This window comes from Aethalodelphis obliquidens, unplaced genomic scaffold (genome assembly GCF_003676395.1).
Source record: "Aethalodelphis obliquidens isolate GAN/ISIS:26980383/991018 unplaced genomic scaffold, ASM367639v1 scaffold13, whole genome shotgun sequence".
NCBI lineage: Eukaryota > Metazoa > Chordata > Mammalia > Artiodactyla > Delphinidae > Aethalodelphis > Aethalodelphis obliquidens.
The window spans coordinates 27,607,448-27,679,536 of NW_020837957.1; the positions used below are offsets into that span (position 1 = coordinate 27,607,448).

General features: G+C 36.7%; 2 protein-coding genes across 2 annotated transcripts in view; both read left to right on the forward strand.

Annotated features, from left to right (window-relative positions):
• Window positions 1–214: 214 nt before the first annotated feature.
• On the forward strand, window positions 215–48,683 carry BRDT (bromodomain testis associated). Its single transcript, XM_027113940.1, has 17 exons — window positions 215–409; window positions 1,157–1,294; window positions 3,027–3,141; window positions 7,392–7,561; window positions 8,233–8,583; window positions 11,212–11,340; window positions 12,382–12,570; window positions 13,209–13,381; window positions 13,458–13,747; window positions 13,841–13,954; window positions 14,422–14,565; window positions 22,939–23,000; window positions 25,173–25,347; window positions 31,055–31,155; window positions 39,923–40,128; window positions 40,646–40,820; window positions 48,615–48,683. Exons 1-17 carry the CDS (start codon window positions 221–223, stop codon window positions 48,681–48,683), a joined length of 2,790 nt encoding a protein of 929 aa, XP_026969741.1. The 5' UTR covers window positions 215–220.
• Window positions 48,684–63,757: 15,074 nt separating this feature from the next.
• The window catches only part of EPHX4 (epoxide hydrolase 4), a 24,722-nt gene continuing 16,390 nt past the window's right edge, over window positions 63,758–72,089 (forward strand). Inside the window, exons 1-2 of the mRNA XM_027114537.1 lie at window positions 63,758–64,096; window positions 66,970–67,055. Of these exons, the coding sequence (XP_026970338.1) occupies window positions 63,866–64,096; window positions 66,970–67,055 (317 nt within the window). The 5' untranslated portion in view covers window positions 63,758–63,865. The remainder of the gene's footprint in view (window positions 64,097–66,969; window positions 67,056–72,089) is intronic.

The following is a 72,089-nucleotide window of genomic DNA, read 5'->3' on the forward strand; positions in this document are numbered from 1 at the left end:
CTTTTTTTTTTTTTTTGCTGCCCTAGTCATGATATGCTTTAAAATATGAAATCTGCTACTCTTGAAGAAAACTTTTCTGTTCCTATAAAAACCATTTTAAAGGTGCTTTGAAAATAACTCAGTTTTTTTGTTGTTTGTTTTCTGGTTTCTTTTTTTGTTTGTTTTTTAGGGCATATACCTATAGACAACATTAGAATATAAGGACTTGAAGCAGTTGAGAATGTCTCTGCCAAGTCGACAAACAGCTATTGTTAACCCTCCACCACCAGCATATATAAATACTAAGAAAAATGGGCGATTGACGAATCAACTGCAGTATCTACAAAAAGTTGTCCTGAAGGCTTTGTGGAAGCATAGTTTTTCCTGGCCTTTTCAGCAGCCTGTGGATGCTGTCAAACTAAAGTTGCCTGTGAGTGTATCTTATAATTATATTAGTTTAAAACAAGTAAAACCCTGTAAATATCCTCTGATAGAAATATTATGAAATATATTTAACTTAATAAATAAATTATTCAGCACCACTAAAGAATATCCCAATGACTATTTTTTCCTAAAACAAAAAACTCATTTTTCTGAGCATTGAAATTCTCATTTTAGCAAGTTGTGGTAAATTTTAAGTATCAACATATGCTTTCTTGTTTATAGCATATGTCCCTTGACCTTTTGGTGTAAGGTTGTCATAAGTGTTCCCTTCTCCAAGAAGTCACTCTTGACACGTCCTGACAGACTTAGGTGTTTCACATACAGAATTCAACTTTAGGTCTTATATTAAGAATTTTAGCCATCTGATAACAGAATGGTTAAGTAATTTGTAATATAACTTGTAAACTGTAGAGCTGGGATTGTACTCTGGATTTGTCAGACTCCATAAATTCTAGTTTCTTTTTCTTCATGCCCTTGTTATTTTCCAGGATGGTTCTACTCTTATATTCTTTCGTTATTCTTTCTTTATTGGCTTTTTTTTTCTTCTCTCTGAAGAAAAATGCCATGGTAATCAACTTTGTTTCTCATCGCAAAAGGTTTTGATTTCTATATTATCGCTTTTAATCAGTTGCTCTCTCTAGTTACAGGTGTATAGCTTCTTAAATTTGTGTACCAATTGTTGTAGTGAATTCATTCTTACTACTAACATTTAGAATTTCTTCTTACACCATAGGATTATTACACCATAATAAAAAACCCAATGGATTTAAATACAATCCGGAAACGCTTGGAACATAAATATTATGTGAAAGCTTTGGAATGTATAGAAGACTTCAATACAATGTTTTCAAATTGTTATTTATACAACAAGGTCTGTAGGCCTTATGCTATACTTGCTAATTCTTTTCTCTTACGTACAGAGCAAAGAGATATGTATAAACAAGTGTGCTGATTTCAAATTTCAAGTCTTGATTTGGGGTACATTCCATATTTTTAAAGACAATGTTTTTTACTTTATTTCCTAATTTTCATGTATCAATGTTTGTTCATTTTGCCATATTTTTTGCTATATTTTTGTCTGAATAGCTATAATGGCTTATTATGTTTTAAAAAATAAAATACTAATGATTGCTGGTTTCTGTGAATAAAGTGTTATCTCAAAATGTTCTGTACTACACTTCTGCCTTTTTAGTTAAAATATGAATGATAAATCTTATTATACACTAATCTTGGTTAAATTTTTATGGTATGGATCTCTAGTTATAATCTAAGAAGCCAAACAAATGACATACTTATTTTTTCTTTCAATAAATTTATTTATTTATTTATTTTTGGCTGAGTTGGGTCTTTGTTGCTGGGCGCGGGCTTTCTCTAGTTGCGGTGAGCGGGGCACGCGGGCTTCTCATTGCCGTGGCTTCTCTTGTTGGGGAGCACGGGCTCTAGAGCGCAGGCTCAGTAGTTGTGGCGCATGGGCTTAGGTTGCTCTGTGGCATGAGAGATCTTCGCAGACCAGGGTTCGAACCCGTGTCCCCTGCATTGGCAGGCGGATTCTTAACCACTGCACCATCAGGGAAGGCCAAATTACATACTTCTAAACTTCATACAAGTTAACTTAAAGATCAGACACACTGTGTTATATCTCAGTAGTAGTTTTGCATTTGTGTTAATGTGTTAGCCTGTATGATAATATATGTGGACATTTTGAACTTAATCTTCACTTTTGTCTTCATCCATAAAATTGGATTTGTGTATTCAATTTTCCTCCATATAGGATTCCTGTTTCCCTAAGTACTGCATCCTTTTCAAGCTGTTCTATGCTATCTAAAATTTTTAAAACTTATTTTCCATTTATTCAAAATCACTAGTGACACTGAAATGTAATAGAAATGTTGGTTTAGTTTCCAAGGTAATCATCAGTGCCACCTTATGTATAATAGATTTAAGACTATTAGCTACTATGATTTTTTTTAAAAATCAGAGCTAATGGTATTCTGTAAGTACCATTGGCAAATTCATTTTAATTTAATAATTGTAAAGAGTCCTCTTACATTTAATATTTTAAAACAAAATTCAGTAATTTTCCTGAACTACCTAACTTAGAAATAGGTGTCTGCTTTAGGCCTTGCTTTGTAATTTAGTTTTTTCTCAGTAGTCAAGTAAAGCAAGATGAAGACTTCTAAGCAGATAGTTAAGATTTAAAAACTTAGCTCTACAGTGTCACTTTATTGCTTAGTTAATTGAAAATTGAATCACATCAAGTCAAACCATGAGGTACTTTTCACAGCCATGAACAAGTTTTACTTTATCCTATTTGTAAGGTAGAAATTCTAATTTCTAATACCTTTTTGTATTAGTAGGATTGGTTGGATTTTAACCCTTAGTGCTCAGAATGGCATCCTCAGTCCTTTTTAGAAGTTATAGGGGTAGGATGTTAGAATTTTAAATGCGAGCTGCTATACTTAATTTAGAAGTGATAAATACTGTTTAGTAAATATTGTCTAAGAGTACTATGGCACTGCCTTCACTAAGGCAGCCTGAATTATAGAAATTTGATACAGTGACCATACTGTGTAAACTTATGTTACATTTTATATATTTTCTAGCCTGGAGATGACATCGTTCTTATGGCACAAGCTCTAGAAAAGCTGTTCAGACAGAAATTATCTCAGATGCCACAAGAAGAGCAAGTTGTGGGTGGTAAGGAAAGAATAAAGAAAGGTAAGCAAGAAAAGGTTTATGTTCTCTTTCTTTCTCTTTTCCATATATATTTGAATGTGTGTATAAGTATAATGACTATAATTAAATAATAAATCCCTGGGAATTCCCTGGCAGTCCAGTGGTTAAGACTTGGCACTCTCACTGCCAAGGGCCCGGGTTCGATCTCTGGTCGGGGAACTAATCCTGCAAGCCATGCGGCATGGCCAAAAAAATTAATAAATAAAAATAAATAAATAAATAATAAATACCTGAAAGGAGGTAGACATCTAGAAGTCCTTTTACATCTAAAACGTCCCTTTAAACAATCTGCTAAACCTTGAGCACAAGGATGCCTATCATACAAGATTGGGAGGACTGTATAGATTATGGCCTTGGAGCAAAGTTTCCTATAGAATAGTGCCATTCACTTAGTAGGCACCAAGTAATTCACAGTTACTATTACTATTTTAGTAGATCATGTATCTGTGCTATACTAATTAAGAGGGCCAAAATTGCCAGCATTTCTCTGTGTCAGAAGATCCCATAGCTAAGAATGAAGTGTTGCTGGTGGGTCTGAAGATTCTCTTTTCCTAGATCTTAACTCAGAACTTTAGGGGGAGATGTTTTACAGCTAATAATCCTAATATTTAAATATGAAGTTATAAAATTAATCTTAAGTATTCAGATGGGTTTATTGTAGAGGTTAATCAAGATTGTCATAGGTCAAATGTTGGTTTATCTTTGGGTCACTGAAGCTGTAAATCTTGGTTAAGTTACTTAATCATTCCATGTTAGTTTCCTCATCTATAATATCTGGAAAATATTTAGCTTTCATGGTTGTAAATTTTTGTAAAGTATATGTTAAGTGGCTGGGACATATGAGACTTGTACCAATTCAGGTGATGGTTGAGGTTGTTTTATTGATAGTATGATGTACTTTTTTGCTGGTTGTTAATAGATCTTTAGGATGGGTCATGACTTATAGCTTGCTTTCCATCCATCCTGTGAGATACTCACTGTTTAATAAAGTTTTTATTTTGTTATTTTTGGAGAAGATTGATCGTAAGTCTGACCATATAAGCATAGGTTTCCACAAGAGGTTTAAAATAAGCCCTTGTGAGGCAAAAAACATAGATCAGTATGTTACTTAAATTGTTAAAACAAGGTGATAATTATTGCTGACTTAAAATATTATCTCTAGCAAGGTGAAAATTACTTACCTTTAGAATGTTTTCCTTTAAAACAACACTTTAACAGTTTCTTGATGGTTAAGTTGTAGCTACTTATTTCAGGTGCTCAGGTTATTGCTAAAAGCATAGGTTTCCCTTAGACAAAAGTTCTTTGACTTTGTTTTTCTGTCAGTACCTACTTGGATGTTTGTCCCTGTAAGGCACGTACTTTGGGACTACAAAAAAGTATAACCACCCTAACTCTCAGTTTAAATTTAAGTTAGAAATAAAACTTTTTAAAATAATAAGGCAGTGCATTACAATAAGTGTCAGGTGAAATTACACGTGGTGTGTGCTATGGTTCAAGAGTGAGAAATTGACTTGCACTGGAAAAGCTGGGAAGGGCTTTAGAGGTGATAGAACTTGAGTTTGGCCTTGACAGATAGGTAGGATTGGGCTTTGGTGTGAAGGTCTAGGTTTCCAAGTAACTTTTAGTAGGAGCTTTCTACTGCCTAAGTCATGTCATTTTTCATGCACAGTGGTAGGGAAACTGCCATGTGACAGTAGCTAGTCTAAATAATGTGGTTACATGTTGATACTTTATGGCAAAGAAAAAAATTTTTTTAAGTAGTACATTGAATTGGTGTTGATTTACTGATTGAACAAATATTTGGGTACCTCTTATGTACCAGAACACTGTTTTGTATTCTTGGGATATATCAATGAACAAAACAAAAACTTTTGCCATCTCGGAGTTTACATTCTAGTAGTGAAAGAGAGACATACATGATAGGTTCAAAGTAGGCCTCATTGAGAAGTTAAGATTTGAACAAAGAACATTCCAGGCAGAGGGCTCAGCTAGGGCAAAGGCCTTTTCCCTTCCATCACTTTGGGCCATTGCCTTCATTTATGACCTGGATCTTGCTTCCCTCCTTACCTTCTTAAGGATTTTATTCCTTTGGTTATCCCCTTTGTTTCATGCGTCATTAATCTTTCATTCTCTATCAGGTTAGTTTTATTATACTATAAACATGCTCTAGTATCTCATCTTTAAAACTCATCTTTTCCCTACATCCTTCCAGCCACTGTCCTGTTTTTTGCTTTCCTCTTACGTACTCATGAACTCACTTCAGTATAGGTTCTAGCCTTACTACATCACTAGAAAGGTTCTTGTCAGTAGTCTTTATGTTGCTAAATTTAAGTAATATTTTTCTGTTCTCATTTTACTTGATCCCTATCAGTTGCTTTAGAAGGCTGCTGTCTCTTGAAATGCCTTTATTTCTTGGTGCACACTAGTTGTGAGGGTTTACTTCCCATTCTATAGTCTTCTTGGCCTTATCATCCTCTTCTACTCAATCTCTAAATATTGAGGTATTTTTCAGGACTTGATATTAGATATTTTCATAAAATCCATCTGTGTTCTATTAACTCCCAGATTTATAGAATTTGGAGAGTCAGGGATACTATATGTTGTATGTCAAATATGATAATGACATGGAAAAAATAAGAGAACTAAAGAGTAGTGGAATAGAGAGGGTTGCTTTATATAGGGTGGCTTGAGAAGGTGACATTTGAGTAAAGCCTGAAGGGAGTGTTGAAGTGAGCCATGAGGCTGTCTCCTGCCGGGCAGAGCAAATAGTCTGCTTATGGTTACCAAACTTGAGGACAGCAGGCCAGTAGTCTGGAGTGAAATAAGTGAGGGGAAGGGTGATAGAAAGTGAGGTTGGAAGGAGCGCAGAGGTAGGGGGAAAAAGTAGAGAGGTCACATGTTTCCTTACAAGCCATTGTGAGGACTTTGGCTTTTACTTGGAGAGAAGATTAGAAACCACTGGACATTGAGCAGGAGTGTCATGATCTTATTTGAATTTTAAAAGATCCCTTTGCTTGCTGTTTTGAGAACAGACTATAGGATGTAAAAAGCAGAAGCGGGGGGCTTCCCTGGTGGCGCAGTGATTGAGAGTCTGCCTGCCGATGCAGGGGACACGGGTTCGTGCCCCGGTCCAGGAAGATCCCACATGCCGTGGAGTGGCTGGGCCCGTGAACCATGGCCGCTGAGCCTGCGCATCCGGAGCCTGTGCTCCGCAACGGGAGAGACCACAACAGTGAGAGGCCTGTGTACTGCAAAAAAAAAAAAAAAAAAAAAAAAGCAGAAGGAAAGAAGGCCTTGTAGGATGCTACTGCAATAATTCAGGGTTATTACCACCTATAATAATAGTTGGATTCTGGATAAGAAGATAGAGCAAAAAAGTTTGCTAATGGATTGGAAATTGGGTTTGAGAGAGAGTGGAGTCACAGATGACTCCAAAGTTTTTGGCCTGGGCAATTAGAAGAATAGAGTTGCCTAGATGGAAGGATGGGCTTTTGAAATAGTCATCCCTCAGAATCCACAGGGACTGGCTCCAGGACCCATCCGTGGATACCAAAATCTTCGGATGCTCAAGTTCTTTATATAAAATGGCATAGTACAGTGGTCCCCCGTATCCGTGGGTTGCCTCTGAGTGTTGTATCCAAGGTTGGTTGAATCCGCAGATGTGGAACCTATGGATACTGAGTGCTGACTGTAATAGATTTCAAGGTGATGTGATCCAAATGTCTCCAGTCCTAGCACTGTCTGGGAACGTATAGGGCAAAAGAACATGCACAAATGTTCCTTTGATAAGAGAATTATGTTCACATCTGTTGTTCTGTGTTAGCCAGTGATGGACTATCTGAAACAAATGTCCTAGGATATTTATGCAGAGCATTCTGAAGACCTCACGTAGTACCACATAGTTATCACCAGGGCGTCTGAAATTTTTGCTCGGGTTTACAGCAACCTGAAGCTAAAATCACAGAGCTCTGTTAGTCTGAGTTTAAGCCAGGCACCTTTTTGAATAAAATTGATAAACCTACCATTAATATAACAGGTTTTGAAGTCTCCAGTATTATATCTAAATCAGTCTAACTGTCAGCAAGTATGTGTGGGAGGGTTTCAAAGGGGAATGGGAGTGTAAACTGTGTTTATATTTTTAAAAGCTGAACTAAATGTATTAAAATAGAATGCTAAAAGAAAAATAGTTTTATGTTTTACTCAGATACTGACTCTGGTTCACACTTTACTAGATACTCAACAGAATGCAGCAGTTTCTGTTAAAGAAAAACAATCCCTCAAAGCACTGGAAAAAATAATTAAGCAGCAAGCAATTCCCTCTGTATTTCCCGAAGCATCTATTTCTCCTTCAAACATGGCACAAAGTGCTCCACTGAACTCTGCCTCACAAACAGGCACCCAAGTAAGTTTACTGTAGCATTAAAATGTTTCAGTGTAAGTTTGATGTGATGTCTGTACCTTTTTTTTTAAACATCTTTATTGGAGTATAATTGCTTTACAATGGTGTGTTAGTTTATACCTTTTTATAAGTTGATAAGAAAATTGATCTTCAGCATACAGCAGTCAGTCTTTTTGTCTGTGTACATTTTGTGAACAGAGACCTGGGAGGCAAACCAAATTTTAGAGATTCCTTAGGTAGAATTTGAACTGATTTAGTATCTTTGTAGTATTAATATCAGTTGTCTAACTACTTTTTTTTTCTTTTTTGGGTGATATAACTTTTATTGGCTCACAACTTGGTGGGTTGATAATTTTCTTTTTTAAAATTGTATACCCTAGCTGGTTTCAGGTATTCAGAAACTTTTTGATATAACCATGACTTTTTCCCCCCATCTTTCATTGGTCTCAAAGGTTTGTACCAGACAGTTCTTTGGGATGTGGGAAGGAAATATCTGAACTATTTATTTTACCTATGAAAGAAAAATTAGCCTTTACTAATACACGGAAGAATTGGTGCTAAATATCATTTCCTTTTTTTAACTGATAAGGGTAATGATCAAAGTGTGAAAACTGTTGCTCTGAATGTCACCTTATATATAGTTTTCTTTTTGTTTTTAAATTGTTTTGTTTTAGGTTACAAAGGGTATGAAGAGGAAAGCAGATACAATTCCTACAGCTTCAGTAGTTAAAGCAAGTGGTGAATCTTCCCCAACACTTACAGAAAAAAAATCAGGGAAAATGCCACCTATAAAAGAAAATGTGTTGACGAATGTTTTGACGGATTCTCAGCAACAATATAAAGTTGTAAAGAATGTTCAAGTAACCGAACAATTAAGGCACTGTAATGAGATTCTTAAAGAAATGCTTGCAAAGAAACACTTGTCATATGCATGGCCCTTTTATAATCCTGTTGACATTAATGCTTTGGGACTGCATAACTACAATGATATTGTGAAAAATCCAATGGATCTTGGAACCATCAAGGTAAATGTTGTGTTAATAGGAGGAACTTCTTTTCTTGATTATAAAAGTAATCTTGTCATCATAAATTTAAAATTCAGAAAAGGATAAAAGAAAAAATCACTAGTAGTCATACCACCTGAAGTAAATCATGGGAACTTTTTTTTTTTTTTTTTGCGGTACGCGGGCCTCTCACTGCCGTGGCCTCTCCCGCTGCGGAGCACAGGCTCCGGACGCGCAGGCTCAGCGGCCATGGCTCACGGGCCCAGCCACTCCACGGCATGTGGGATCTTCCCGGACCGGGGCACGAACCCGCGTCCCCTGCATCGGCAGGCGGACTCCCAACCACTGCGCCACCAGGGAAGCCCCATGGGAACATTTTAAAGTGTTATGTTTTTATTTTCTTCAGTTCAAACACATTCATGGTTATTTACCACAATGTTTGAGTTACAGTATGTAATACAACTCTACCCTGAATTTTTACTTTGTAGATATTTTCTTGTTATATATTAAAAGTATTTTTAATTTGCATAATTATAACACAAAAAAGGTTTTTTTGGCAAGGCATTTATGTGGTTTCTAATCCTCTGTGCATTTTTTGGTCTTCTGCCAGATTGGTAAGTTTTCTTTATTGCTGATTTGGAAGCTTTAAATTATTGGAAAAATTTAATTATGTGTATTCATTTTAAGGGAAACTACTAAAAGAGTAGAACTGTAGCATTTTCAAAATGATGCATTATCTCAGTGTTCCTCCTGAATGACTACTCATTGTACTCCCTGTTCTTTATTATTGTCTAGAAGTTTGGTTCTTTTAAACACAGTTTTGTTTTATTATTTCATCATCAACATTGTTTATTAACATGTTACTAATTTTAGTGCTTATCCTCATTTCTTGCTTCTTACTCTTTCCCCTCTTAGTGTTTCTTTTTGCTGAAGTGCCAACTTCAGTGGTTCTTCCATGAGCATTTATAGGTAGTAAACTCTTAATAGCCTTATCTCTGAAAGTATCTGTATTTTGTCTTTATTCTTGAATGGTTCTTTAACTGACTATAGAATTCTAGAACGACCAGTTATTTTCCCTCAGCACTAGGACAATATCCTTTGGCATTTATTGTTGCTGCTAGGAAGTCTGCTGTCAGTCTACTTGTCATCCCTTTGTAGGCAGTCTGTCTTTCCTCTCGCTGGTTGTGCATTTAATTTTATTCATCTTGATTGGAAATTATCGCTTTCAATCTGAAGTTCATGTTTTAAGTTCTAAAAAAATTTTAAGCATTATCGCTTCAAAATATGCTTTTCTACTTTCCCCTAATACTTACATGAGAAGTCATGAAACAATACCTGAAATAGGTAAACCTGAGCTGAGTCTTAAAGGATAAGTAAGACTTAGTAAGTTATAGCATCGGTCCCCAACCTTTTTGGCACCAGGGACCGGTTTCGTGGAAGACAATTTTTCCATGGACGGGTCGGTGGGGGGATGGTTCAGGTGATAATGCAAGCGACGAGGAGGAGCAGATGAAGCTTCGCTTGCTCACCCGCCATTCACCTCCTGCTGTGTGGCCCTATTCCTAGCAGGACTGGGGGTTGGGGACCCCTGAGTTATAGGACATTCCGGGCAGGGGGAGCAACTTGGAAGGCCCTCAGATCATAAAAGCATCCAGAATACAATATTTAAGCCAACATGAGACACAATATGAAGCAGTGAGTAGGGGAAAATGAGACTGGATGGAAACGGGGGCTTGAACATGAAAGACCCTCATTGTAGAGGCCTAGAGCTGGCATTAAACATGAGGATTATGTCCTCATATTTGATTCCTACAGTAACTTCTATAGCAGCAATGTGGAGACTGGGTTATTCAGGAGGCTATCATAGAATTCCAGGGATAAGAAGATAGTGACTTTATTTAATTTAGTTCTCCGAAATCATTCCCAGTTGCCAGTGATCTGAGTGGTAGAAAATTATGTTTCTTGTTTTAGTTTTGTGTTTCTTTAATTACAAATGATGTCTGGCATGCTGTATTTGTTTATTGGCCTTTTGTATTTATTCATGGATTGTCTGTTAATATACACTTGTTTTGCCCAGCAGTCTATAGGATTTTCTTGACTGCTCATTTTTCTTTTTATAGTGGCTGCCTAACTGGCTACTCTGTATCCTCACTTCTATCCACTTTATATGCAGCTACCTAAAAATGTAACCCATCCTGATATTTCTCTTCTGTTCAATTTTTAATGTCTTTTCATTCCCAGGAGAATTTTAATACAGTATAAACCTTTCATTTAGATGTTCAAGGCTCATTTAAGGAGTTTATTTATTCATTGTTTTCCCACAATCAAACTGGTCTATCCAAGATTATCTGGAAACACTGTTTTTTTCCTGCTTTTGTGGTTTTGTTCCTGTTCTCTTCTTTACTTGAAACACCCTCCTTTGTCTCTACTTGTCAAAATTTACTGGATTTTTTCAAAGTCTAAAAATACAAAACAAGCGTAGCAGAATTTTAATGTTTGTCAAATCTGGATGGTGGGTATCTAGTTTTGGTATTATCTATTATTCCTCTGTATGTTTGAATTATTTCATAATATAAACACTTAACATAGGTGCTCAAACAATTATTGAACTATATTGTTGATGAATCCTGTAATTTTTCCTTAATTTAGGCAAAAATGGATAACCAAGAATATAAACATGCGTATGAATTTGCTGCAGATGTTAGATTAATGTTCATGAATTGCTACCAATACAGTCCTCCAGATCATGAAGTAGTTACAATGGCAAGAATGCTTCAGGTGAGTTTTTACTTGTGCTCTGAAAGTGAGTTTCCTCTGAACATAGTTTAAAAATTTTAGAACCATAACTCAAGAGATAAAGAATATACCCCCCACCCCCACCAAGTAGTAAAGCATAATTTAGACTCTTAAAATTGTGGGGGTTGTTTGTTTTCTGAGGCATAGCATCCATTCGTAGTAAATCTGTTAATGAAGCTGCCCTACATATAGAAGGTACTGGGGAAGTAGTAGTGAAGAGAGGACAGTAGGTATCTGAGAGAGGGTTGACTGCAGTCAGTGTCCCACTGAAGGGAAGGCTCAAGGACTTCTGAGGCTAAGCCATTGGCAGGTAGTAGAATGATGCACCAGCCACAGGGCAGATCTTAAAAGGACTTCCCCTATATAATCTGAGAGGTCTGTCTTACCTGGAAAAATGGAGAAAAGTTGCTAAGGTTGGTAGGCAGGGAAGCATGAGTCTTATTATATTTCTGGTAAATCTTTTTGTCCTCCAGTTTTATAGGGATATAATTGACATTGTATTAGTTTAAGGTATACATTATGATATATGTATATATTGTGAAATGAGTACCACAAGGAAAAATAGAATTCTCATCAAAATATGACACTGAAGGGCTTCCCTGGTGGCGCAGTGGTTGAGAGTCTGCCTGCCGATGCAGGGGACACGGGTTCGTGCCCCGGTCCAGGAAGATCCCACATGCCACAGAGCGGCTGGGCCCGTGAGCCATGGCCACTGAGCCTGTGCGTCTGGAGCCTGTGCTCCACAATGGGAGAGGCCACAACAGTGAGAGGTCCGCGTACCGCAAAAAAAAAAAAAAAAAAAAGACACTGAGGGAATTCCCTGGCAGTCCAGTGGTTAGGACTCTGTGCTTTCACTGCCGAGGGGCCGAGTTCAGTCCTGGTCGGGTAACTGGGATCTGGCAAGCTGTGAGGTACAGACAGAAAAAAAAAAATGACACTGTAATGTACCTTTTCTTAAAAGGTGTTATTGCTGCATTAAATCAGAAACGCAGAAGACCTTAACAGTCTGATTTTCCATTATAGGATGTTTTCGAAATGCATTTTGCAAAGATCCCAGATGAACCTGTTGAGAGTATGCCTGTATGTTACATCAAAACAGATACCACAGAAACCCTTGGTAGAGAAAGGAGTAGTGAAGCTTCCTCTGCAGGTGACTCTTCTAGTGATTCTGAAGATGAACAAGCTCAGAGTCTTGAAAAGCTTCAGGAGCAGGTAGTTGTTTATATTGATACAAAGTTTTTATATTCTTTCTATGAGCTGCTGCTGCTGCTGATCTATTATAAAATCCTATTTGTAGATTAAAAGCTGTTATATTTAGATCACGTATTAACTGTGACTTTATTTACTTCTTGGCACATTTTTAATGTTTAATAGTCTTTTCCCACTCAAAAATATATACATCTTAAAATTCTGTTATTTATATTCCTAATCACAATTCCTAATCACAATAAATGCCTAATCACAATTCTCATTGAAACAATTTATATGACATAACCTGGATAGTTTATGGATGAGATCTTTATTTAACATTTGTTATCTTTTGTGATAAAATGTTAACCTGCTTTGAGCTCAATCCTGAAAAATCAATGATTTAAGACTTAAGACTGCCTGGAAAAATTAATGATTCTTGTTCTGTTTTTATATGAATATTTAAGTTTATGGGTTGAGTACATGGTAGTCTTTGAAATTTAACATACGCCTTTCAAAATAATGAATTTGTGAAATGAAATATCAACCTGAAGGAAATGAATTTCACAAAGGATAATGTTGACTTTTGAGTGCCTTCATTTTTTTCTACTGTCTTTAATTATTTAGAGCCATGAATGTTTAAAGAATTTTTCCTTTATCAGCTTAAAGCTGTTCATCAACAGCTACCGGTTCTGTCCCAAGTACCTTTCAATAAGCGAAAGAGAAAGAATGAGAAGTCTAAAAGGGAAAAGAAAAAAGAAAAGATTGATAATAGAGGTGAAAATCCAAGGAAAAAGTTTAAGCAAATAAAATTAAAGGAAAAGTCCAAGTGCAAGTAAGTATCTTTAATGATGCCTTATTAAAATAACATTATCTAAAATACATTTGATTAAATTTAACTTTTGTTACAGTCAGCCAAAGAAGGGGAAACAACAGGTCTTCGCTGCGAAATCTGAAGATAAAGATAATGCTAAACCTATGAACTATGATGAGAAAAGACAGTTAAGCTTGGATATAAACAAACTCCCTGGAGATAAACTTGGGCATGTCGTTCATATAATACTGTGCAGAGAGCCTTCACTGAGAAATTCCAGCCCTAATGAGATAGATATAGACTTTGAAACACTGACAGCATCAACACTGAGAGAACTGGAAAAATATGTTGCTGCATGTCTGAGAAAAAGACCAGTAAAACCTCATGGTATGTATTTCTTTATATTAGTAGAAATCAGTCTGGTATTTGTGTTAGTTTTTGGTCGTACTCACTCTTTTTTTTTCCTCCTAAATCACACAGGTAAGAGAATAATGAAGTCCAAAGAAGAACTTCATTCACAGAAAAAACAAGAATTGGAAAAGCAGTTACAGGATGTCAGTAATCAGTTAAATTCTAGAAAACATCAAACAAAACGTAGGTACCAGTTTTTAAAATGTTCCTGTAACTATTTAATGTCTGGCATTTAAAAAAAATACATTTATTTATTTATTTATTTTTGGCTGCATTGGGTCTTTGTTGCTGCACACAGGCTTTCTCTAGTTGCGGCGAGTGGGGGCTACTTTTCGTTGTGGTGCATTCACTTCTCATTGCAGTGGCTTCTCTTGTTGTGGAGCATGGGCTCTAGGCATGTGGGCTTCAGAAGTTGTGGCACACGGGCTCAGTAGTTGTGGCTCACGGGCATCAGTAGTTGTGACTCGCCGGCTCTAGAGCACAGGCTCAGTAATTGTGCACATGGGCTTAGGTGCTTCACAGCATGTGGGATCTTCCCGGACCAGGGCTCAAACCCGTGTCCCCTGCGCTGGCAGGTGGATTCCTAACCACTGCACCAGCAGGGAAGAGCCTAATGTCTGCCATTTTTAATGTCTTTTTGTATTCTGCAGCTGAGAAAACTCAATCATCCAAGGCCATTGGAAGCGGTTCCCGACTGAGTGAAAGCAGCAGCAGTAGCAGCAGCAGTAGCTCATCAGAGTCTGAAAGTAGTAGCAGGGATTCAAGTTCTTCAGACAGCAGTGATTCCGAATCAGGTTAGCTGTCCCCTTAAGTATACCTCTGCTTGTGGGGAAATATTTTTCTTGTAATATTGAGACTTATCGTTTGAAGAAATGTTCATTACTTACCCAGAATCTATGGTTTGGATGCCACACTTATTATTTAACTGCATGTTGACAATCTGAACTATTTTCCTTAAAAGAGATACTGTGTAAAGTGAAACTTCATATTATACGTATGTGACTTACAGGCTTGTAATGTTGAAAATAATTTACTAAAGGTGGGATAGTCTGATATATAATATCAGGTCCTAATACCAAAAAACAGCACAGAATAAAATGCTGATTTTCACTTTTTAATAAAAGATTATTTGAGGACATCTTTCACTTTATTCTCTGATATATCAAATCACTCTAATGTTGCAAAGTTTGCTCTGTTGTGACAATATATTCTGAATTGAATAATCATTTTGAATTAAGAAACCAGTCATCCCAGAAAACGTGTAAAGCAGATTTTTTTCACTTCAGTGTTTTCTTCACTGTCGATTATTGTCCATTTATAGAAAAATGTACTTTAAATTCAGATTCTCAGTTATGCTAAAGTACCATGTTACCTTATATAGTTTATCATCAACTATATCAAGCTTAAGGCATTCGTGTTTCCTTTGTACTCTTTCACTGATGGTTGTGTAGTTGACAGCTAATCCCTGCCCCAGGTTTCAGACTTGGCAGAGGCATTCCATCATTGTTCACCAAAAGGCACATTCAAATACAGGGCACTTCCGGGCCTAAAATTTTGCTTTATTTTAAATGAGACATTTCTTGTTTGTCATGAAATTCAGCTCTCTTTAAAACATCCCACACAGAATATTGTCACATTAGGAATTCTTACCGTTTGTAAGAATATCCCTCCTATTTCAGTCCGGTAGTAAGGGTCTGCTCCGTTACAGTACATTGTTTCACTTTTGGTTCTCTTTAATTTGTGGTGCTGATGTCTGCATTTTGTTTTTACATTTCTGAAGTATATAGTGGTAAACATTTTTGTTAGAATAAACAGAATTTTTACTTTTGTTGAAATTTGTCACACTAGAAAATTTTTAAATTAATTTAGGACTCAGATTATACATTATTTTCTTATAGTTGACTTTTTAAGCATAAAAAAGTACTGAAAAAACTCTAACTTGCATTTAGTATTTTAAATTGTGACTAGCATTTGTAATTTCATCTAATAAAGAATTTATGGCCTAATAAGTTAGAGCACTTTGTCTTTTATTTGTAGAATAAAACTCTTATTAAATTATCTAATTATATATTGACTACTGATCAATAAATACCTTGAGTATTAGCAGAAAAGTACTTCAGAGTGCTTCAGTGAAGTACCTTAATTTTAATTTGAATTATCGGTTTCTGATAGAATCTTCCAATATGTTGCTTGAAGGAAAGAATGTTTTTCATCTATTGTGTTCTTAAAATAGTATAATATATATTATGTTTTCCTAACTTTCTAGCAGAATAACTCAGCCTCAGAATTCTGATTTTAAAACACTATTTAATTTTTATTTTATGACTATTTTATTTTATTCTTGTTTGATGTCATCTTTTCCAAGTAACTGAGGATGTTTTTAAAAACACTGTTAAAATCAAAGTAGCAAATTTTTATATTTCAATCTACTTTATGGATAATGTATAGGTTTGTGACACTAAGGTCAGTTTGTCTACTAATAGGATAGTATGAGTTATCATTTATCTTTGAAATTTTCATTGTTTTATGAACCAACTACATACTTCATTGGAAAAACACTGTATATGTAGGTTATAAGTTGCAAATGCAATGCTTACCTTAACGGGGAAAGAACAGTTATCTCTTTGCTTAATAAAATAAATTAGTAAATGAAGCAATGGGACCTTTTCTCCTGTTAACTTCAGTTGTACCCATTAAAATACTGTAAGGCTCTTGATTTCTAGTGTGTAAGCTAACAGCATTTTTTTAACTTTCCTGAGAACAACAAAAACTATAAGTAAAAGGACTGCAAATTGTGAAAAATAATTAATTCAGACTATATCAATAGCTATACCTATTGTAAGAATAAGCAAAGCATCTACCATTCTTAATAATGCACATGATGTTATCAAGAAGCAGATGACAAATCCCAAGTCTAAGTTTCAGGGTGAGGGGAAATGGGGCTGTGGAGAAAATATAATTTGTGAAAATTAGATATATTACCAAAAACTTTGTTACATAAGTAAAAATTAACTGAAAATGTAAATAAGATTTTGTAACTTTAAAATTTATTACGGGCTTCCCTGGTGGCGCAGTGGTTGAGAGTCCGCCTGCCGATGCAGGGGACGCGGGTTTGTGCCCCGGTCCGGGAAGATCCCACATGCCGCGGAGCGACTGTGCCCGTGAGCCATGGCCACTGAGCCTGCGCGTCCGGAGCCTGTTGCTCCGCAACGGGAGAGGCCACAACAGTGAAAGGCCCGCGTACCGCAAAAAAAAAGAAAAAAAAAAAAATTATTACAATTTGTCAAGAGCTGAAACTTAAAATAGGAATATCTTGATTATCAGAATTCTGATTAAATAAGAGTTTTGATTATTTAAAATAGGACATATGCATATAATTTCATTTCCCCAAAATTTTAATAGTGGAATCTTTTCTGAAAGCTTCTGTGAGAAATTCTTTTCTGATAGAAGGATATTGATCTTTAGTAATTTTTCTTAATCTATTTTTTAATACCTGTCTTCCTGGATTTTTTAGAAACTTGAGACAGTATGCAGTTTTCTTAACGAAGTCACAATCTTTTATTTATTTATTTATTTTTTTGTCACAATCTTTTATAATTTCTGTTATCAAGGACAGCTCTCTAAATTAACTTTTCGAAATTCTTTAATAGTATTGACTCTTAAGGTTCTTCTGTAGTTTTCTTGTATTATGAGTTTCTCTCTTTACTGCAATATTATTCTGTTTAGGTATGCTTTAAGTATGTTTAAGGGTGACATCTGTGAAAAACACTTAAATGTTATAAAGAGTGTTAGAGCTGTTTACACATTAATTATTATGTTCTATGTAATCTTAAACCTTATTTTATGCGTGTTTGAAAAATATGGAGTAATTCTGCTTCATTAAATGGGATTAATTAAATGGCAGGGGAGTAAGTGCCAAGGAAAGATTCATTTTAAAATTTCTTTAGTTATAATTTCAAACAAGATACTAAATCAGTTCCAAGATAGACTTGTAATGAAATCCCAAATCTTTGAAAACTATAAGCAAGAAATCTGTGGGCTAGAAGCAGTACTTAATTGCAAATTTCAATGTGATTCGATTTTGCCGTTTAAATTATCTTCTTGAGTTACATTGGCATATGCAAATTGTCATGTGCCAAGAAATCAAGAACTATGATTGGGAATTCCCTGGCAGTCCAGTGGTTAGGCCTCTGCGCTTTCACTGCCAAGGACCTGGGTTCGACTCCTGGTTGGGGAACTAAAATCCCACAAGACGTGAGGCGCAGCCAAATAAATAGATAAATAAATAAAATAAAATCCTATCTAAAAAAAAAGAACAATGATTAAACATTGGTATAAATATAAAACCTTTCTAAACTGTTTTTCATAACCCAAAATATCATTAAATGCCAGATCAAAGATATAAATGAGGCTTGACAATAAAATGAATTCCAGATACATATATCCTATGTTAGCTGGGCTGCGCTAGAATGTACACACAAGCAATTGAGAGTTTTCTAATGCTCAACAAGGTTGGCTATCTTGAGTGATATAATAGGGAGGAATATTATTAACAGATTTAATACTATTACTGAGAAACCATCAAATGGAGCAGCTCATAGGTAATAGTGCTTTTTTGATTCTATCCTTGTAGGAAATAACTTCAGGAACTGTCTAAATGTTAGCTCAGATACTTGATTAGTGTGGAATAGAATATTTTTCAGGAATGATTATCATTTCAATTCTTACAACAGTTATACACAAAGAAATTGAATGGTTATGGCATCAATTCTTTACCTGGTTAAGACAAAGTGAATTTGTCACTTCATATTTTGGACTTTTTGCTTTTATTGGCTTCAGTGTAATGTTCTGAAAGTGAAATTTATGAAATTCTTTAAGTACCAATTGTTCCTTTTTTTTTTTTTAACTTTCTTAATTATGGTGACTTAAAAGGAGTAAAATAACCGTTTCTCTTTAGTACTACAACCCACATCTTCTGTAGAAGTGACAATGATGCATTTTTTTTTCATGCAAGGGAAAAAGGACAAACTTTGTCCAAGTTTAGATTTTATTTTACCTTTTAAGGGGGAGAATGGTTTAGTAAATGTAGGAAGTATGAAATGACAGTTTGGAGTACTTTTCATCATTCAAGCTAGAAAGTTTAAGAGAAATGATTAGTACTCATCATTTAAATATTTTAAACTTTCATTAGTTTCTCATCAATTAGAGTGTTTTTAAAGCCCCAGAAGGATAAATTCAAGGACTCAGACTTGATTAAAAACTTGCATATATTGAGGTCTGTACTTGAGCCACGAGTCTTAGAAATAGGGATAAACTTTGTCATGTGAATTTAAAAATATTCGGTTCAAACTGGGTCTTACTGAATAAACAGGCTGTCTAGAATAGTGTTTCTCAACCTTGGCAGTACATTAGAATCACCTGTAAAACTTTAAAAAATAGTGTCCAAATCTGAATTGAATGGAGAGTGGGGCCAGGTAAATGTAGTGTTCAAAGTATCCCATGTGTGGACTTATCTGGCAGTCCAGGGGTTAAGACTCCACACTTCCAATGCAGGAGGCCCACATTCGATCCCTGGTCCGGGAACTATGATCTCATGTGGCGTCGCCAAAAAAACCCAACAAAAACAAAACAATGTATCCCATGTGACTAATGTGCTGCAGTGTTTGAGAATCATCAGTCTAGGTGTTTTTTTGTTTGTTTCCACTTTCTAAACTCTAGTTAAAATTACTTTGGTAAAAGGAAGAGGCAGCTTATAATCGGTTTGTTCTTCTATATTACATAAGCACCACACACTTAAATCAAAATACCAAAACATTCTTTAAAGGGAGCAGATTTGTTTCGTTCAAAGTACTTGATTTTTATCAATAGAACATTAGGGGATAAGCTTGGGCAAATCATTCAACATCTCTGGACATACTTTCTTTCCTATAAAATAAGGTAATAACTTCCAATCACTTTTCTGTACCCTGTCCTATAGAACAGAAGTGTGATTTGTTTTTCTAATTTAAAAATCTTCAGTAATTTTTTCTGCTGTAATGGCATTACATTCTGGTTTTACATTATGTATGGTATTATATTCATATTCAATTTATCAAATTTTTTAGTCAGTACTGGCTTGCTGATAATATTTGGTGTCTCTGGAGCATTGATCTCAGTGCTTTGATAGGTGATGGTTATTAGCAAACCTTTCAATCAAATATTTGATGCCAGATCTCTCTCTTTTTCTTGATTCTGTGATTAAAATTTTTGCTTAGTTTGAAATGAAAGCTTTCCAATGAAAGTTTTATATTGAGGTTTTTGGGGAGCTGTGAAAATAAAACACATTATATAATGTGCAAAATATTCATTTGTTTAGTAGTTAACATATTTTATCCAATTGGATCCTCACAAGGTAGGTATACATATTATCACAGATCCCTGGTGAAGTTAGTTGACAAGCGTGTATGCTGTCACTATAGTGCTCAGTTTTATTAATGTTTGTAAGACCTGGTAGGGCTTCTTCATTTATTGAAATGTGGTCTTAAGCTTGATAGTGAAAATGTGTATGTTTGCCTTTTAATTCCAAAGGCCAGGAACTCATAAATAAACAGAAATATGCAGTTTTATTTTACTATGTTCCTGGAAAGTCAGCTACATAAGAGTAGAATGAGAAGCAAAATACTGAGTTTTAGGCTATCATTATTCATCTATCTATAGTCTGTAAGACTTTTTTGAGGCACACTGTATTTGGTGTTTTTGATTTTTTTTTTAATTAAAAATCTTTGATGCCTTTTGCTAGTGCTTTTTAGATTTTGAGGTGCTAGTTTTTATAATAGTCCTGAGCTTTAGTTTTATGTCAGAGAACTAAGATAATGCCCTTGAATTTTTCGTCAGAACACTAATGTGGTATGTTGTATTTTTACTGTAGTTAAGAGTTTATATCATTGAATAATTTGTTTAGGTGCATATTTGGATAATTAAGACAGATGTATATCACTAATCATTAGAGAAATGCAAATCAAAACTACAATGAGATATCATCTCACACCGGTTAGAATGGCCATCATCAAAAAATCTAGAAACAATAAATGCTGGAGAGGGTGTGGAGAAAAGGGAACCCTCTTGCACTGTTGGTGGGAATGTAAATTGATACAGCCACTGTGGAGAACAGTATGGAGGTTCCTTAAAATACTACAAATAGAACTACCATATGACCCAGCAATCCCACTACTGGGCATATACCCTGAGAAAACCATAATTCAAAAAGAGTCATGTACCAAAATGTTCATTGCAGCTCTATTTACAATAGCCCGGAGATGGAAACAACCTAAGTGTCCATCATCAGATGAATGGATAAAGAAGATGTGGCACATATATACAATGGAATATTACTCAGCCATAAAAAGAAACGAAATTGAGCTATTTGTAATGAGGTGGATAGACCTAGAGTCTGTCATACAGAGTGAAGTAAGTCAGAAAGAGAGAGACAAATACCGTATGCTAACACATATATATGGAATTTAAGGGGAAAAAAATGTCATGAAGAACCTAGGGGTAAGACAGGAATAAAGACACAGACCTACTAGAGAATGGACTTGAGGATATGGGGAGGGGGAAGGGTAAGCTGTGACAAAGCGAGAGAGAGGCATGGACATATATACACTACCAAACGTAAGGTAGGTAGCTAGTGGGAAGCAGCTGCATAGCACAGGGAGATCAGCTCAGTGCTTTGTGACCGCCTGGAGGGGTGGGATAGGGAGGGTGGGAGGGAGGGAGACGCAAGAGGGAAGAGATATGGGAACATATGTATATATATAACTGATTCATTTTGTTGTAAAGCAGAAACTAACACACCATTGTAAAGCAATTATACTCCAATAAAGATGTTAAAAAAAAAGATGTATAGATGTACATATATTATATGATCGTATTAATGAAGTCTGTTTTTTTTTGTTGTTGATCAAAGCTGAAATCATAATTTTTCCCCTAAATGTGAAAGCTACCTGGATCTATACCCTCAATCTTTGCAGTCTGTCTTCTTCCCTTCCCCTTTCCACCTAACCCCCAACACTTAAAATAATACTTAGTGGAGTGACATTAAGATGGTCCATGTCATTTTAAATACTTGAATTCTTTAAATTAAAGCACGTCATTGAGTAGCACTTAGCAATTTTAACAGTGTCCAGCATCAAACATTTTAGGAAAGAACAGTAACACATCCAGCGGAAACTGATGGCATTTCAGGAGGCAGAAGGTAATTATTAAAATTAGAATGTTTTAAGTTTGAATAAGACCTGGTGTTGACCAGCCTTGGTGCCCTGAAGCCTGAGGCAAATAATGCTCAGGAGGCTCATGAAAGCTGGCTGGAGAGGTGAATCAAGGCATTAACTACCAGTTTGGTGCTTTACCACACTGACGTAGGCTTCTTACTGGGGAGGATAGCACCAGAATCAATTGTAGGATCAAGAAAGAGGAACCTATGAGCACCATGTCAGAGAGATCTCTTTTTATATCTACTCTACTGCCAGCGTCAGCTGTAAAGGCATTTCTAAAGGTAAAGGAGGTACTATAAAACCCATTTGTTTCTCTGTAGTTGAGGCTGCCAGACAGCTCGGAAGTAAACAGGGTATTAATTAGATGGGATCTTTATTATAATGCTTAGCAAGCAGAGCAGACTTTATCATGTATAATCAAATAGCTTCACTTTTAATAAAAGACTGTATCCTCTCAGGTAATGACATACCCTTCTCTTGTAAATTCTCAATTATTTTAATTAAGCCTCTTAATGGCTACTTGGTTAAAGATGATTTTAGTATAATTGGTACTGCTTGTTTAAACCCTTATCTCTGTTGTAACTTGTTTCTTTTTAAACTGTCGCTTATTCAAGCTCTTTACTCTGAAGTAACACATTGTTCTTTTTGCCTAATAATCTAAATTGAAATTTGTGAGGGGATATTTATTCCATTATGTGGAAAAGAAAATATCCCTTTTCAAAGCAAGTATCCCTTTAGAAATTTTGACTGATTCCAAGAGGGCAAAAAAATTTGTAAATAAAAGAATTTCTTGAGTTAAGAAGTTGACCATTTTCTTAAAATCATCACTTTCATTCTAATGTGAAAAAATCTGTCATTTAGATGATGGTAATTTTTTAAGTTGGCAAATATTAAAATATTTATATACGTTTGCAGAAATGTTTCCTAAATTTACTGGAGTAGAACAGAATGATTCTTCTTCTAAAGAGAAAGTAAAGGTAAGTTAATTCTTCATTTTTACCTTAGAATTTTAAAATTATGTAGGTTATAGCTCACTGGTATAGTAGTAGCTTTCTTTAAAATTGTTCTTGATTTTATTTACATGAAGAGTTGTCACTCATTTTAATTTGTCAACTAAATGTTCAAAGATTTCTTTGTAAAGAAGATTGAATAGTGAAATGATTTGGTTACATTTTTCTAACAAGATGTGACTTTTTTATGATTTAGTCAAACAGGTAAGTAGAACAAATTATAGAAATTTCAGCTTAGTCTTGAGAGTCTAAATACAGAGAGAAGGTCTTGGTGTCCCCATGTGCGTACCAATTACCAACTATTCATTTTTAGCACATCTATGTTTGATTAGTAGTTGACATGCTTTAAAAAGGATAAAAGTAATTTTATCTTTTACTACTAATCCTCATAAAATTTTTAATCCTTTGTACCCATCCCAAATATAGAATTACAGGTGTATACCTTTTATTAAATCATAAACTTACTTAACAACATCTAACTCTAGGTTAGGGGAAATACAACATAAATAATACTGTCTTGAAGTATCTCTTAGTTGTGAGAAGAGAGATAATCATACCGTTAAGAGATTGTATGATTAGTGCTATAATCATCTATATTCATAATATATTGAGAAAATAAAGGAGGAATATATATATACTGCCTGAAGGAGGGAATGCTTAAAATGGGTTTTAAATTATAGGGAAAGGGAAGAAATGGTTAGTATATTGACATGCTGATTAGGGACTTACTTTTTTAAACAGAGGTAGTAGTAGTAAGAGAGAGGGCGGGGGTGGGGGGTGGGGGAAGCACAGGAGGTGTGTTCAGGGAAATATGGTAGCAGAGGGTGTTTGTATGGGATTAGTTGGCTTTGGAGATATAATAGGGAGGGCTTTGCACACCTAGATAAAGTGTTAATATTTAATTTGTTAGGTAGGCGTGAGCTCTCACCGGTTTTTGAGTGGAAGGAAGATCCAGATGATCTGTCTGCCATAGGTATTAGTGGAATCAGAAAATTATGTCAAGTTATGAACAAACTTTGGAATAATTCTTAGTACATAGCACATAGAATGCTATGTTTATGATCTGTTTGTGACCAAGTTTTTTTCAGTGTCACTCACTGAAGAACAAAATGCTCATTTAAGACAAAAGAGGAAATATATTTATAGGATCATGAATAAATGCACATATTTGTGTGTTTCAGAAAGTGTTGTTTTGCTGATTTAAATCTCAGCATTTGCCTTTAAGCTTTGGGCTTGGGTCTGTATTATTGTTGGGATAAACATTCCTATGCCCTTTGTTTTATTCAAACTAGCATAGGTATTCATACACTTGCCTTATCGGCTCACTCACCCTAACCCCTTTATTAGATGGAGAAGGAAGATTGTCTTATTCATCTCTGTACTATCTATAACTCAGAGCTTAGTAGACAAGGTACCTGGGCTTTGGTACTGTAACTTAGCTTGCCACTGAATAGATGTGAGATTTTAGGTTAAGTTACCTTCCTTATATCTAAGTCCTATTGTAAACTGTAAATGGGGATAATAATTATACCAAACTCATAGGATTAGTGTGAGAAATTAAGAACTATATAAAAGGCTTACCCTGGTGCCTTGCACATCGTAAGTGTTAACTAAATATTATCTATTATAATACACTTTTTCTTAATAAGTAGTTAACAAGAGTTTGGAATCAGAATTTGTTGATAGTCTATGGCTCAACCATCATGTTATTCTTTTTTTAAACACCCCTCCTTTTATATCTATAATTCACTAAGGAAAAGGGGGTAAAGAAAGTGGATTAGTCTCTAGATTTGGTATAAAAGCTCAGTTTTTATTTTCAGTAGATCACAGGGAAGCATTTGAAAATAAGCAACACTGTTTAATAACATGTATAAGTCTACGTGTACTAGCAACTAAGATCATAGACTTTGACTCTGCTTATAAGCTATATAATGGCCAAGTTATTTAATCGTTCTAAACCTTAGTTTTCTCATTTGTAAGATAGTGCTATTTATACCTTATAAATTTGTGTGACTTAATTTAATATCATATTCAAAGACAGTATTAAATTATATTCTATCCTCTTGTGTTTCTGTTTTCTTAGTTATACTTCTTGTGTGGTTAAGCTCTGAAAGATAGTTTTGTTTAACTTTGTCTTAGCGGATACAATCATCTGTGCAATATACAGCCTCTGGGAAAACTAGTCTTGTTCATCAGACTACATGTTCAGGTGGAACACCACCAGATCCCTACCAGTTAGTATTTAATTATCAAGAATCAGAATGTTTACAGAGTGTGGAAAACATTTCACCTTTACAAATTCTGCCTCTTTCAGGTAAGAAATTAAGAAGTAAATGACTGTGATTGAACAACTGACTTCTAAATGAAAATGCCAAGATTATCTTAAATGTTATGTATCTGGAATACTGACAATCATAACTAGTAAATTCCAGGTTAGAAATAATCCCTGAAGCATATTGCTTTATACCCCAAGGTACTCATTACATTTGAATGAAAGCAAATTGTATGTGCAGTTCACACACAACTTACTTTCATACAGATTATATACATTGGCATGTGAGCCATGCATAAAAACCTGTCACTGCCATAGCTCATAGCAAGCTCTGAGCAGACTTGCGAAATGTTGCTCTAATTTCCATGATGTCTGTGTGGGTTGGAAAGGTAGATTAGAATAGGGAAAAGATAGAGATTCTATACGTAGAGAAATGAAGTTATAAACATTAAAAACAGTTTACAGTTAAAGAAACTTGGGCTAGAAATACTTGGCTAGTGGTGGTTCCTATTTACTAAAAACATATTCTAAAACTGGAAATTTTTGTATTTTTAGGTTCATTTGACTTTATAAATGTCTTATCTGTTAGTCTTATCAGAAGTGAACGTATCACCTTTCTCAGCCTGGTCCTCCTGGGGATGTGTGGCACAGGAGCATACTTCTCTGATAGTGATGAGCCCAGCTTATGGAGTGCCTGAACTTTGAGACACAAATGTGTTCAGGCCTAGACAGAAGCAGATGTGAATATTGCATATCCATGTCTCCTTCTGTCTAGACTGCTCCCTGGCCTTCCAATGGCAGGGGTTTCTCCAAAACAGAAGAAATTTCTAAGCTGTTTTACTGAAGCACAGATTAGGAGGAACACAAAAGTTTTGATCCTCCTTTATTGCTTCCAGTAAACGCTCCCTACTATTCTGTGTTTGAGTATTCCGTTTTGCATTTAACTCGAGTTACAGCTCTTGACTCTGGAGAAGGAGTGGAGATCAAGAGAAAAAATATCTGAGGCAACACTGGGGGGCATCCCAGGAAGAAGTATAAACAAAGATCCAAAGTATGAAATATTTATAGCCATTCTTTTCTGGAAAAATATTTTCAAGGTACTCAGGAGAATAACTGAAGATGTAGTTGTTCTAGGTCATAAATTACCTTAAATACCAGTGCTACATTTGGATCTTTTATTTTGCACACAGAAAGTAGCTTCAAACAAGAGCATAACAAAATCAGATTTTACATTAGGAAGAGATTGCTGCTTGCTGTATAAGGGATGGACTAAGATGAAGATGCTCTGATATAATTGGGACCAAGTAAGGAAGCTGGGTGCTATAGTCTAGGAAAGAAATTATGAGGACCAAAACTAAGGCAGTACGTACAGAAAGGATGTGGCTAAATTAGATATTTTTGTGGCAGAATTACTAAGCTTTATTAGAATAAGTGTCTTACCAGAGTATTATCCAACAGTTGGCTTGAAAATAAGAGACATTGTTCATTTTGGACATGTTTAAGATGCTGCAGAATATCTAATTGGAAATACATAACTAGAAATAGGTTTCTGGAACTAATAGGGTGTAACAAGGACTACAGTTAGGAATTACCAATATGTAGAAGCTACTTGAAGCCATGAGAATGAAGGAAAATGTACAGAGCAGGAGGAGAAAGGTCAAGGACAAAATTCTGGGTAACCAAACTCCCTCTCTGTAAAAGTAGAAAAAATTAATAAGTTAAAAGAAGAGGTAATCAAAGCTAAGAGGAAAAGGAAAAATGGTATAATAGAAGCCCAGGAGATACGTTTTTCGAAGGAAATCATCATCACGAGTATCATGTCCTACTATATACAAAGCCTTAAAGTACCATGAGGAATGAGGAGAGAAGATTAAAATTGGCAATGTGAGATTTTTTTGCTTTTACAAAAGCTTCTTTTATGGCTACTGTGATTGAGATGGAAGCAGATTCTTGTAAACTGAGAAGTAATGGAATCTGAATGTAAACCAGTCTTTCAAGAATTTTATTGAAGAGGATGGGAAGATAGCTGTGGCTTTAACAGGAAGATAGGTATTTTGTTTTTGTTTTTTTAAGACTGGGAGAGAGGTTGTTTTGTTTTGCATTTTGAAATCGGCGAGATTTGATCGAGTTTGGAGGTCAATCGCAAAGAACCAGAGTAGGGAAAAGTTGCTGTTTTCATTATAGTAAGTTCCTAGGACAATGATAGGGATAGCTTTGAAGAAGAATAAAGACATTGAAAAATAATGGAAATAATGCAGTCAAGATGGTCTTTTGTTCCTATTTTAAGAAAACGTCCTATCTATGAAAAGTCAGGCTTTAAATATCTAAATCTTCGTTCGGGTTCCGTTTCTTGTATTCCTTCAATTTCTGTTTATACGTGATTGTGAGTAATAATATTGTGTAAAGGGGAAGTTTGGATGATGCTGAATGGCTGTTCTACTGCACTTAAGCAGATTTTTCAGAACCAAAGTGGTTTGCATTTGCCAACTGTAGGTGGCACTATGCCCAAGGGAAACTGCAAATATATATAAGCTATAAAATGTATATAGAATTTTACTTTTCTGGAGTGTAATCTTGGTGGAAATAAATTAGAGTACATAAATTAGAGTTACATAGAGTACATAAATGTATGTTAGAGTACATAAATATTTAAGAAGTTGAAGTTTTAAGTGTTATCAGTTTTCTTCAAAACCTCTGCCATCATCTCCACATGAACTGGAAGATGTCTAATTTTTTTTCCTTAAAATAAGTTGAAGTTTTTAGTCATGAAGGATTACTAAACTTTATCATTTATCCTTCCAGAGCTCTTTAAAATATCTTCACTCAGTTGTATTAAGAAATTTTTTTAAAAAAAACTTATGCTGTCACATCAATGTGAATTAACATGGCAAATGAGAAGGTAAATCAAGGAGTTTGCCATCTAGTAGGAGAAGTAAACAACTGGTATATAAAGTAAAAATAGGGACTTCCCTGGTGGCGCAGTGGATAAGACTCTGCGCTCCCAATGCAGGAGGCCTGGGTTTGATCCCTGGTCAGGGAACTACATCCCACATGCATGCCGCAACTAAGAGTTCACATGCCACAACTAAGGAACCCACCTGCCGCAACTAAGACACCAAATAAATGAATATGTCTGTGGATATGTGTGTATGTGTATATAAATTTTTTTAAATTAAAATAACGTAAAAATAATGTGCCCTAAAAGAACCCAAAATGAAATTTAAGGAGATGAGGAAGGCAGAATTACCTGACCTCTTTGAAAGATGTGTATTGATGTATAGTAGGATCAAAAGGCATTTTGGATAGAGGGAACAACACGAATGAGTGTATTTAGGTGACCAGTAATTCAATGTAATTAAAGCTTTGCTTGAATAAATAGGAATACAGGGAAATAAATTTGGGAAGGTAGATCAGGATCAGATCATAAAGAACCTCAATACCTAGAGACTTTTGGACTTAATTATAATAGTATAGTCAGTGGGGAGCCAATGAAGATTTTTTGAACAGAGTGTGCTTCAGTGTAATTACTCTGCCAATATTGTGTAGGTCAGTTGGAGAGATGGGGAACAGAGACCAGAGAAGGAAAAGACCAACTGGGCTGTTGCAGTAGTACAAAAAAATTAAGTGATGGAAAGAAAGAAAAAGGTATAGTTGAAAGAAATCACAAGAGTGGAGTGAGCAGGTCTGCAAAAGATGAATATATGCTGGGTTTTAATAACAAAGGGGTGTATAAGCTTTGGTGGCTCAGAGGATAGTGGCTGGATACTGGTCCAGGTTGACAGACCTGGAACACAGATGAAGAACAGATGTCTGAGGAAAGATGAGTTTTGTAGTGTTTTGAGGTGCCAGAGGGCATCCATATGAAAATGTTTTTCAGAGAGTCGGTCCCTTGACACACTTCCCTTGGCTTCTGTGACACTCTTCTCTTGATCATCCCTTCTCTGAACGTTCTTTACAGACACCTACTTTATCTGCCTACCTTTAATGTTGATAATACTCTGAGTTACATCCTTAAGCCTCTTTTTACTTTACTACAGGCTTTTCTAGCTGTATTCCAACGCATAGGCTTACTAAGCTAGGACCTCCCCCTCAGCTCTCGTAGCAATAGGCTTGGAGAAGACCTCCCTTTACCCAGGTATGCCATACATTGATCATTTTCTACTTATTATGGCATGTAAAAGGTTGTAAGGCAGCAATCTATACATCCTTCCTGGATGATCTTCTTGGAGTCTATGACTTCTAGTCTCATTTTTACAACTCAAGCATCCAAGCCCCAGGCATGTTTATACAACTCTACTGAATACCTTAAACAGCACATAGGCATGTCAAATACAGCATGTCAAAACTGAATTTCCCCCTTTTAAATTCTACATTTAAATCTTTCCTCTTTAGTTCTTAATAATGGCACTGTCACCACTTACTAACTTAGAGTCAACAAACTGAGTCGTTTAGAATATACTTCTCTTGACATGTATACTCTTTCTACTTCTTAAATAATATCTGATCCCAGGCAGAGAGGGGATGTAGTTCTGTACTTAGACTTTTTCTCCCTATTTTTCCATTCCCTGTTGAACTGAGAAAATAGGTGCATTGGGCCACATAGGAACACACAAATTTAAACTTTGTTCCTTCATTCATCCGTCCACTGACTGTTTTGTCTCACCCTCCTGTGCTCACTCCTATCCTTTAGTGTTCCTCCCTTCTTCAAGCCTCACATTCAACTAATGTGATTTAGCCAGAGAATCAAAGGAATTGATGGGTGATAGAAGCTTAAATGTAAGTTCCTATAACTCTAAGTGGCCAGGATTTTATGAGCTTGAGCCAATTAACAAAAAGATAGCAACTCAAGTTTTCATTTTTCTCCTCTGTCCTTTTGCTACTAGTTAGGACCTATAGACAAGAGCTGGAGAGACCTGAAACAGAAATGACCTAATTAAATTTCATACACCAGGATGCTTTTGGTCACAAATGCAGAAAATTCAGCTCCAAACTGGCTTACACAAGGAATTTTGTTATCATACATACTGTAGTCCAGAAGTAGGTCAGTCATTTAGACATGTTTGACAAAGGCTCAAGCTCTATTTCTGAAATTATTTTCACCTGTAATAAATGAAATATTTGTATGAAAGCTTTACAGTCAACAGGATTGTGTGGTTTGTTCTCTTCACCTCAAACAACATTTTGCATTTCTTACTCCTATTCCCCACTGGGTAGTTTAGGTGTCTGGTATCTTCGTTCTTCAATTCTTTGTATTTTCTTTGTTCTCAATTTGGCTACCAGGAAGCATCTTTCCTTAGAAGCCCTACAGTGGCTTAAGGCCTCCTCTTTTCTAAATGATTCACTGGTGTGGGGGTAGGATTACCATAATTAGCTTGGCCAATGAAGACCCATCTCTGGAGCTGAGGTCAGTTTACAAGCTGAAAGACTGCTATACCATGGGGAAAGCTAAAATAGGTCTTGGTAGGTGAGCCACAATGTCAGCTATACTTTATGCTGACAAAGAAAAAAGAAGAAGAAGAAGAAGAAAAAGAGAAGAAATAAAGGAGGTAAAATTTCAAGTGAAAATGTTTATTTTACAGTATTACAATTCTCCAACTAAGAATACTCCAAAATTAAGCGTAAAAAAACTAGTTATTTTATTTTCATAGTTTCTGACCTGGCGGGGGGTGGGGGGGTGGTGGAAATGTCAAATTCTGGAGAATCAAGATGAAATAACTTGACTATACTATTCTAAAAATGTGTGCATTAGATAATCCTGAACAACACTTGAATGGCCTAACTGTGATGCATCAGTCCGGTGATAATGACACAGTGGTATTAGAATCAGAATGTCAAGTTCCAGTGCAAAAGGTAAGAGTAAAGTTATTTTTTCTCACAAATATTGGGGGATTTAAAATTGAATATAGAAATGGCATGGAGGTATTTTAAGCCCTAATTTGAATGAATTTTGGATCTCTAAGCCTAATTTTTGCCTACTTATTAAAAAAAAAAGTTAACCTGTGAGCAACACTCTTTCCCACCCTCTACCTTCAGTCCCCATATTTGTGTTTAATTGTAAATTCTATAATGCTGGTATTTGCCAGCTATCCTGATTTTAAAACATGTTATAAAACTATCTTTTAGAATCTGTTGTAGGTGATTTCCTCATGGAGTCTTTGGTGCACTTAATCTCAAACCACACATTGATCAGTCTTTCAACAAGTATTCTAGATGTTTGGGATACATTAGATACACCAGGTACTATTCTAGACATTTGAATCTAGTAACTGTCAGAAATGGACTATGAATGAGATATTCACATATCCCCTCTTTTTTCTCTCCCTCCCTTCCTTCCATTCTTTCCTTTCTTTTTTCCTTGTAAGTACTTCAGAGGACAAATCTTACTGCTTGGGCACACTTAGGAATATCTGACATTTCACCATGAGGAGCATATTGCTTTGGCCCTTGTTTTTTCTTATTCTTAGAATCTTTGACTTTCTTACATACTGCTCTGCTAATAGTTATTATCATCAAAGATGACCTATGTTTAATATGGGTGTTTTGTTATTGATAAGAACCATTTAAAAAGTACCTTTCCTGGGAATTCCCTGCTGGTCCAGTGGTTAGGACTCCTTGCTTTCATTGCCGAGGGCGCAGGTTCAATCGCCAGTCAGGGAACTAAGATCCTGCAAGCAGTGTGGCCAAGGGGGAAAATAAAAAAACAATAAATTTTTTTAAAAAAGTGCCTCTCCTGATATCCAGCATAAATTTTTTATTGTTATTGTTTTTTGTTTAAACATTGAAAGTGTCATCTGTCCCCTTTAGGATGCAAAGAATAAAGCAGCAGAGTTTCTCAAATATTTGGTTTACTGTGTACTAAAATCTTTGTTTCTCATTTAACAAAACTGTAATTTTGACTGACCCAAAATAAATTTTGAAAACAGTAAGAAAATTTTCAAAAGGGCAAAGAGATTACAGCAAAAATAAGCAGCAAAACATCAAGTATATATCATACCATTGAAGTTTGTGTTAAAGGTAAAAGTGACATAAGTCTACTCTCTGTTGATTTCTAATGTCTAGCCTATAGTAAGAACTAGAATGTTGAAAGCTTGAGGAGGAATGGGATTATGTGGCTTGTTCTCTTCACAACAAACCGTTTCCATTCTTTTTTTTTTTTTCTTGATTTTAAACTGTTTCCATCCTTGACATTATTTCCTACCGTTGCTCACTCACTATCAGCAGTGTTATTACCACTTACTGGAAAAAAAAAAGGCTACAGAATTTTGGTGCTAGAACAGATCTTTGAGAATTAGTCTTTATGAACAAACTGTGGCCCAGACAGTTCAAGCATCTTGCCCAAAGAAGAGCTGATACTAAAATAAAACATGTCAACAAGCTCCCAACCTCTGTTGTTTTACTCAGAGCTCTAGCTTTGCTGTTCGTCTCTTACTTACCTCTGCCTCAAGAAAAGGTATCCCTTCTTGCCAAGACTTCTCTGTCTCTTTTCTTCATTTTCTTTCATTTAACAGATTTTTGTGGAGCTCTCCTGCCATCTCTATAGTCTCTATTATTCCTTTTGTCTTATTTCTCCACTACCTGTTTACATTTTAAACCAGGCTTTCTCAACTATAGCACTATTGACATTTTGGGCTGGATAAGTTTTTGTTGGGAGTAGGCCTGTACATTGTAGGATGCTTAACAGGAACCCTAACCTCTATCTACTAGATGCTAGCAACACCGTTTCCCCTACCACTACGTGACAACAAAAAACTTTGCTGACATTGCCATAGGTCTTCCCTGGGCAAAGGAGAATCACCCCAGTTGTGAAGCAGTACCTTAATTTTACCTAGAATCCAGCTGTTCCCCATTCCTGTAATTTGTCCTATCAGAGGAACCAATGATGTCTAAAATTGCTGCATCCCTCCCAAAGTCTTGATAGGGTAAGGAGTCCAGGGTCTTCTACTACTTCTCTCTCTGGTTGAACATCCACTGTGGTGATTTCAGTTACAGTCTCTCTGCAGATGACTCAAATATATAGTTCTAGACCTGACATCCTGTGAGTTTTAATCATTTTTGATTTCTCAGTCCCCTACAGCCAAGGAATTGCTAAATTCTCTGGGTTTTACTTTCAACATGTTTCCTTTTCCACTTCTGCCTCAGAGACCAGACCTCATTGCTTTCAGTCTGAGCTCTTTGTAATATTTGTAACTGGTCAGACTAACTTGAAACCTTCCTTGTTCTAATCCATTCTGCTTTTAACATTCTTACACTGTTCCTCCTGATGTATTGCTCTGATCACATTACTAATATGTATGAAACCTTCAGTAGTTTCTAACTTTGACTCCAGAGTGAAGATTAAACACCTTTACCTTATGACTCCAATCTAGCCTTTCAGTCTTAACTATATATGCCTTGTAATTCACTGAAATTGAACTCTTCATTTCTCCCCGGATATATCTAGTAATATCTTTAATTATGATTTTCTTTCTTCAGTGAGGAATGCTTTCCATCCTCATCTCTGCCTGTCAAAAGTCTTCTTATTCTTCTCTGTGATGTCTGAAAAACTGTACTGTACTCCAAACCCAATTATGAACTTTCTTGTTTTAGGATCTGCCAAAATTTTATTGCAGTTAGACAGACATTTCCGGGATCAAGCCAGAGACCAGGGTTTCATCCTCCCTTTATTTCCTATTAAGTATACTACCAGGTATTACCTGTTCTGTTTCAAATCTCTATCTGAAGGCAAGATTCTTTAACTAACTCAGTAGAAAAATGAAGTCTGGAACTAGTATTTAGCCCATTCCATGGGTAAGAACGAAAACAGGTTTTATTGGCAGCATACAGGAAAGACTTCATAAACACAACTGGGTGACCTATGGTGAAGGTCTTGTGTGTACAGTAGGGGTGAGATTACTTCAGGATGGAAATTAAAAAGGCTTATGGAAAAGTCTTGTCATAAATTTTCTTTTGCTTTACCTGGGACCCTGGACAAATTTCTCCCTAATATTTCATGGAAATAATATGAAAAGAGGAATCAAGCATAATTATTAAGGAGACATTTATCAAAAAAAATTTAAACAGAGGATGTTCAGGTATTGCATTGTCGTCTTTCCTAACCCCAGATAAGTAGGCTAACTCTTTTTTAAATTGAGGTATAACTGATATATAATTTTATTAGTTTCAGGTATACAACTTAATATATTGAGAAATGATCACCACAGGAAGTCTATTCTCTCCCTCTCCCAACATAGTTAAAATTTTTTTTCTTGTGATGAGAACTTCTAAGATCTACTCTAAGCACATTTCAAATGTACAATGGAGTATTATTGACTATAGTCACCATGCTGTACATTGCATCGCCAGGACTTACTTATTTTACAGCTAGAAGGTTGTACCTTTTGACCTTCTTCACTCATTATGCCCACTCCCCACTCCCCCTCCTCTGGCAGCCATCACTTTGTTCTCTGTATCTATAAATTTGGGGGGTTTTTGGGGGAGTGGTGTTTCTTGGGGTTTTTTTAGATTCCACATATAAGTGAGATCATATGGTATTTGTCTTTCTCTGTCTACTTATTTCACTTAGCATAATAAATGCCCTCAAGTTCCATCCACGATTTCCTTGGTTTTTTGTGGCTGAATAATATTCCATCATGTATATATGCCACATTTTCTTTTTCTGTTTATCCATTGATGGACACGTGGTGTTACTTCCAGATCTTGGCTATTATGAATAATGCTGCAATGAACGTGGGAGTGCAGATATTCTTCAGGATCCTGATTTCATTTCCTTTGGCTATATACTCAGAAGTAGGATTTGCTGCATAATACGGTAGTTCTACTTTTTTTTTTTTTCTCGGGTATCTCTATGCTGTTTTCCATAATGGCCATACCAATTTAAATCCCCACCAACACCGTACAAGGATTTCCTTTTCTCCATGTCCTCACCAACAGTTGATAATTGCCATTCTTATAGGTGTGAGGGTGATATCTCATTGTGGTTTTGATTTGCACTTCCCTTATAATTAATATTCCCTTATGGTTAGTGATGCTGAGTACCTTTTCATGGACTTGTTGCCCATCTGTTTGTTCTCTTTGGAAAAATGCCTATTCAGGTCCTCTGCCCATTTTTTTTCAGTTTGTTTGTTTTCCTGCTGTTGAGTTTTCTAAGTTCTTTATATATATCTCTTATCAGACATATGATTTTCAAATATTTCCTGCCATTCAGTAGGTTGCCTTTTCATTTTGTTGTTGGTTGCCTTTGCTAAGCAGAAGGTTTTTTAGTTTGGTGTAGTTCCACTTGTTCATTTTTGCTTTTGTTGCCTTTGCTTTTGGTGTCAGATCCAAAAATTATCACCAAGATGGATGTCAAGGAGCTTACCACCTATGTTTTCTTCTAGGAGTTATAGTTATGGTTTTAGGTCTTATATTCAAGTCTTTAATCCGTTTTGAGTTGATTTTTACATATGGTATGAGATAATAGTCTAGTTTAATTCTTTTGCATGTGGCTGGTCAGTTTTCCCAATACCATTTGTTAAAGACACTGTCCATTACCCATTTTACATCCTTCACTCCTTTTTGTTTGTTTGTTTTTGTAGGTCATTTTCCTTTATTTTAAATGTAACAGAAAGTTAAATTTTCCAATGAAATAATAATGAGGCTACTGGCTCTCTCCCACAAGACTCTGAGGCCAAGCCAAATTATATGAAGGCTAGCCTATCCACACTATTTTCCTTCACTGCTCTTTTAATTTCCTCTTTCCCCATCTTCTTCTGCAGCAGAACACGTGCCCAAGTATGAAATGAGTCCTTCACTCCTTTATTGTAAATTAATTGACCGTAAGTGCATTTGTTTATTTCTGGGCTCTCTATTCTCTTCCATTGTGCTATGTGTCTGTTTTTATGCCAGTACCATACTGTTTTGATTACTGTAAGTTTGTAATATAGCTTGAAATCAGAGAGCATGATACCTCCAGCTCTGTTGTTCTTTCTTGGAATTGCTTTGACTAGTTAGGGTCTTTTGTGGTTCCATACATATTCTAGGATTGTTTGTTCTATTTCTGTGAAAAATGTCATTAGAATTCTGATAGGGATTGCATTGGATCTGTAGATTGCTTTGGGTAATATGGATGTTTTAACAATAGTAATTCTTTCAGTACATGAACATGCAATATCTTTCCATTTCTCTGTATCTTCTTCCATTACTTTCATCACTGTTATAGTTTTCAGTGTACAGGTCTTTCACCTTGGTTAAGTTTATTCCTAGGTATTTTATTCTTTTTGATGCAATTGTAAATGTGATTTTTTTCCTTAATTTGTCTTTCTGATAGTTTGTTAGTGTATAGAATCACAGTGGATTTTTGCATATTGATTTTGTATCCCACAACTTTACTGAATTTCTATATTCTAATGTTTTTGATGGAGTCTTTAGGGATTTCTATATATAATATCATGTCATCTGCAAATAGTGACAGTTTTACTTCTTTCTGATTTGAGTGCTTTTATTTCTTTATCTTGCCTGATTGCTCTGGCTGGGACTTCCAGTACTGTGTTGACTAGAAATGGTGAGAGTGAGCATCCTTGTCTTATTCCTGATCTCAGAGGAAGAGCTTTCAGCCTTTCATCACTGAGTATGATATGAGATGTGGGCTTGTCATATATAGCCTTTATATGCTAGGATATAGTCCCTCTATACCTACTTTGCTGAGAGTTTTTATCATAAATGGCTGTTGAATTCTGTCAAATGCTTTTTCTGCATCTATTAAGATCATATTTTTATCCTTCATTTTGTTAATGTGGTGTATCATGTTGTTTGACTTGCAGGTGTTAAACTATCCTTGCATCCCTGGAATAAAACCTACTTGATCATAGTGTATCATCCTTTTACTGTATTGTTGAATTTGGTTTGCTAATATGTTGTTGGGGATTCTTGCACCTGTGTTCATCAAGGATATTAGTGTGTAATTTTCTTTTCTTGTGATGTCCTTATCTCATTTTGGTATCAGGGTAATGCTGGCCTAGTTAAGTTTGGAAATGTTCCCTCCTCTTCTATATTTTGGAAGAGTTTGAGAAGGATTGGTATTAGTTCTTCTTTAAATGTTTGGTAGAATTTACCAGTGAAGCCATCTGGTCCTAGACTTTTTGGAAATTTTTTGATTACTGATTCAGTCTCCTTACTAGTAATTGATTTGTCCACATTTTCAATTTCTCCATGACTCACTTTCGGTAAGTTGTATGTTTTTAGTAATTTATCAGTTTCTTCTAGGTTGTCCAGTTTGTTGCCATATAATTGTTCACAGTAGTCTCTTACAATCCTTTATATTTCTGTGGTATCAGTTGTAATATCTCCTCTTTCATTTCTTTCTTTTTTTTTTTTTTTTTGCTTTTTTTCTTTGATTGATTGATTGATTTTGGCTGAGTTGGGTCTTCATTGCTTGCAGGCTTTCTCTAGTAGCAGTGAGCGGGGGCTACTCTTCGTTGCAGTGCGTGGGCTTCTTATTGTGGTGGCTTCTCTTGTTGCGGAGCATGGGCTCTAGGCACACAGGCTTCAGTAGTTGTGGCACGCAGGCTCAGTAGTTGCGGCTTGTGGGCTCTAGAGCACAGGCTCAGTAGTTGTGGTGCACCGGCTTAGTTGTTCATGGCATGTGGGATCTTCCTGGACCAGGGCTCAAACCCATGTCTCCTGCATTGGCAGGTGGATTCTTAACCACTGCGCCACCAGGGAAGTCCCTTCTCTTTCATTTCTGATACTGATTTGAGTCCTCTTTTTTTTTTCTTGGTGAGTCTAGCTGAAGGTTTGTCTGTTTTGCTTATCTTTTCAGAACACCAGTTCTTATTTTCATTGATCTTTTCTGTGGTCTTTTTATAGTCTCTATTTCATTTATTTCTACTCTGATCTTTATTGTTTCCTTCCTTCTTCTAATTCTGGGCTTCATTTGTTCTTCTTCTAGTTCCTTGAGGTGTAAATTAGGTTTACGTGAGATAGTTCTTGTTTTTTGATGTAGGCATTTATCACTATGAACTTCCCTCTTAGGACTGCTTTTGCTGTATCCCATACCTTTTGGTATGTTGTATTTCCATTTTCATTTGTCTCAAGGTATTTTTTTTAACTTCTTTTGATTTCTTCTTTGACTCATTGGTTGTTCAGCAGCATGTTGTTTAATCTCCATATTTATGAACTTACCAGCTTTCTTCTTGTAATTGATTTCTAGTTTCATATCATTGTGGTAAGGAAAGACACTTGATATGATTTCAGTCTTCTTAAATTTATAAGACTTGTTTTGTGGTATAACATTAACTATCCTGGAGAATACGACAACTATTAGAAGGGCCATCTAGACATGTAATATCCAGTGTCCAGTATGGTAGCCACTAGCCACATATAGTTATTGAGCCCTTGAAATGTCTAGTGCAACTGAGAAACTTAGTTTTAGAACTTACAATTAACTTAAATTTAAAAACTTATACTCAGTTCAATTATTGGAGCGCGTAAGGATGTTTGGAACAGTTTGATTATGCATATCTACTTTTTCAACTGTAAGTTTTATGAAGTCTAATTACAGATCAATGATTTCTAATCAAAGTTAAGCATTTGAATTGAGATGTGCTATAAATGTAAAACACCAATTTAGAAGACATTACAAAAATATAGGGAATTCCCTGGTGGTCCAGTGGTTAGGACTCCAGGCTTTCACTGTCAAGGGCCTGGGTTCAATCCCTGGGCGGGGAACTAAGATCCCACAAGCCGCACAGCACGGCCATAAGTAAGTAAGTAAATAAATAAAATTATCTTCAGTCTTTTATATTGACTGCATGTTGAAATAATAATGCTTTGGGTATATTTGGTGAAATAAAATATATTATTAAAAGTTTTAGTTTAAAAAAATTGTGGTACTAGAAGATTTTAAACTATGTATATTTCTATTGGGCAGCACTGATCTAGACCTTGGCATATCACAGTTAAGAACAGTGATCACAATCAGTTAATTTTTTTCTTCATACCGAAGAAAGGAAAACATAGCTATGTCAGAGGGTTCTCAACAAACACTGTGCTGTTCTTCTGGCATCGTCTTACTTTCCCTCTGATTAATCACTTGTATATTTGCTTTCTTTTTCTCATAAGATCATAAATGTCTTTTTTTTTTTTAAGTTTTGTAACTTAATTTTTTTTATTGAGGTGTGGTTGATTTACAGTGTTAATTACTCCACACAGCAGTGATTTGGTTATACATATATATATATATATATATATTTTTTAATTCTTTTCCATTATGGTTTATCATAGGATATTGAATATAGTTCTCTGTGCTATACAGTAGGACCTTGTTGTTCATAAATATCTTGATTACAGTGACATGGGGATTTTTATATTCTTAACAGATTGTCATACCCTTAACATACATGTTTCATATTAAATTGAAGTAATTGTCAAGCATGCTATTTTAATTTGATCTTAGATGAATAGTTGAATTTAGTTAATCTGTTATCCTATTTTTTCTATTTTAGTAACCTTTAACTTTAGTAAAGTTATGAAGCCTTTGGAATCTTTATTTTTGATCTATTACTATATCAAAAAATATTGCTTTTCTTCCAAAATTTAGTTGACATCTGTAGACATATACTGAATCAAATATTTGTTTTAGGATATAAAGATCAAGAATGCAGATTCTTGGAAAAGTTTAGGCAAACCAGTCAAAACATCAGGGGTAGTGAAATCATCAGATGAGCTCTTCAACCAATTTAGAAAAGCAGCGATAGAAAAGGAAGTGAGAGCTCGAACACAGGAACTAATACAGAAACATCTGGAACAGAATACAAAGGAACCAAAAGTATTTCAAGGAAATCAAAGGTCTGTAATTTACTGGATTAATGGAGGCTTTGAGAGATACAGACATGTATTTAAAATAAATTTCGTTTTTGTAAGTGGCTATAATTCAGCTATTTAGTAGACCACAAAGCAAATTATATTTAGAAAAAGTAAATTTTTATTGATTTTTTAAAAATTGGTAAGTAGTAGTATCTATTTTGAAGGGGATACAAATAATCAAGTGATTGAAGAAGCTATTAAAGATACCAATATTGCTAAATTATAAAGACATCATTATTTTCTAGAAATGTCTTAATATTTCCATTCTATGTGTAAGAAGATGATGGTAAACCTTGGTCATAGTTTTCTAAAACCTTCTCTTCATTAACATAGATTACCCGATGTAAAATTTGACATCAAAAATACTAAAAATAATGTCATAACATACAAAAAAGGGTACCTAGAACATTGCTTTATATTTGTCATTTAACAACGTATCTTCATAATAAAAACTTTTAAGGAGCTTGAAACCTACTTTGAACTTCACTGTTTCTTTAAGGGACCATGGCTTCACTCTAGAATCTTTTCCAAATAAAATGCAAAACAAGTGTCTTGGAGAAGAGCAGAAAGAACATCAGCAGTCACTGGAAGCTCAAGATGGAGGCAAACTCTGCCTTCTCAAAGACCGTAATTTAGCAAGGGAGAAAGAGCAAGAGCGGAGGAGAAGAGAAGCAGTAAGTGAATTTTAGTTTATTAAATCTAACGAACAAAGGAAAGATTTAACAGAGCAGTGTCTTTACATGTTCAAAGATGTATTCTGGGTGGTTCTTCAGTGACAGTTACCTCTTTGGTGAGGATCAGGTTCTAAAATCAGAGAGTAAAATTAAAATTTCATAGTCAAAAGACACAAGCATAGTGTAATAATAGAGTATCAATCCTGGAGGCTACTAGACTTTGAGTTCAAATCCTGGTTCTTCCATTAACTAGATGTTGGAGCCTGGGCTATTTATTTAACCTCCCTGTGCCTCAATTTCCTTATTTGTAAAGTATGGATAATAAAGGTAAAAGGTGAAATGAATTTACGTGTATTAAGCACATCTGAAAATGCCTGGCACAGAGGTAAAATCACTTACTGTTATTACTGTTGAAAAATCCATAAACTGCCTATGAATTGTGGCTAAAAGATATGCCATCTGTCCCTAGTCAGTGTTTATTTAGTTGAACACTAGATGAAGAAGTTATATGTCAATTATATCTTAACAAAACTGGAAACCAAAAAAAAAAAAAAAGACTTGTGTTTAAGGAGTCCTTAATATTTAAAAACTGATGTTTTAAAAAGTAGAATTAATTCCTTTTTTTATTGAGGTGGATTATTCTTTTATCTGTGGACTATTTAGAAGTGTGTTATTTAGTTTCCAAATATTTGGAAATTTTCTGGCTAGTGAAAATAATAGAAAATTAGTGATTTCTAATTGAACTCCATTGTGGTCAGAGAACATACAATGTCTTGAATTCTTCTGAATTCACTAAGACTTGTTTTATGGCCCAGATTATGATCTACCTTGGTAAATGTTCTGTGTGCACTTGAGAAGAATGTGTATTCTGCTGCTGCTGGGTAGAGTATTTATTAAACAGGGCAAGTTGGTTGGTAATGTTTTTCAAGTCTACTAAATTCTTGCTGATTTTCTGCCTGTTTGCACTATCAAATACTGAGAAAGGGCATTGGCACCTACAATGGTATAATTATAGGTTTGTCTTTTTACCCTTGTAATTATATCAATTTTATTTCATGTTATTTTGAAGCTGTTATTAGGTGCATAGACATTTAGAATTGTTACGTCCTCATGATTAATTGACCCCCTTTTCATTACAAAATGATCTTTTTTACTCCTGGTAATATTATTTCCTGTGAAATATGACCACTTCACCTTTTTTATGACTAGTGCTGGCATGGTGCAAAAATTTTTTCCATCCTTTTACTTTTAACTTATCTGTGCTTTAAATTTATTTTCTTACAGGCAATATGTAGTGTAGTCTTGACATAAAAAAAAAATCCAATCTCTGTCTTTTATAGGAGTGTTTAACCAATTACCTTCAATATGATTATTGATATGGTTACGTTTGAGTCCATCATCTTGCTTTTTTTTTTTTTTTTTTTTTTTTTTGCGGTACGCGGGCCTCTCACTGTTGTGCCCTCTCCCGTTGTGGATCACAGGCTCCGGACACGCAGGCTCAGAGGCCATGGCTCATGGTCCCAGCTGCTCTGCGGCATGTGGGATCTCCCCGGACCGGGGCATGAACCCATGTCCCCTGCACCGGCAGGCGGACTCTCAACCACTGCGCCACCAAGGAAGCCCCATCTTGCTATTTTTTGATGTGTGTCCTCTGTTCTTGTTATTTTTTTTCCCTGCATTCTTTTAGATTAATTGTATTTTTTATGATTCCATTTTATTTCCTTTATTGGCTTATTATCAATAACTCTTTGTTTTGTTACTTTAGTGGTTGCTTTAGCGTTTACAATATATACTTTAGCTTGTCACAGTCTTCTCTTAAGTTATATCACACCACTTCACATTTAGTGTAATAGCCTTGCAATAGTGTACTTCCATTCGCCCCCTCCTAGCCATTAGACCATTGTCTAAGCAGTCAAATTGTCTCTAAAAGTTTTAAATGACATTTTAAAAAAAAACCCTTGTATTTACCTACATAGTTACCATTTCTAGTGCTCTTTATTGATTTGTCTAGATCCAGATTTCCAAATGGTATAATTTTCCTTTTCCCTAAAAGGACTTCCTTCTAACATTTCTTGTGGTGTGGGTCAGCTGGTGATGAAATCTTTCAGCTGTTGTGTACATGAAAATATCTTTATTTGGCCTTTGTTTTTCATTAATAGACTTTATTTTTAAAGTGTTTTAGATTCACAGCAAAATTGAAAGTATAAAGAGTTCCCACATATTCTCCCCTTTGCCCCACCAATTCACAACCTCCCCCACCATTAACATCCCGCTTTAGTGCAGTACATTTGCTACACGATCTGTGAACCAACATTGCCACACCATTATCAATCTTATTTTATCAAGGAAAGTCCATAGTTCACATCAGGGTTCACTCCTTGTGTTGTGCTTCTCATGGGTTTTGACAAATGTATAATGACATACACCAACCATTATGGTACCATCAGAATACTCTCCCTTTCCTGAAAGTCCGCTGTGCTCCTCCTGTTCACCCCTCCCTCCTGAACCCCTGCCAACCACTGATCTTTTTACTACCATAGTTTAGCCGCTTCCAGCATGTTGTATAATTGGAATCATACAGTATATATACCTTTTTCAGATTGGCTTCTTTAACTTAGTTATATGCATTTAAGTTTCCTCTATGTCTTTGTAGGTTGCTAGCTCATATCTTTTTAGTGCTGAGTAATATCCCATTGTATAAATGTACCACAGTTTATCCATTGACAGACATCTTGGTTGCTTCCAAGTTAATCACTGGGTTTTCATTAATTGTTTTCTTCATGTGTCTTGTGCTTTGTTGAACTTACTGGAGCGATGTGTTTATAGTTTTGATCAAGCTTGGAAAAATTTGGGGCATTATTTCTTCATATTTTTTCTGTTTCCCCCTTTTCTCCTTCTTTTATATTTGTTTATGGCTGTGTTGGGTCTTCGTTTCTGTGCGAGGGCTTTCTCTAGTTGTGGCAAGCGGGGGCCACTCTTCATCGTGGTGTGAGGGCCTCTCACTATCGCAGCCTCTCTTATTGCGGAGCACAGGCTCCAGACGCTTAGGCTCAGTAATTGTGGCTCACGGGCCCAGTTGCTCCACAGCATGTGGGATCTTCCCAGACCAGGGCTCGAACCCGTGTCCCTTGCATTGGCAGGCAGATTCTCAACCACTGCACCATCAGGGAAGCCCCTCCTTTTTATCCTTTTAGTGACTCCAATTTCTTTTGTATTAGGCCCCTTGAAGTTGTCCCATCTCAGACATTATAGTTGTCATATCTAGAAGGTGATTTGGGTCTTTTTAATGTTTTTAGTATCTCTATTAAACTTTTGAACAAATGGAATACAGTTATCATAACTGTTTAATGGGTTCTCTGCTAATTCTGACATTTATGTCACTTCCAGGTTGGTTTCGATTGATTGATTGATCTCCTTTACAGATATTGTTTTTCTGCTTCTTTGCTTACCTGGTAACCATTGATGCCAGATGTAAATTTTACCTTATTGGGTGCTGGATATTTTTGTAATCCTGGAAAACTCATGTGAATTCATAGGACATACAGAAACATTAGTTCCAGAAGAAAAAATCCACTGGCTTTGGCTGTGATATTGATTATGATACAAGTAAATTTCCTAGGAAATAATATAAAAAAGTTTTGTCAGCCTCTTATCTATAGTATGAAGGCAGAAACAAATTGCATTTAGCAGTGTTGTAACATATGGTGGAGTTTACTTTAGAGCAATATGGTCTTATAGAACTTTCTACAATTATAGGAATGTGCTTTATACAATCAAATATAATAGCTGCTAGTCACATATGGCATTGAGCACTTGAAATGTGGCTAATGCAACTAAGGAACTAAATTTTTAATTTAATTTTAATTAATTTAAACAGCAAAGTTTTTACATTGTTTTATTTTTTTGTTTGTTTTTTAGGAGTTCTTTATTAAAGTTTAATTAGTACTTTAATAGAAGTATTTCTCTAGTGACCTAGGAATTTTTCCTTTTGGTACTCACAAGGGCCTGACTTCAGTCACCCACAAGTGACATCTCAGCAACCTACCTGCCACCTAACAACCCAACTAGGTAACCTGATATAACTTCTAAACCCCAAGCATTTTTCTGGAACCCACTGAAATGTGACTAAAAATGCCACCTCTAGCAGCTTGACATTTGAAAACCTGACTTTGGAGCTACCTACTATCATTCTTGACAACCCAAACTCTTATGCTGCTGCTACTTGACAGATCCGTATTGTAAACAGCTGCAAAAACTTGACATCTAGCATAAGCTCCCTACCAGAGCTTATTGCCAGTTCCTTTGACCCAATTTTTTATCTTAAATTTGAATGGCTGAAGTGTATATTAGGACCACTGAAAAAAGGAGTATCCAGGTTATGGTGTCAGCTGCAGAGAGCCTTAATATTTAAATCATGGTATCTAAGGTTAATTGGTATAGGCAATAACCAGTTAGATATCAATAAGTATTCCACTAGTTCAGATTTAGTCAAGATGGAAGAGAATCTAAAATAAAGTACTTTTATTTATTCATTTTTTTAAAGTTAGTTTATTTTTTTAATTAATTCATTTATGCATTTTTGGCTGTGCTGGGTCTTCGTTGCGGCACTGGGTCTTTGTTGCGGCACACGGGCTCTTTGTTGCGGCATGTGGGCTCAGTAGTTGCAGCTCGCAGTCTTAGTTGCAGTATGTGGGATCTTAGTTCCCTGACCAGGGATCGAACCTGGGCCCCCTGCATTGGGAACATAGAGTCTTAACCACTGACCACCAGGGAGCTCCCAAAGTACTTTTACTTTTTATTTAAAAATTTTTTTTTATTGGAGTACAATTGCTTTACAATGTTGTTAGTTTCTGCTGTACAATGAAGTGAATGAGCTATATGTATACCTATATCCCCTCCCTCTTGGACCTCCCTCCCATTCCACCCCCCCCCCCCACCCATCTAGGAAGTCACAGAGCACCGAGCTGAGCTTCCTGTGCTTTATAGCAGGTTCCCACTAGCTATCTATTTTACGCATGGTAGTGTATATATGTCAATCCTAATCTCCCAGTTAGTACCCCCTACCCCCCTCTCCGCCCCATGTCCACAAATCCAGTTGATGTGTCTGTGTCTCTATTCCTGTCCTCAAGCAGGTTCATCTGTACCATTTTTCTAGATTCCACATATATGCATTAATAGACAATATTTGTTTTTCTCTTTCTGGCTTACTTCACTCTGTATGACAGTCTCTAGGTCCGTCCACATCTCTACAAATGATCCAATTTCATTCTTTTTTACAGCTGACCAATATTCCATTGTATATATGTACCACATCTTCTTTATCCATTAATATGTCGTTGGACATTTAGGTTGCTTCCATGTCCTGGCTATTGTAAATAGTGCTGCAATGAACATTGAGGTACATGTGTCAAAACCTTTTGAATTATGGTTTTCTCAGGGTATATGCCCAGTAGTGGGATTGATGTGTCATATGGTAGTTCTATTTGTAGCTTTTTAAGGAACCTCCATACTGTTCTCCACAGTGGCTGTATCAATTTACTTTCCTATCAACAGTGTAAGAGGGTTCCCTTTTCTCCACACCCTCTCCAGCATTTATTGTTTGTAGATCTTTTGATGATGGCCATTCTGACTGGCGTGAGGTGATACCTCATTGTAGTTTTGATTTGCATTTCTCTAATAATTAGTGACGTTGAGCATCCTTTCATGTGCCCCTTGGCCATCTGTATGTCCTCCTTGGAGAGTTATCTATTTAGGTTTTCTGCCCATTTTTTGATTGGGTTGTTTGTTTTTTTGATATTGAGGTCCATGAGCTGTTTCTGTATTTTGGAGATTAATCCTTTGTCTGTTGTTTCATTTGCAAATATTTTCTCCCATTCTGAGTGTTGTCTTTTCATCTTGTTTATGGTTTCCTTTGCTGTGCAAAAGCTTTTAAGTTTTTAAAAAAAAAAAAAAAGCTTTTAAGTTTAATTAGGTCCCATTTGTTTATTTTTGTTTTTTTATTTTCATTACTCTAGGAGGTTGGTCAAAAAAGATCTTGCTGTGGTTTATGTCAAAGAGTGTTCTTCCTGTGTTTTCCTCTAAGAGTTTTATAGTGTCCGGTCTTACATTTAGGTCTTTAATCCATTTGGAGTTTATTTTTGTGTATGGTGTTAGGGAGTGTTCTAATTTCATTCTTTTACATGTAGCTGTCCAGTTTTCCCAGCACCACTTATTGAAGAGGCTGTCTTTTCTCCATTGTATGTTCTTGCCTGCTTTGTCATAAATTCGGTGACCATATGTGCATGGGTTTATCTCTGCTTTCTATCCTGTACCATTGATCTATATTTCTGTTTTTGTGCCAGTACCATATTATCTTGATTACTGTAGCTTTGTAGTACAGTCTGATCCTCCAAACTACTGAGGGTCCCTCCAGGCGTGGGAACCCCTCCCCTCTCCCAGCCACCCCTCAGGAGCGCCAGTCCCATCCAGTCTCCACTCCTCCCCACTCGCTCCCCTCCACGTCCTACCCGGTCACTCAGGGGTTCCTCCCATCCCCTTGGGTGTCAAGGTCCCCCACCAGTGTCTGGTATGTGCCCTAGTTGTGGGGAGATGTGAACTCCGTGTCTTCCTACTCTGCCATCTTGACTCCAAATTGCCCAAAGTACTTTTAAACAAAACAAGTTTCATTACATATTTTTGGAATTTTGCAGTATGTTTGGATACTTCTAGGAGTATCAGTGATATTTAAACTAGGACAGTGTATCCAACTTTCATTGGAGGGTTAAAATAGAACTTTTAAGGAACTATTTGGGCTAGATATTTGGTATCCTAAGAGCTGGCATTAGGAAAATAGCCTGGGCTAAGATCTAAGAATTTACCCTTTTGTCTCTAAGGCATGTTTAAAGAAATTTTCATAGTTTTTAAGAGTCACACATAGCTTCTTAATATACTTTTGGTAGCTAAGTCATAATTCCAAGTCTTCTTCCACATAGCCAGAGAACACCGATTCCCATCCAGGAAGTCAACCAACTGGTTGCAAACTGGTGCTTTTACCTACTACTCTGGGCTGCTACTCTTCACTGATTTAAAAAAACAAAACAAAACATTTTTTGAACTTTCCTAGTTGGTGTCATTTCAGATGTGGCAAATACTATCTAACTTGTATCACAAGGACTTTAGAGAAGGCTTCAGAGTATAGTAAGAAACATTTGTTTCTTTTGTCTTAATTAGCTTTTCCTATACTTTAGCTTATTTTATTTAGCTTTTTAGCATTTAATAAACAACATTGTACTGAGTGTTATACATGCAATCTGGTTGCTCTTCATAAATATCTGTATATAAAATAAACTTGGTTAGATCATTTGCCTTAGGTTACACAGTAATTGGCAAAATCATGGAAAGCCCTTGGCTTTAAACATAGTATAGTTCTCTCACATAGGTAAGATACTAGTTCATTCAGAAAATAATTTTATGTGTCTAGCACTGTGTTGGCTGGAGAGATACATGAAACCACATAATCTCAGTTCATGTTTATATATTAACACTGAGAACTTTATTGGAGAGATAGGTTAAACTTGTTCCTCGTGTTCTTGTAAGTTTTGAACTTATTTTTATTTATTATATGAACAGTATTTTAACAAAAATCAGATAGTATTTGAACAGATATTAAAAGTTATGTACAAACTCATTATGTTAAATAAATTGCATTCATTTTGTATGTTCCAAATGTTGCATTATCATTTTTTCATATAGATGTAACATTATGAAGGTATAAACTTTTTAAGTAACATTTACGTTTTCTCTTCTTTTCTGCAGATGGCTGGTACCATTGATATGACTCTTCAAAGTGACATTATGACAATGTTTGAAAACAACTTTGATTAAAACTAGGTTTTTTAATTAACCATCAACTTAAATGAATAATACAAAAGATTAAAATGCAAATGGTAAAATAATTGCTTTCAGACACCAAGATACCAGTCTTATACTGTATTTTGACTGCTCTTAGATGATTAAACAATTTTCACTTAACATTTTTTAATAGCTATATGTTCATTTTTTTAATGACATAATTTACAGGAAATTTTATAGTTCTGGATCCCTAAAAATTGAATAAATTCCCAAATGTTATTCATTTTACAAATAGTCTACTATATATTATAGGCCCTGTCTAATCAATGAAAATCCTAAAGAGATGGTGTCTTCCTGTTTAAAATATGAAGACTATACAAGGGTATCAAAAATATAGTTCTTGTTGAGTTTCTAATTTTGCTTTTTAGAGGGAGTTGTCGTTTAATGGAGTTCAAACCTTATTTTATGGAGTGATGGGCCCTTTTGTAATGCAGATGTTTCAGTATTTTATTTATTTTTTAAAATTGAAGTATAATTAACCTACAACACTGTTATTTCCAGGTGTACAACATAGTGATTCAATACGTCTGTACATTACAAAATGATCACCATGAGTTTTTAACTTTTAAAACAAATATTTGTCTGCCTTCAAAAATATTTAGAACCTCTAACAAACCATACTTGGTTTCTTTGAGTGTCAGGTTACATAAGATTCTCTATTGGTTCTATATTCAAAATTTATATTACCTACGGTTTGAAAGATGTTGAATTTGAGGCAAAATAGCAGTAGATATTAATTATGTATGCAAGTTTTTATAAGAATCTATACATTTCTTAATATGCATATGTGATAGCAATGGAAATCTAAAGTTTTACTTACTAAGTATTTAAGTCTGTAAAATAGTTTTGTTTCATCATTCTCAAGTTGGAATTATGTATAAGTCATGTATATCAGCTTCATGTATTTTAAAATTTTGATCTCTTGAAGTGTAACATTCAGGCACTATTCCAGTATCATCTAAAGTGAAAATTCAAAGTGTATGTGTATTGTAGAAAAAGAAAGTTTCCTTGGCTTCGTTTATTTTTATAATCAATATGATAATTTTTTGAAATATCTTTAAACTATTGACCATTTTGAAAACATGATTAACTAGTAGCTAAAATGGTGACGATACCTTCATGAAACATAGCCAGAATTAAAGTGAAAATCATACCTATACCTATTAAACTATATTTTTAACCAAGAAATTAGTATGCATATACTAAACAGCATGCATTGTTTTTCCTAAAAGATCATATAGATATATATTCTAATGTTTATTTATATATATAGTCTTAGATACTTCAGAAATGCATAGTGGTTACCTCTAGGTGATGGGATTACAGGATTTTTTTTTTGCGTTTTGGTTTTTTTCCATTTTCTGTAGACTTTTCAGTATTTTCTGGTTCATTTAAATATTGATTGTGTAATGCTTTTATGATCTGTGGGAAATTTTCCATTTTGAAGAGAATAAAAATAGTAAATAAGAATTTAGTTCTGTCACATACACATTAAATCTTTCAACAACTGCCTTTCAATAACTAATAAAACTGCTCAATGAATGATCTTTGTCTACATCTAAAAAGAAAGTTCAGCTTCATTAACATATCCTTTTACATTAAATGGCTTACTTGAGGTTTTCCTGTAAACATTTGCAGCAGTCCTTATAAGAGAGCTATGTTATGGTGATCAGTGTTTAGTTTAACCAATTTCACGCTTGAACCTTTGCTCAGTCTGTAAGGGGCCTGGCACATTGCAGATACTCAACAAAATTTTGGTAGGTTGATTGAAGGCAGTTCTGCAGAGAAATTATTGATGTATGACTGATCCTTCCTATGTTACGCATTATTTTTTAGTACAAAATTGTTTGGCTTCTCTTAACTTCTTGCACGGAGTTTACTTGTGTTAACAACATTCTCTATATAATCAACCTTTTTCCTTTTTTTTTCCTTTTCGTTCTTGAGTTGTTCTGGAAGTGTGGTCCATGGACCAGCTGCATCAGCATCATCTGGGAACACGCAGATTCTCAGACTTCAGACTTACTAAATCAAAACCTCTTGGTTTGGGGTCCAGCAACCTATAGTTGACCCTCCAGGTGATTCTAACATACACTGAAGTTTGAGAATCACTGCTCTAACTGAACCCTTGCTCTCTCCTGCAGGCTGTCATTTAGTACTTGTTTTTCCACTAATGGTTTTCTTATCTTGGGAGTGCTACTTGCAGACCATTCTCTCCTTCCCTAAATATCCCAGCTTTAAGTTTTTCATGATCATCAGACTATACCACCCATAGTCATTTAGCATCCCTGGTTCACTCCTCCTCGTTCCCCAGAGATTTTAGTCTCTGTTTCACTGTCACTGTCTAATTGATGCTTCTCAGTCCCTTGACTTCTCTGCTAATGACCTTAATATCTAATCAACTTTAGCAACTCCTTTGTCATTGCCAACAAGTATAACTCTTCCTTAATCTCAGTTTCAAGCATCCTAGTCTCTCACTATTTACTCCTGTCTTTTTCTAGCTTAATCTGGAAAGGCCCTGACTCCAGCAATCATTAGACCTCACTAGGACCTACGATCCTTTAACCCTAGTGCCTTTTCACAGTACCTCTCCCCTCACACCCTCACATCTCTCCTCATCCAGAGTCTGTAGTACATTATCATTTATAATCGCTCCCTTGCATACACTCTCAACTCCATTGTTCCTTTCTTTGTTGAACTCACTTGGCAAAACTCCAGTCTTTATTAATCTGCCTGCTTGGCATCCATGAAACTGGTTAGAGAAAGACATACACCTCTAGCAAGAATAACAAAAAGAAAAAGACACAAATCACTACAGATCATATAATCATTGAAAAGATAAAAGGGGGGCTTCCTTGGTGGCGCAGTGGTTGAGAGTCCGCCTGCCAATGCAGGGGACGCGGGTTCGTTCCCCGGTCCGGGAAGATCCCACATGCCATGGAGCGGCTGGGCCCGTGAGCCATGGCCGCTGAGCCTGTATGTCCGGAACCTGTGCTCCGCAACGGGAGAGGCCACAACAGTGAGAGGCCCGCGTACCGCAAAAAAAAAAAAAAAGATAAAAGGGAAATACTACAAATAACTTTACATTCATAAATTTGAAGAAATGGACCAATTCCTCAAAAAACATAAACCATCAAAACTCAATCAATGTGAAATAATCTAAATAGCCCTGTACCATTAAAATTTTTTTAATTCATAATTTAATGGCTTCTGAAAAAAATCTCCAAGCCCATATGATTTCACTGAAAAATTATACCAAACATTTAAAGAAGGATTAATACCAGTGTAAAACAATCTCTTGCAAGAAAAAAATCTATTCTAGAAAATGCCTCTTCCAGAAATTGGCCTATTCTGTAATTTTTGTCAACAGGACAAATTTTATCAACAGGAACAGGGAATACTTCCCAACTCATAAGGCCAGTAATACCCTGATACTACAATCAAAGACAGTACCAAAAAAAACAAAACAAAAAAGCTGCAGACCATTACCTCTAATGAACTTAGACACAACAATCTTCAACAAAATACTAGCAGACCAAATCCCATAATGTATGAAAAGAATTCTACTCCAAGTGTGATTTAGTTGAGTTATGCAAAAAAAAACCCAAGTTACACAAATTGGAAGTGAATAAAACTTTTTGGTGTTTTTTTATTTCTTTAGCTATAATTTCCCAAAATGTTAAATAATAGAAGCAATAGGAGTCATTTATATTTCCAATTTTAAAGTAAATGGCTGCAGGATTTCACCATAGGCTATTTTTGGGGGGTAACTATAATGTTTAAACAGTTTCTAAATTAATCTTGCTTTAAGGAACAGCTGCTGAATTTTTGCACATGATTTTCTACACAGAAAATCCAAGAAATCTAAAAAAAACTACAGCTAATCAGTGATTTAAGTAGGGTCACAGGATACAAAATCAACATACAAAAATCTGTTCTCTGCAGGCTAATGAGCATGTGAAAACAAAAACAGTAACGTTTATAATCACTCGAAAGAATATGGAATATTTAGGTATACACTTAACAAAACGTGTACAGGATCTGTATACTGAAAAGTACAAAATGCTTATGGAACAAATCAAAATAGAAAGACCTAAATAAATGAAGAAACATACTGTGTTCATTAATTGGAAGACAACATAGTAAAGATGTCAGTTCTCCTCAAAATCACATCCTATCAAAACCCCAGCAGTTCTTCATAGACCTAAACAAGCTTATTCTAAAATGTATGTGGAATGGGAAAAGCACTAGAATAATTAAATAATATTGACAAAAAAGAATAGCATGAGGAATCATTCTGTGTGACATTAAGGCTTACTAAAAAGCTATAGTGGGGACTTCCCTGGTGGTCCAGTGGGTGAGACTCCGAGCTCCCAATGCAGGGGGCCCAGGTTCGATCCCTGGTGGGGGAACTAGATTCCGTATGCATGCTGCAGCTAAGAGTCCGCATGCTGCAACTAAGAAACCCACATGCAGCAACAAAGATCCTGCGTGCCACAACTAAGTCCCTGTACAGCCAAAATAAAATAAATAAATATTTTAAAAAACTACAGTAATCAAGAAATGTATTAGTGAAGCGGTAGACCCAGAGATCAGTGGACTAGAACAGAATAGGGAACCCAGAAGTAGAACCATAAAAATATGCTCAATTGATTTTTGACAAAAGTGCAATTCAGTGGAGGAAGGATGGAAGGATAGTCTTTGTGGGGTTTTTTTAGTTTATTTTTGACTGTGTTGGGTCTTCGTTGCTGTGCAAGGGCTTTCTCTAGTTGCGGCGAGCGGGGGCTACTGTTTGTTGTGGTGTGTGTGCTTCTCATTGTGGTGGTTTCTCTTGTGGAGCACAGGCTCTAGGCACACGGGCTTCAGTAGTTGTGGCACATGGGCTCAGTAGTTGTGGCTCGTGGGCTCTAGAGCACAGGCTCAGTATTTGTGGTGCACGGGCTTAGTTGCTCCGTGGCATGTGGGATCTTCCCGGACCAGAGATTGAACCCGTGTGCCCTGCATTGGCAGGCGGATTCTAAACCACTGTGCCAACAGGGAAGTCCTGGAAGGATAGTCTTTACAACAAATGGTACTGGGGCAACTGGATATCCACAGCCAAAAAAAAACCAAACAATCTCAACCTAGGTCTCACATCTTATGCAAAAATTAACTCAAAAATGCATCTTGGACTTAAATGTAAAACCATAAAATTTTAGGAAAAAAAACAAGAAAAATCTTTAGGCTCTGTGTGTTAAGCAAAAAGATTTTAGACTTGATACCAAAAGCATGATCCATAAATGAGAAATTGATAAATTGGATCTCTTCAAATTAAAACTTTTGTTCTATGAAAAGATAAACTACAGATTAGGAACAAGTATTTGCAAACCACATACCTGACAAAGAAATATCATATACAATAAAGAACTCTCAAAACAATTGTAAAAAAATTAAGAAATGGGCAAAAGACATGAACAAAATTTCCTCAAAGAGAATATACCTATGGCATATACACATGAAAGCATGTTCACCATCATTAGCCATCAGTGACATGTAAATTTGAACTGCAATGAGATATCACTGTACATCTATCAGAAAGGTCAAAATAAAAAAATAATGACAACATAAAACGCTGGCAAGGATGGAGAAAAACTGGGTCACTCATATATTGCTGGTGGGAATATAACGGTAGAGCCACTTTAGAAACCAGTTTGCAGTTTCTTACAAACAAAACATGCAAAGCCATGTGACACAGCAATTGTACTCTTGGGCATTTATCTAAGATAAATGATAACTTATGATCACACAAAAATGTGTACACAAATGTTCCTAGCAGCTTTTTTCATAATAGTCAAAAACTGGAAAACATCCAGATGTCATATAATAGGTAAATGGTTAAACAATTTGTAATATACACATACTGTGGAATACTACTCAGCAGTAAAGAGGAATGAACTATTGATATATACAATAACTTGAATTTATAGGAAATTATTATGCTGAGTAGGAAAAAATCCCCAAAGATCATATACTATATGATTTCACTTATATAACATTTTTGAAATGACAAAATTTTGGAAACAGAGGACAGATTAGCAGTCACCAAAGGTTAGGAATGAGGTGTAAGTATGGTTATTACAGGGCAACATGAGGGATACTTGTGGAAATGGAACTGTTCCGTATTCTTGATTTTGGTGGCGGGTACACAAAGCCACATATATGATACAATTAGAAAGCGTAAAGTACACTGGATAAAGTATACACAGGTTCTATTATTTCTCTTATAACTTTGTGATTGTGTCACTTGAAATGTCAATTTAAAAAAGGTAATACTCAGGGCTTCCCTGGTGGCGCAGTGGTTGAGAGTCCGCCTGCCGATGCAGGGGACACGGGTTCGTGCCCCGGTCCGGGAGGATCCCACATGCCACGGAGCGGCTAGGCCCGTGAGCCATGGTCGCTGAGCCTGCACGTCTGGAGCCTGTGCTCCACAACGGGAGAGGCCACAACAGTGAGAGGCCCGCATACCGAAAAAAAAAAAAAAAGGTAATACTCAAAACTAAAAACTAAGTACTAAACTTATAGTGGTAATCATTTCACAATATATACAGATATCAAATCATTATGTTGTACACTTAAAACTAATACAATGTTATAAGTCAATTATATCTCAATTTTTAAAAATTAGGGAATCGGACTTCCACTTAGGATCTAGAAAACTGGAAAAAGCATTTCTCCCATCATTACAATGAATTAAAAAGCCAGAAAATCTTTAAATTCACAAATTAATCTGAGGGCTGACATTGCAGGGTAACCCAAAATCTAAAGAAACACAAATGCATCAAAGGAGAGACATGACATAAGCACTGGCTTACCTGAGGTGGGTAGCACCAAATGCTATATAATCTGGCAACAACAACAATAAAAAATTATCTAAAAGTTCTAACAAATTGCTAAAGGCTGGTGTGGGCTAGCTTGAGAATAGAACCATTGGGAGCACAAGAGAAATCTGCCATCACTTTCAGGCTCTTCTCCACAGACCTCATCAGTACTTAAAAGAAAGATTTGGGGGTGAGGGTGGGGCAGGATGAGCGTTCTGAGAAAGCCATCCTCTTGATGCAGGCCTAGAAGAGAAGAGCAGCAGATACAGGAAAAGCACAAAGGCCCCCCAGATCCTTCTCCCCCATCTTCCCTAAAAAATATAAGGCTTAAGCTTCCGGAGGAAGAACAGCAAACTCTATCAACTTTAGGGCATAAATGAAGACCCACTGCAACTGGGGGAAGGAAATAGAAATAAAACTTCTAATCCTGGGAGAGGGGCAGGAAATACATTGTGGGTCCAGACCATTAGAGATACCGTGTCACTGGGGGCAGGGAAGGATCATTGAGAAGGTCCCACTCTGATATCCAAGGACATACTGCCTGCTGATGAGGCTGAATTAGGACAGCAGAGAATGCCCTGCCCTTCTTACCACCAGGGTAAAATGCAGTCAATGACAAGTAAAAGCAGTCTACTGCAATCAGAGGTGCAAGAGCATGGAAAGAGACTGTAACTAACACTAAGCATAAAGAAGGACTTAAAGATGAGCATGTAGCAACTATTGAGAAAAATTCACTGGCAAACCAGGATCCACCCTCATGATTCACACCAGATCCACACCAGAGAAATTTGAGAATCTGTGGTGTACAGAGGATAACCGTAGCAACAATAAAATCCAAATCCAGCTCAACTTCTGACTAGATTGACTCAACCTCCAGACTAAAGGCCTAGCAAAAGAAAAAATGTGTCAATTTCCAGGCATAAAAAGTATATACTTTTGGGCTTCCCTGGTGGTGCAGTGGTTGAGAATCTGCCTGCCAATGCAGGGGACATGGGTTCGAGCCCTGGTCTGGGAGGATCCCACATGCCGCGGACCAACTAGGCCCGTGAGCCACAACTACTGAGCCTGCGCGTCTGGAGCCTGTGCTCCGCAACAAGAGAGCCCGTGATAGTCAGAGGCCCGTGCACCGCGATGAAGAGCGGCCCCTCCTTGCCACAACTAGAGAAAGCCCTCGCACAGAAACGAAGACCCAACACAGCAAAAATAAATAAATAAATTACTAAACTCCTATCCCCAACATCTTCAAAATAAATAAATAAATAAAATAGATAACCAACAAAGACCTACAGTATAGCACAGGGAACTCTGCTCAGTATTCTGAAAAAAAAAAAAAAAGAGTATATACTTTTGTCTCTATTGTCTTACACAAAATGTCTTTCAAGAAAAAACTATGAGGCATACAAAGGAGCAAGGAAAAAAAAAATCACACTGTCAAGAGACAAAGCAATCAAAAATGGACTTAAAGATGACACAAAGTTGCAACTATCAGAGAATTTTTAATTACTATGATTAATGTATTAAAAGCTGGAAAGGAAAAATGGACAATGTGTGATCAGATGGATAATTTCAACAGAGAGATAGTAACTATAGGAAAAAATAAAATGGAAGTGGTAGAAAATGAAAAACATGGTAACAAATCAAGAATGACTTTGATGGCCTCGTCAATAGAATCAACACAGCCAAGGAAAGAATCAGTGAAACTAAGTATAGATCAAAAGAAATAATGCACACAAAAAAGCAAAGAACACAAAAAGTGGGGTGTGGTGGGACCAACAGAACAGAATATCCAAAAGCTGTAAGGCAGCATTATAATCTAACATATGTCTAATTGGAATCTCAGAAAGAGAAGAGAGAGAGAATGGGACTGGAGAAATATTTGAAGGGACACCAGCTAAGAATTCTCCAAAATTAATTTGTATTGGAGAAAAAAAAACCTCCAGTTTTTCCTTCTCCTGAGTAGGGAAAAACCCTCAGTTCTTCCTCCTGTGTGTTTCCTTTATTATTCACACAGAACGCTTCACTTCTGGTCACCAAATGTGTGGGGGATTTCCCCCAACCAAACAATTCTCTGTGACATCATCTAGGTGTCCTACAATTTAACTCAATTCTGAAAGTATCTACCTGGAGATAGTATCAGATCCCACAGGTTAAGGGCTCAGTCCCACAAGACTGATGCACCTTTCAGACACCAATCACAAGTAGTAGATCCCCAGATTATCCACAACTTCTGTCTGACTTAGACAAATCAGAGGTTCCCATGACATTTTCCCCCTTAGATTCAATTATTTGCTAGAGCAGCTTACAGAACTGAAGGACACACTTATGTTTATTGGTGTATTAAAGGATGTAGTAAAGAATACAGATGAAGAGCCAGATGAAGAGATAACATAGGGCATGAGGTCTGGCAAGGTCCCAAGCACAGGAGCTTCTGTCCGTGTGGAGTTGGGAGTGTGTCACCCTCCTGTATGTGGATATGTTCACCAACCTGGAAGCTCCCCTAACCCCATACTATTGGGATGTTTTAAAGGTTTCATCACAGAGGCATGATCAATTATTAGCTCCATTTCCAGCCCCTCTCCCCTCTGGAGGAGGGAGGTGGAGCTGAAGATTCCAAGCTTCTAAACATGTCTTGGTCTTTCTGGTGACCAGCCCCCATCTGGAGCCATTCAGGAGCTCACCCAGAGTGAACTCATTAGAACAAAAGATCCTCCTGGGGCTCTTATCACCAGGAATTTACAAGGGTTTTAAGAGCCCTGTATCAGATATGGGTCAGAGACCAAATATTAGAATAACAGATGCTCCTAGTTCTCTTATCACTTAGAAAATTACAAGGGTTTCAGGATCTATCTGTCAGGAAGCGGGGCAGAGACCAATATATATTTTCTATTATCTAACATAGTGACAGATCCAAAACCACAAATTCAAGAAGCTCAGAAAATGGTAAGCAAGATAAATACAAAAAAAAAAAAAAATCCCACACACTTAGATATATCACATTTACACTGCTGAAACCAAAGTCAAACATGACACAATAAATACAGAGGAACAAAGAAAAGAATATGGCAAACTTCTCATCAGAAACTGTAAAAGTCATAAGACAGTGGAATGGCATCTTTAAAGTTCTAAAATGAAAATCTTGTCAACCTAGAATTCTATATCCACTGGAAACATTTTCAAAATTGAAAGAGAAATAAATACTTCTTCAAACAAACACAAAACAAAGTATTTATTGCCAGCAGACCTGTATTACAAGAAATGTTAAAGGAAGTTCTTCTGGTAGAAGGGATGTGATTCCAGTGAGAAACTTGTATCTATACAATGAATAAAGAACACTAGATATGGCATAAATGGAGGTAATTATAAAACTCATTTTTTATTATTTATAAATGCTCCAAAAGACAACTGGCTAAAGGGGAATTCCCTGGCAGTCCAGTGATTAGGACTATGCACTTTCAATGCCAAGGGCCTGGGTTCAATACCTGGTCAGGTAGCTAAGATCCCACAAGCACGCGGTGCAGCCAAAGGAAAAAAAAATTAAAAAAAGATAACTGGCTAAAGCAAAAACAGTAGCATTGATAGATCTAAAAAGATAAATAGGCAAATCCACCATTACAGACAGATTTCACCATTCTTCTTTCAGCACTTGATAGAATGAGTCGGCAGAAAGTAAAGATCGAATAGTCCTGAACAACATTGCTAACCATCTTTACCTAATTGACATTAATGCCACACTCTAGCTAACAACAGCAGAATACACTTTTCAAATGCAGCTGGAACGTTCACCAAATAGACCATAGTTAGGGACATAAAGCAAACCTTGACAAATTTAAAAGAATAGGTAGTTTATAAGATTCCATACCAGATTTAAAGTAGAAATTAATAATAAAAATATATCTGCAAAATATTTGGAAATTAAGCATTTCTAAATAACCCATGATAAAAGAGGAAATTACAATAAAAATTAGAAAATATTTTGAATTGTATGAAAACAAAAATGCAACACATTAAAATTTGTGGGATGCCATGAAGTGGTAACATTTAGAGGAAAATTTTTAGCACTCAGTGTTTATATTAAAACACAAGGAAGATCTCAAATCAGTCATTTAAGCTTCTACCTTAAGAAACTAGAAAAAGCAAATTAAATCTAAATCAAGCAGAAGACAGGACATAATAAAGAACAGATATCATTTAAACTTAAATGAAATTAAGTTTCATTAAAACAAAATTAAAAATAGAGAAAAAAATCAATAAAACCAAAAGCTGTTTCTTTTTTTAAAAAGATAATAAAATTGATAAGCCCTCTAGACAGACCTACCAAGAAAAAAGAGAAGACACAAATTACAAATGTCAAGTGTGAAAGGGAGAATATTACAGATCCACAGACATTCAAGAGATAATAAGGGCATGTTATGAAAAATTCTATGGCCATAGATTCAACAACTTATATGAAATGGATAAAATTCTTAAAAAATACAAACTGCCAAAGAGGAAACAGATCACCTGAATAATCCTACAAATATTAAGTAAATTGAATTGTATTTTAGAACCATTAAAAAAAAAAACAAAAAAAAACCCCAGGCATACATGGCTTTTTTGGAGAATTCTACCTAACATTTAAGAAACAAATTATACCAATTCTATATAAATTCTTCCATAATATATAAGAAGAAAAAATATAAATGCAAAAATCATTAACCAAATATTACCAAATAGATTTCAGCAATATATTAAAAATACACTACTTCATGATCAATTGGGGTTTATTCTGGGAATGAAAGGCTGGTTCAACATTCAAAAATTTTATATGTAATTAACCATATTAGTAGGTTAAAAAGGAAAAACTGTGATTATCTCAAGAGAAGCAGAAAGCCCTTTTAGAAAATTCAACCCCCATTTGTGAAAAAAAAAAAAAAAAAAAAAACTCTCAGAAGCTAGAAATAAAAAGGAACTTCCTCGGGCTTCCCTGGTGGCGCAGTGGTTGAGAGTCCGCCTCCTGATGCAGGGGACACGGGTTCGTGCCCTGGTCTGGGAGGATCCCACATGCCGCGGAGCGGCTGGTCCCGTGAGCTATGGCCGCTGAGCCTGCGCGTCCGGAGCCTGTGCTCCGCGACGGGAGAGGCCACAGCAGTGCGGGGCTCGCGAACCGCAAAAAAAAAAAAAAAAAAAAAAAAAAAGGAACTTCCTCAATATGATAAATGACATCTAAAAAAATCTTAAGGGAATTCCCTGGTGGTCCAGTGGTTAGGACTCCCTACTTTCACTGCCAAGGACGCAGGCTCAATGCCTGGTCAGGGAACTAAGATCCTGCAAGCTGCGTGGCTCAGAAGAAAAGAATCTTCAGCGAATATTATGCTTAATAGTAAAAGACTAAATGATTTCCCCCTATGATTGGGAACAAGGTAAAGATGCCCATTCTAACTCCTACTCAGTGTTGTACTGGAGGTCCTAGTCAGTGCAATAAGGGAAGAAAAAGAAATAAAGGGCAAACATTGGAAAGGAAGAAATAAAACTGCCTCTATTCACAGATAACATGATGGTCTACACAGAATATCCCAAAGAATTTTTCAAAAAGCTACCAGCACTAAAAAGTGAGTTTAGCAAGGTCTCAGGATTTGAGACATAAAACAAAAAAAATCATGTAAGCACTAGAATCAGCAAGCAACTGGAAACTGAAAAATAGCATTTACAATAATATTTTTTAAAGAAATACTTAGGTATAAATCTTACAAAATGCATGCAACATCCATATGTTTAAAACTATGAAAAACATAAATCAAAGAAGATCTAAATAAATGGATAGATATGTTCATGGATTGAACAACTCAATATTGTTAAAATATCAGTTCTCTCAAAATTGATTAATAGATTCAATTCATTCCAATCAACAATTTTTGCCAAAATTGACAAGCTAATACTAAAATCTGTATGGAAAATTAACTAGAATAGCCAAAACAATTTTGATAAAGAACAAATCTGAAGGACTCATACCACCTGAGTTCTAGACTGACTATACTTTCAACAGTCATGACAAGTGTGTATTAGAACTTCCCTGCTGGTACAGTGGTTAAGACTCCTCACTCAGACTTCCCTGTGGCGCGGCTCAGTGGTTAAGAATCCGCCTGCCAATGCAGGGGACACGGGTTCGATCGCTGGTTCAGGAAGATCCCACATGCCGCTGAGCAGCTAAGCCTGTGCACCGCAACTACTGAAGCTGGCGCACCTGGAGCCTGTGCTCCCCAACAAGAGAAGCCACCGCAATGAGAAGCACGTGCACCGCTACAAAGAGTAGCCCCTGCTCTCAGCAACTAGAGAAAGCCCCTGCACAGCAAGGAAGACCCAACGCAGCCAAAAAAAAAACAAAAACCTTTAAAAAAAAAAAGACTCCACACTCCCAGTGCAGGGGGCACATGTTGGGGAACTAAGATCCGCATGCTGCACAGTACAGCCGAAAAAGAAAAAAAAAGTGTGTATTGGAGAAAATATAGACGTATAGATCAATGAAACAGACTAGAGGGTCCAAAAATAGTCCCACATGTCAAGCGACTTTCAATGAAGGTGCAAAGGCAGTTCAATAAAGGAAGAATATTCTTTTCAACAAATGATACCGAAATAATTGGATATCCACATGGAAAACATAAATGTCAACCCATACTTTGCATCTTATGCAAAAATTAACTTGAAGACCTAAATATAAAACATGAAATGATAAAACTTCTAGAAGAAAACATACGGGGAAAAAAACCCTTGTTGACCTGAAGTTTAGGTAAAGATTTCTTACATGCAAGACCAAAAGTACCACGTATAAAAGAAAAGTGATAAATTGGATAACATCAAAATTAAGGAATTCTGCTCTTCAGAAGTCCCTAAAACTGAAAAGAAAAGACAGACTGGGAAAATATTTGCAAACCACATGATGTGTGATAAAGGATTCATACCCAAAATATATAAAGAACTTTCAAACTCAAGAGTAAGAAAATAAGCAACCCAATTTTTAAAAAAATCTATAAAAGATTTGGACAGCTGCTTTGTCAAAGAAGAATATATTCAAGTGTCACACAAGTACATAAAGATGCCCAACACTATTATCATTAGAGAAATGCAAATTCAAATTTCAATGAGATACCACACTACACAACTCTTAGAACGGCTAAAATCGGGATTTTTTTTTTTTGACAATGCTAAGTGCTTTCAAGAATATGACCTAATCATAACTCTCACACATTGCTAGTGTGAATTAAAATTGCAGCCACTTTGGAAACCAGTTTGACAGTTTCCTATAAAGGTAAATGCACACTTAACGACCTGACCCAGCAAGCCCACTTCTCAGTGTTGACCCAAGTGAAATGAAAACTTAAGTTCGAACCAAAAATTTTACATGAGTCACTTTATTCATAACCACCAAAAACTGGGGAAAAACTGAAATGTCCCTCAACTGGGGACTGTTCCATATATAATTATGGTACATCCATCCAACAAAACACTTACGAGCAATAAAAAAGAAACAATATATGTAACAGTGTAGTTGAACCTCAGATGCATTATGCTAAGCGACAGAAGCCAGAAACAAGAGGTTGCATACTACGTGATTCTATTTATACAGTATTCTTGTAAAGGAAAAACTCAGAGGAACAGAAAAAAGACCAGGGATTTCCAGAGGCTTGACTTTAGAACCAAACACCTGGCTGGGCAGATAACGACTCTGAATCTAGTTGGAGAATATCAACATCTTCAGATGATTGTTTGGAATGAATAAAGAAATAATGTCTGTCAGGTAGTATGAAAATCGTTTACTGCTCCTCCTCCACGCGCCCCATAATTCCATGATCCAGAAAAAGGCCTAATTGAGGACAATGGGAGGATTTGAACACTGGTCAAAATGAGTGGCTCTTCCGGCCACAGTACCTAGGATGATTTGGGAAAGTCTCACCTTCATTTTCCCCACATTTTACCAATTCTGAAATGGGATTTTACTCTGCGGAGGAAGGTCGTGTCTCCACCCTTGCCTACCTAGTCCGGGGCGGACGTCGCAGCGTAGTGGGTCTGCGACGCGGCGCTCCGGGGCTGGGCGCAGTGGCCGCAAGAGCTCACCGTGAGTGCGGGAGCCCGGGGCTGTGACACCGGACCCGCGCCAGGCACGGACGCCCGGGGGCCCGCGGGGAGGCGCGCGCGGAGCCGGCTACCGCGGACCGGCTGGAGGGGCTGACGCGCCGCCGCGCTTGCAGTCTCGCTCCGTAGCCGGAGTGCGCGCCGCTGCTCTCCGCGCCTCGGAAGTGCAGCGGACCCCGCCGTTGCCGCCGCCCGATGGCGAGGCTGCGGGATTGCCTCCCCCGCCTGATGGTCACGATCCGGTCCCTGCTCTTCTGGTCCCTGGTCTACTGCTACTGCGGTCTCTGCGCTTCCGTCTACCTGCTCAAACTTTTGTGGAGCATCGGCAAGGGACCCACGCAGACCTTCCGGAGGGTCGCCCGGGAACACCCTCCAGCGTGCTTGAACGACCCCTCTTTGGGTACCCACTGCTACGTGCGGATCAAGGTGAAGGCCGGCGCGGGCCCGGTGCTGTCGCGAGGGAACGTGACGACTGTGAGAGCAGAGGGCGCCGGGCTGATCCTTGCATGACTCCAGGCCCAGCGTCCCCTAGTGTTCTCGGGGCTCGCAGGGCGTGCGGCGGGGACGGGGAAGGTGCCAAGGGGATGCAAGAGGGGCAAGGTGTCGCGGGAGAAGGTCGGGATTGTGTGTCTTTACGGTCCCTGTTTGTTGCGTGCGTGCGTGTGTGTGTGTGTGTGTGTGTGTGTGTGTGTGTAAGACAGAAGGTTATGTGGAATTTCTCTAATAATCTGGGTCCTATTATATTACTGTCCCCTCCTCCTCCACCACAACAACCCAGAATAATTCTGCTCCCTCTCCTCCTGTAAGGGGAAGCTGTGGTCTGTCACCTCTTTGCCCTTTAGAGCTCAGATAAGCTGTAGGGAATTGTTACTGGTGGTGCCCTACTGTCTCAGGAGGCTGTCCTCGTCCAAATTTTAGAGATTGAAAGAGTAAATAGAATAAGTCATTGGAAATCAGGAGTTTATTCGGATCAACAGAATGGAGCATTCACAGATGACCTAAGCAACATGAAACAATAAATAAATTGTGTATGTTTGTGGGGAAGGAAGCCGATTTACAGTGCCAGAGACCAAAGGAATGGCACAAAAAGTAAATGTCAACTATGCATGCAGACTCTAATTGTCCGTGCTTGTCCCAAGCTTTCTTACAGCCCTCGGATATTCTATTTCCTGAGGCTCCAGGTGGTGAAGGGAGATGGCTTCTTGAAATGCACCCTGCAGTCTGACTCGCAGGCCTTTCAAAAATAGCCTACGTGAAAGGATATTTTTGTCACCAGGTCTGGGATTCCTATTAGGAACTAGATTGCCCAGCAGCTGAAGTTCAGAAAACCAAGGGGCATGTCTTTCTTACACTTATTCAGCCTGGAGTTGATATGAGAATTTAAATGAGTTAATATGTGTAAAAACAAATGAACGAAACCAAAAAACTTAGAACAGTGCCTTGCACATAGTGAGTGAAATGAAGTATTTATTCACTAAATCCAATCAAGTGCCCACAGCCTTTCAGCTTCCAAGACTCACCACCAATAAAAGAAGTTATTGAACTTCTGGGAAGGCATTCAGCAGTGGAGGGCAGGGCTTCCCTGGTAGCGCAGTGGTTAAGAATCTGCCTGCCAATGCAGGGGACACGGGTTCAATCCCTGGTCCAGAAAGGTCCCACATGCCACAGAGCAACTAAGCCCGTGTGCCACAACTACTGAGCCTGCGCTCTAGAACCCCTGAGCCACAACTACTGAAGCCCCTGCACCTAGAGCCCGTGCTCCGCAACAAGAGAAGCCACCACAATGGGAAGCCCGCACACCGCAACCAGAGAAAGCCCACACACTGCACAGAAGAGTAGCCCCTGCTCACCGAAACCAGAGAAAGCCTGTGTGCAGCAATAAAGACCCAACACAGCCAAAAATAAATAAATGTTTTAAAAAAGGAAAAGCAGTTGCAGGCAAAGTCAGAGTTGTTATCTTCATCCTACCTGAAGGGGAAAAGCAGTTTAAGAATCATCTGGAATTCCTCATAATGCACTTTTTCTGACTCTGGCCACCTAAAGAGTTTCCCCAGAGACATAGAACCAAGGAGTGGAAAGAGCATTGTCCTGGGTGGCAGGACAAGATGGAGGTTCTAGTCATAGCCCTGCCCCCAACCACCTTTACGACCTGTGCTAACATCTTTGGACCTCAGTTTCTAACTCTGCAAAAATGATAGGGTTGAACTATATGACCTTTAAGATTTTTTTCACATCTGGAAACCCAATTGCTTGGGTTATCTGATAAAAAACCCAGTCTCTGGGTTTTGGGTCTTGGTTTCTTTCCTCACTTCCTTCTGAGTTTTTGTTTTTCTTTCTTGCTTGCTTTTTCCTCCACTTTCCTCTTTTCTGTTTGCTTTGTATTTGCTGTATTCCTGTCTCATTCCCATGATTTTTGTTTTCCTTGGGCAGTTTTGTCTCCCATATGCAGAGTGAAGGCTTGAGCACTCAGATCATTCGGCTGTTAGAAATACACTGATATGGGGGCTTCCCTGGTGGCGCAGTGGTTGAGAATCCGCCTGCCATTGCAGGGCACACGGGTTCCATCCCTGGTCCAGGAAGATCCCACAACCACGGAGCAGCTAAGCCCGTGCACCACAACTACTGAGCCTGCATGCCGCAACTACTGAAGCCTGTGCGCCTAGAGCCCATGCTCCGAAACAAGAGAAGCCACCACAATGAGAAGCCAGCGCACAGCAACGAAGACCCAACACAGCCAAAAATAAATAAATTAATTAAAAAAAAAAAAAAGAAATACACTGATGTGACATGAGGCAGCCAGGGGAACTGTACGTGCAACCTCAACAGAAAATACTAACGTGGGAAGGAGAGAACTAAAAATAAGGAAAGGTGGTGTGAATTATGTAACTGATGGCACAGCTCTTGATGGGCAAGCTGAGAAAAGTACATGAGTAGGAGGTAAATATGGCAGGAATATAAATGCAGATCAGAATTATTTACATGTTCTGCAGAATTTGAGTGTGATGAAATGTGACACATCAGTAAGAAAATTGTGACTGTTTCAGAAGCTCATAATATATAAATTGAACTTGTAAATAGAAGGAGAAGGGAATGTTGACAAAAGTGAATCATTCAATTCACCCTGTTAATAAATCATGGTTATTTTTTCTTTTTGAAAATTAATATACTTATTTTATTTCTTTATATTAAAAATAATGCGAGTGAATTTTTTTTAACGGCATGGAAATACTAAATGTACTACTTTTTACAGTCAACACAAAACATCGCTGAAATTTCATGCCCTCTATTTCGTGCTGCAGGATTCGGGGTTAAGATTTCATTATGTTGCCGCTGGAGAAAGAGGCAAACCACTTATGCTGCTGCTTCATGGATTTCCAGAATTCTGGTAAACTTACCAACTAACTTTTTCTTTTGCACTAAAGACTCGGCTTATCATAGAGTCATTTTCTTATAATGACTTTTAATAGACCCCATGCTATGATCAAGTACTGGTCTAGAGTTATTATTCCTAAATGTTCCTCAATCACAGGAATGGTGTTCCTCCTGTTTTAAAGAAACGTGCATATTATCATCCTAAATTTTTTTTTGATAATTAAAAGAAGTATCATTTAGTGTTTCAAATTTCTGAATAGTCAATTACAAAACAGTTTTTATAGTACCTACTGCGGACAAAATACAACATTGGATAGAAAAGGAGATTTGCAAGAAACCAAAGAATTAGAGTGCCTGTTACCTGGCAGCTTTTGGTGAGACTTGGGGTGTGGGAAAGGCAGAGGGAGAAGAGGGCTCATGGAATCTGAAAAGGAACTCTTTCCTATGCACATAGTAACAGGCTCAGATGAATGCAGGACAAATTAAGGATTGGAATATTTCACATTGAGAAGAAAACCTATAGCCAAAAATATGCAGTTGCTAGTTACCTAGAAGAAAATGTTCTGTTCTCCTTTGAACCCCACAGAGCCAAGTAAGTACAGATGAAACATCACATGATTAAACTTTAAAAAAATGAATATCTTTTTAAAAGATGGTACATATCAAGGTGGTAAAAAGAAAATCATATTTTTGATAGCTCAAGGCTATGATCTTGAGATGGGTAAATGGACCAAAAAAAAAATCATATTCTCTGAACTGACTCAAATGTAGAATATATGGTATGTTTTTAAAGTTCTGGGACAATGCCCTGTCCCTAAGTGTCTCCCTTACTTTCGCTCTTAACACCTAGAATTCCACCATTACATATTCCTCACTTCCTTTAGAGTTTTAAAGATTTTGGGTCATCCAAAGTCCTAATTTAAAATACATCTAGCTGTGAAAGAGATATTACCTTAATACACTTTAGTTAATACTTTTCAAATGAAAGGGGCTTTATTAATAAATGCATTGAGATTGCTAGCACACTAGGAAGTATTAGGCATCGAAGAAAAGAATGGAGAATGGTAAAAACCCATCTAGCTAATCATTTTCCCAGAGCAAAAAGTCTATGACCTGACTGGCTCACAAGTAAAATGTTAGTCTGCAGCATTAGTCAAATCTGCATAAAGTAACGTGGGCAGTGAATTCTGGCCCAGCCGTTTAATTGCTGCAGGACCCTGCACAATCTATAAGAATCTTGCAGAGTTGTGGGGATAAAGGGAGTCAAAATATGTGAAAGGCCATTCCCATGGCCCCAGTGAATACTCAATAAATGTTCATTTTCTTCCTTCATTCCCATTCACTCAGTGTGGAGATCCATGTGCCACCACTAGCATCCTCAATGCATTTATTAATAAAGTCCCTTTCACTCATAAAGTATTACTAAAGTGTATTAAGGTACTACCTCTTTCAGAGCTAGAGCCTTTTTAAATCAGGGCTTTGGATGACACAGAATCTTTAAAACTCTGAAGTAGGTGAGAAATATGTAATGGTGGAACTGCAGGTTAAAAGTGAAAGTAAGGGAGAAATTTGAGGACAGAGCATTGTCCCAGACCTTTAAAAAATAATTTCCTGATTCTGCTGATGATAGTTAATACTTCCTGAGCATTTACTATGTGCCTGGCACTCTTCTGAGTGTCACAGCTACCCTTCTGCAATTGGCAGTGCCAGAAAGTAAGGTATACCTTCTTAAACTTCAGAGCTGACCTCTGCTCTAATATATCCTTGGTATATAGGAATGATAATGATCTGATAACATACATGGATTTTTACCTTTCAAATTTCACACCTTATAGAAAAATTCAAAAGTTAACCAACAATGTAAGTATACCTTACTTTAACATTTTAAATCATCATTCTATATAAAATTCATGATCTGAGTGGGGAGACTTAACTTTTTAGAAAGAAAAGATTTAAAGGCTCTTCTCTTTCTGTACCTCATACCAACCCCGATACTTGTCCGTGCTCTTTTTCCTCCTGGAACGTCACTTCTTTATATGTGGAAGATACAGATGAACCTGCAACCACTTCAGCCACTTGGTAATTGTTCTGAGGAGCCCCAGAAAATAGCAGTGATACCCATTTAATATAGGACAGTAGATGCTCTGTGTCATATTTTAAGAAATGATACTTTTGCACATTTTTCACAGCATTGTCCCTTTATTTACTCTTCATGAGACCCCTTTTGCAAAACAGAAACGTCTGGTGATTCTTGTCCATGTCCTAGAATCTTCAGTGGATAGGACAGCCTAGGAGGGGGCCCAACACCAGTCACTGGACATCAGACCCATTTTCTCCAGCAAAATCAAGTCTTGGCTTTGTCCAAAAGGGTTATTGAGAGGAATGGTTTAGTTTTGAAAAAACTCCTAGAGATATTTTTACTTTAAAGAGCATATATTAGGAAATATATGCAGATCATGGGAATGAGTCCCCTTCTGTTCACCAAATGTACTATTTGTTACTCCAGCAAGAGGCTTGCTATAATTTAAAACAACAAACAGCAAACCCTGAAAACTGAGTTACTCAAATAGACCATATTGAATTCACCGAACTTTGCTAGCCATTAATCTGAAAGCTACCTGGTTGTTCAGGGAGATTCCTAGAGCAACCACATGGAGATTGCTGTTAATCAAAAACTTCTATTTGAGTGTGTCCTACCCTAAACCAAGACCTCTATGTTGACACTTACTCTGTCTTTCCTTCCAAATTACCACTGTTCCCCATCATACAATCTAGTCAATTCCATTCATGTGCTCCATTCAGGAAAAAGTCAATTTGAATCAGAATTTAGGATAAAGCTGTATTGATTAAGCCACTTCAAGTCTCTCTCTCTTGAACTTCCCCTTTTCTTTTTCCACAAACCCCTTCTCTTGCACTTCTCCCCTTTTTAAGAGCCAAAAAACTTTATCTGGCACTTCAAACCGATTTCAATTTACATTATAAATATAAATATTATTCCTCTATCATCAAGTTTTGCCTAAACACACATGAATTTATAAGCATCTTTGTAGATCAGGTAGGCCAGATTATTTGGTACGGTGAAAACAAAATAATCATAAATTGGCAATGTGTGTAAAAGTGCTTTTTAAACAGAAAAGTACTATACAAATGTAATGTATTATTTGCATTTATCATCATTAACTAAGAATAATTGTTGAGAATTGGTGACATTTAATGTATACTATTAGATGTTACACAGAAACAATAAAATTCTCTGTCTTCTTTCTTAAAATATAAAGGAAACATCAAACAATATACACATCTATGAGAACTTTAGCTAAACTAGCCCAAAATAAGGCTGTTTGTCAAAGATGGTTTTTCTCCCCCTCTATCTCCACCTCAATTTGCATTGCTTTTAAAAATATCTTGAGCTGATGCAGGCAATTTCTGGCAATACACCAGCTGTATGGGACGCATTCGTCATTACTCAAGTGAGGGCTCGTCATCCATACAGCTGAGCAGAATCTGATGACTGCAACTTTTTCTCTCTTGTGAAGGGGAAGAGGGTATTCTACATTTCAAAGAGGCTAGCCTGGTAAACCAGGGGTCCTCCTTATGTTAAGAATAATAACTAAGAAAGAGGTTGTTTTTTTTGAAGTGTCCTCTGCTATTACCTAAAGCTACCAGAGGGGGAAAAAACAATGTGGATGAAAATAGCTAGATTTGTTTATTTATAATATTGTCAGGAGTTACTGATTTTGCAGTATGTTTCATTCCTCTATCAAGGGGGTTGTTTTGTTTTATTCATGTGAATGACATACCCATCAGTCTATCGCTGGGGTGATTTCTTCTTCAGTTTACAGTTAATGTGTAAATCAAATATGATTTATTTATGAACTCTAGGAAGATTGCATTTAAAATTTATTTTGTACTTTATTAAGATAGCAGTTGCAATCCTTAAACATTCTTAGAAATGTTTAAGATATTGTTTGGCTCCACTCATTGACAATAGCAATAGCTGAATTTATTTGGAAGGCAATTTAAATTATTAATAAGGTAACGATGTGCAGGTATTATGTTTGCATAATCTCTAATACATTAAATGTAAAATGTTACAGGATTGTACACATTTTTTTGAGTCAAATTTCTACCTTGAAATCTCTAATTAAATGAATTCTAAGTGAAGACCCAAGTATTTAAGATATTAAAAACAATGCACATTTTAATAGAAATTGAGTATAAATTCCCCAACAGGAATCTGGGAACTTTAGTTCAAGGTCATCTCAAGGTTTGAACTGAGACAGAGTTTTATGGAACAACTGGTATTTCTAGCACTATCATAATTCAGTGCTTTCATTTGTTCATTGTTTTACTCAGTCAACAAATCTCTATTGAGCACCTACATGTCTACCAGATAATTCAGGGAGCTCACCATCAAATGGAAGTGCCAGGCACCAACAGACTAGTGTCTAGTACACTTGTCTGTACACTCTTCCCAGTGCACTGAAGAGTGTACAGACAAGTGGGAGAGTATGGAAGGGGCCAACCAACCCACCTGTGAAGGAGGGAGACTGGGAAGTCTCCTGGAAGAGGAGGAGCCCAGCATGAGGAGTTCAATGAGGGGTGAAGGACAGGGATTGTGGGGAGTAAGGGAATGATGTGGAGGGATGATGTTTCAGACAAGGAGATTATATAAACAAAGTCATAAAGACAAAACCCATGTTTATTCACTGCAAGTAGATAAGTGCCGCAGAGGCAGCATAGCATGGGCTCTCAGGCCAGACCACCTGGGTTTGAATCCTGGCTCTGCTGTTTGCTAAATCTGTGACCTTCAGCACATCCAGGAACCAGTCTGTGCCTCTGTTTCTTCATCTGTAAAATGGGGATAATAATAGTACCTACTTCATAGTACTGCCTTGAAGATCGACATCCCTATGTGTGAAGCACTTAGAATTGTGCCTGGCATGTAGTAAAACTGATATAGATGTTAGTTCTTTTTATTATATAGCAAATGACAGAGTATAAAGTAGTCAGGCTGGAAGATCGGGCAAGTCAAATCTTGGAGGTT

Excerpts from the sequence above, each read along its gene's own strand:
- BRDT (XM_027113940.1), top strand. The coding sequence starts at position 221 with ATGTCTCTGCCAAGTCGACAAACAGCTATTGTTAACCCTCCACCACCA. Across the intron at positions 13,382-13,457 it reads AAGGAAAAGTCCAAGTGCAA|TCAGCCAAAGAAGGGGAAAC; the intron begins GTAAGTATCTTT and ends CTTTTGTTACAG. Across the intron at positions 40,129-40,645 it reads GTATTTCAAGGAAATCAAAG|GGACCATGGCTTCACTCTAG; the intron begins GTCTGTAATTTA and ends TGTTTCTTTAAG.